The sequence below is a fragment of the Pistacia vera genome, unplaced genomic scaffold, assembly GCF_008641045.1.
Source record: "Pistacia vera cultivar Batoury unplaced genomic scaffold, PisVer_v2 Contig656, whole genome shotgun sequence".
Classification (NCBI taxonomy): Eukaryota; Viridiplantae; Streptophyta; class Magnoliopsida; order Sapindales; family Anacardiaceae; genus Pistacia; species Pistacia vera.
The window spans coordinates 292,581-364,669 of record NW_022196508.1 but is presented as its reverse complement, the minus strand read 5'-3'; the positions used below and the strand labels follow the sequence as shown (position 1 = coordinate 364,669).

The 72,089-nt window shown below is 34.3% G+C and overlaps 6 protein-coding genes across 7 annotated transcripts; 4 read left to right on the top strand and 2 right to left on the bottom strand.

The window, feature by feature from the left end:
• Positions 1–27,521: 27,521 nt before the first annotated feature.
• LOC116112213 lies at positions 27,522–30,307 on the top strand. The gene is made up of 4 exons (XM_031398388.1): positions 27,522–28,700; positions 28,789–29,181; positions 29,490–29,719; positions 29,800–30,307. The coding sequence occupies exons 1-4, from the start codon at positions 27,941–27,943 to the stop codon at positions 30,052–30,054; spliced, it is 1,638 nt and encodes a 545-aa protein (XP_031254248.1). The 5' UTR covers positions 27,522–27,940; the 3' UTR covers positions 30,055–30,307.
• A 572-nt stretch (positions 30,308–30,879) lies between these two features.
• Positions 30,880–37,966, top strand: LOC116112203 (granule-bound starch synthase 2, chloroplastic/amyloplastic). Of its 2 annotated transcripts, none has more exons than XM_031398379.1 (8): positions 30,880–31,590; positions 32,065–32,827; positions 33,710–33,774; positions 34,220–34,297; positions 34,402–34,512; positions 34,777–34,821; positions 35,717–35,890; positions 36,668–37,966. In XM_031398379.1, the coding sequence occupies exons 1-8, from the start codon at positions 31,294–31,296 to the stop codon at positions 37,622–37,624; spliced, it is 2,490 nt and encodes an 829-aa protein (XP_031254239.1). In that variant the 5' UTR covers positions 30,880–31,293; the 3' UTR covers positions 37,625–37,966. The 2 variants fall into 2 exon arrangements, with proteins under 2 accessions (XP_031254239.1, XP_031254238.1); XM_031398378.1 differs by having other exon boundaries at positions 30,881–31,623.
• An 850-nt stretch (positions 37,967–38,816) lies between these two features.
• Positions 38,817–43,051, bottom strand: LOC116112204 (DCN1-like protein 2). Its single transcript, XM_031398380.1, has 9 exons — positions 42,866–43,051; positions 42,097–42,229; positions 41,483–41,534; positions 41,220–41,295; positions 40,982–41,064; positions 40,336–40,432; positions 39,925–39,970; positions 39,390–39,478; positions 38,817–39,291 (listed from the first exon to the last, which is right to left on the bottom strand). The coding sequence occupies exons 1-9, from the start codon at positions 42,924–42,926 to the stop codon at positions 38,984–38,986; spliced, it is 945 nt and encodes a 314-aa protein (XP_031254240.1). The 5' UTR covers positions 42,927–43,051; the 3' UTR covers positions 38,817–38,983.
• Positions 43,052–46,521: 3,470 nt separating this feature from the next.
• On the bottom strand, positions 46,522–47,699 carry LOC116112077 (uncharacterized protein At5g19025). The gene is given in 1 exon segment (XM_031398266.1): positions 46,522–47,699. A coding segment is annotated over 1 exon segment (690 nt). The 5' UTR covers positions 47,413–47,699; the 3' UTR covers positions 46,522–46,722.
• Positions 47,700–58,569: 10,870 nt separating this feature from the next.
• On the top strand, positions 58,570–61,543 carry LOC116112079 (cyclic dof factor 2). The gene is made up of 2 exons (XM_031398268.1): positions 58,570–58,907; positions 59,825–61,543. Exons 1-2 carry the CDS (start codon positions 58,707–58,709, stop codon positions 61,121–61,123), a joined length of 1,500 nt encoding a protein of 499 aa, XP_031254128.1. The 5' UTR covers positions 58,570–58,706; the 3' UTR covers positions 61,124–61,543.
• Positions 61,544–67,822: 6,279 nt separating this feature from the next.
• On the top strand, positions 67,823–68,639 carry LOC116112199. The gene is made up of 3 exons (XM_031398373.1): positions 67,823–68,163; positions 68,278–68,336; positions 68,423–68,639. Exons 1-3 carry the CDS (start codon positions 68,094–68,096, stop codon positions 68,531–68,533), a joined length of 240 nt encoding a protein of 79 aa, XP_031254233.1. The 5' UTR covers positions 67,823–68,093; the 3' UTR covers positions 68,534–68,639.
• The last annotated feature ends 3,450 nt before the right edge of the window (positions 68,640–72,089 follow it).

Below are 72,089 nucleotides of genomic sequence, written 5' to 3'. Positions count from 1 at the left end.
ATACCTATCCTTAGATTCGAATATAAAATTTTTAGATATAGCTACTCACTGGTTTAAAGATTTTTGTCATCCTGTCATAAATGATAAATTTGGGGAGTACGTTCACAATACCCTAGTCTACCACAAGTATCTATCACAATAAGTCTATAAGTATAATTAAGAAGAAACACATCGTTTAAGGAATTCCGCAAACCTTATTATCTCCACTCTCTCATATTTCAGGACAAACATCTTTCCCTCTCATAGATTAACAATTCATTTATTCATTAAATGTAGTGAGTTTTCGTGAAATAGTTTACCGGCATGATTGTCCAAAAATACTACCAAAACACCCTTGCTAACTCTCTTTTTGACATTTGTCTTTCTTTGAAGTTCTCCAGCCCATGCTCAAAATATTAACTGAAGCCCCAAAAGAAACTGACTTAACACCCAGAGGCATTTATAACTGGCTGATTCTAGCTGGAGTATTAAACACAAGCCAAGTTGACTTCTTAACCTCTCGATAATGTTAATTGATTTGCAGTTTCATTAACTGACGCTTTATTTTCTTTTATACATGATGCTTAACATACAAGTCATGGAAGTCTGCAAATTGCTGTATAGAAAAGTGGCTTTGTTGGACTCTGTATCCTGATAATGGCAGCGTCGTATGGCTATGTAAGTTTCTCAAGGCTTAAGCACACCGACACATTTACATTTATCAGATAAAAACTAGAATTTTCAGTTAATTGGTGCATCTGATTTCACACATAATGACTGTGTTTAAGTTAATCAATAAATGGGTTAATATATTATTGATTTGGCATATTATTGTTCAGTAATACCCCCTATATAGGTTGCTGCGAAGTTACATGAATGGTATTAAAGTCACAAAGAAGTAGATATATGGGATCTTATTCTGTAGGCAAGCCCTCAGTTTCAAACTCTGCTGATTTCAGAAACACAATTTTAAGGCGCTCTGGCAGGACTCATTGCAAATCAGCAGTACCTGAGATTACCAAGATTCGTAGTTTTATGGCATTTTAAAGGGGCATATATAAGGGACTATTGTATTCCTTTAATCCTCTCACACGCTACCAGTAGAACACATTCACTCCAGTTTTTCATTGTTTTGAGCTTATTATAAACATCAATTATTATTGAACAAATACTCACCTATAACCCACTTCCTCTCGAGTTACTTCTTATTATCTTACCCCACCCCTTTCTTATTGGCTCTTACACTTGACTCGACCCAGAATTCATTTGTATCATTATTATAGCTAAAAAGTTGCACTCCTCAACTGAAGAAATATGGCCCAACCTTGTTGGCTAAGTTTTTGAATTCTGAGCTATGAATGGGAGAAGCATGGCACATGCCATCAACCACTTATCCAACCAACTAAATACTTCCGAACGGCCCTCAAACTCTATTATAGATAGCTTATCTATTTTTGCTAATTTCTATGCCATAATAATTACGATTACAAATGAATCCCAAATACTCTCATACTCTCACCCACTCTAATTTCTCTAACTCAAGCTCTCCATCTCTAGTGTTTTATTGCTTGATAATGTGTGTGATCTTCCCCTCAAAAATAGTGAAGGGAAGGCCAACCTTGTCAAGATTTTCGGTACTAAATCCAGCGTGTGATTTTGTGAAGCTACTAAATAATTATGAGAATTTTGACATGTTGAGAACAAGGCCGTCTCAAGAATATTTTTGTGACCCTAGGCAAAAGTTACTTTGGGGGCTTTCTAATAATATAACATATATAAAAAGAATTATATCAAATTTTTATTCTTGCCTTTTAATACAACAATCAATAGGAGAGATGGCACGACGACCGCAGGCTAATGGGTCAGTTGGTTGGGGGTTTTAGAGAGCAGATGCTGAGAAGCGATGGTGGTGAATAGGTGATTTCCAATGCCAGATTGACCGAAATAGGCTTGAGAATTTCGCAGGTCCAAAAGTATTGGTGGTCGGCGATTGGCGGAGAAACTGATGGGTTATGAGGGGTTTTGGTGAGGGCTGAGAGGATTAAGATGGTGGTGTCGGGAAGGCCAATACATCGGGTACATGTCGAAAATGTCGAAATGCTACTCGCGTCCGGTGGAGTTAGGTTGCGAGATTTGTCAAAAATTGGCCAAATTGATGCTATCAAGGCTGGAAACACTTGGGAAATGATAAAGGATATTGTGTTCGATTTTGGTGAGAAAATCGATCGGAATCACTCCAACAGGCCGGCATCAAAGAAGGGTAGAGATAATTATGTGAACGTCAATTTTGATTGAATTGCGGATAAGTATTTTGAGACATGTAAATGACCATTTTTAGCCTTTCATTTCATTGTTACAAGAAATTCAATGTTTTAATTTTAGGGGTGTAAATTGAGATAATATAACATTAGAGGTACAAACTTATTCGTTCCCGCAAACTTTAGGTGGGAATATATGTAAAAATTTATCAATAAATTTGAGACTTTTTCGCTTTTTTTTTTTTTGGCCCTCTCGACAGACCTAGATGATACACTTATACAACTATTTTTATTTTTTGTAATATTTTTAAAAAAAAATTATAAAAAAGTTGGACCCTTTTTATCCTTATTTTTTTTGGGGCCCTGGGCAGGTGCCTCAACTTGAGAGACATGAAACTAAATTTTTTCTTCCATTGAATAGGTAACCTGGCATCCAGAGATAAGCTGCACATGGAGGAATCAGCCGTACGAGATTTTTTTAATGCTTTCAGGAGATCTAGCTGAAATTAAGCCATTGTGTATAATATATGTCTCTCTTCCAAGATATCGCGTTTAAAAAAAAAAAATCACACCTCGTTAGCCGATGTTAAGGTCTTATAGTAACAAGGGTTAAATCTTAAGAAATATGAGTATGTCACCTAATTTTTTTTCTTATATTATAATTCTAGTTGTAGAGGTTTTTTTATTATTATTGTTGTTGTTGTTGTTAAATATGGGAATAAAATGAGTGGTTGACATATTGTTTGATCAATATTCATATCATGTGGAGTGGTGCGGTGTGTACGTGTGGAGACCAGAGACATGTACGAAAGGTCTGTCACTTCCATGAAACTCCATCTCTGTTTTCCTCCCTCTTTCTTCATGGGGATAAGAGGGCAGATGCCCCCCACAGGTGAGTCCAAATCCAAATAGTTTAACGCAACAAAAAATTATCTAAAAAGAAGTGAAATCGCCAAACCAGGATGAAACTTGTTCCAGTTTTTATTTGACATGTCTACAAAGAAGATGGACAATGGACAAATGGTAACAACCGACGACAACACTGATGACATGTTCCCCCATCCGTCAGCTCTCCTGTGTCTGGCTTCAGTCTCCGACTACTATGCTTGCCCACAATTTTTCTTCTTACGTAAATGTGTATAAATCAATGCTTGTGTCACCTCCATTAACTCCACACTCTGTTTTCTCTCTTTCTCTCATCTGCTTCTCACTTCCTAAACTCCAAGTCTCATTTTCTCTCTTTTTTTCATCAATCCTCCAACCAAACACGTCTGCTAAATGATCCTCTCTCTCCCTCCTCCTTCTTCAACTACTACTAATTCTTCAGCTACTGATCCAAGAGATCTAAACAGTTAGTCTTTTTTCACTTTACCATCTAGTTTCTCGCTTCCAAGAGTTACTGCTCTTTGACTGGTTTGCTCTTATTGTTTTTCACCTTGTCTACCCTAAAATTTGCCAACCCCCTAATTTCTAACTAACTTTTAAACCCAAGCCAAGTTTGAGTTCTTAACACTCTCTGGAGAAGTTAATTGATGCAACCAATTACAATTGATCATTTTAATAGAATCTTAGTTCAGAATTATATACTCTCCAAAAGTACTTCTTTTTTCACTCAAACTTCTGTTTGTTTCTCTAGAAAGTGAAAGAATTTCTTCAAATCGATCCTAGGAATCTCACAGAGGCAAGGATAATCAACTAACAACGTGGCACTGATTTAACATACTGACAGAGATCTGTTTTTTTTTTTTTTTTTTTTTTTTTTTTTTTTTCTTATTTGAAGAAATGCAAACACTCTGTAAATTGTTCCTCTGTTTTACTCTCCATGGTGGCATCCTCGGTTGGGCAGCTCGACGATTATACACTCTGAACTAGCTCTTCAATGGCCCATTGCTTACTCTAATACTTGTGGGAATCTTTGTTAATCGCCTGTACCCCCTACTTTCACGATTCATGGTTTATGGCATTTTAAGGGAGCAAAATATAACAAATTCTCGTCCTCCCGGCAACCTATGTAAGTTCGCGACCACTAATCGTGTTTATAATAGTATATATAGCTTCTGTTCCTTAGGTTATGTTTCGTTTGATTGAAATTTTGTATTGCTGGGAGTTGAATGTAACATTTTCTTTCCTTTTTGAGCTCTAAACTTTTCTAATTTTGTTTATTTGTATCATGTCATTTATATCAATAACACTACGGCACTGAAAAAGTTACACCAAATTCTGTACCGACCTACGTGTAATGCGCGTCTAAATTTTTTTACAATTTTTTTTAGTGAACGGCCGTCCATCAAATTGGACAGTCTTCACTCACATGGACTCCTGTCCATATTATATGAATGACATTCATATCAAGGGACAGGCGTCTCCATTTAAAGGACGCCCGTCCTAAATAAAATATAATAAAAAATTACAAAACATTATGGACAAGCCGTTCATAGGTTTGACGGCCGTCCCTTAATTTTGGACGACGTCCGAAGGAAGGACCCCGTCCAAACTTAATTTTTTTTAAAAATAAAATAAAAAATTTGGACGCCCATCCATAAATTGTGGACGGGTGTCCCTTAAGTTTGGATGGGCGTCCGTAACTATGGACGCCGTCCATTATGTATGACGCGTCCACACTTAAGGGATTGACCGTCCATTATTCTTTCTCTCATATTCTATTCTAGTTCATTCTTCTCTTCTTGTTTTGTTTGAGTACAAGTTTTGGCCAAAATGAGAGCGCAAGTAACCAGGATGATAAGATTACAAGGAAAAGAAGAAGAAGAGAAGAGCTGAACAGAGTTTCGTTGCAAAACATTTACATTTTGCAGATTTTTACGACTGTGTGTTAATGGCTTTTGGATCAATTGGAGCAATTATTCACCGGGTTTCAGTTCCTATTTTCTTTATTATTTCGGGAAGATGATCAATATTATTGGATTGGCTTATCTTGCCCCCAAAATAGCTTCGCACAAAATTGCGAAGGTATCCAAATTCTTCAAGAATCTGTAAATTACTTCATCTTTAACTTCTCTAACTTTTTTTGTTGCAATACTCGTTGGATTTTGTATATATCAGTGTGGCATTATGTTTTCATCATGGCTAGGTACCGACAAATTTGTTTTACCTCTATTTATCTTATTTAATTAAATTTTGATTGATATTTGAATGTTTATATGTCATAGGAGTGGCTTGCTGGATGTACATCGAGAGGCGGCAGGCAGCGAAACAGAGGATGGCGGATTTAAGGTCAATGTTTCTGAACTGTAGTAGGTGATGCAGGAGAACCAAGCTCTTGCCTAATCAATTTTGATGGAATTGTACGTAGATTTGACAGATGGTATAGTTGTAATGGTACAAAGTTTCATGATTTTCTGAGTGGAAATGGCTTGGAGCAGCCGCCGCCACCACCGTTGCTGCTGCTGAAATTGCTCTATGAGTATACTCTTATCACCATGTAGTTATCTTAAGGGAGAATGGACTGTTTTATATGATTTCAGTTGACGTGAAAAGTGGAGGAAGAATGAGCGCGTTCCGTAAAGAATTAGTTGCATAGTTCTGAAGGTACGAATATCGTCTAGGTGAGAACTAACACTAAAAGTTTGTTCATTCGCTGTTCTTTTATTTCTTCTCTTTTCTCTGCACTGACCCAACAAACTCTTAATGAAACTCACACAAGGACAACCCTACCTGGGTATTTTCCCTTTTCTATTCCATCTTTGAAAATTTAAAATTAATCCAATCTCTTCTCTCATCTTTCTATCTCACCAACACTACTCCTTAACTCAGTCACAATGGCAACCCAAGAAGTGGAGAGAAATCACAAGACACAGTGAAGGGTAAAGTCACCGGAAAACCCACGTCAAGCCCGGCAAGATAATAGGAAGAAAAGAATGCCATTGATCACCTTCGATCTTCCATATCTATCTTTTTACTCACCAGAAAGCTGCTTCTTTATAAGGAACGAAAGTTCGACGCCATGGTTGAAAACTCAAGAACAGTTTGAAGGTTGTTCTGGAAGAGTTTCATCAACTGGTTGGGAACTTGGAAAGATGAGAGGGAGTTTTGAGAGTGGAGTATGACGATGAAATGGAGGGCGTTGAACTGAGTAAGCGTGGCTGAAGAGATAGGAGTGAAAATGTCAAGAAATTCCAGTTTCTTGACATTTTCATGAATTTTAAATCTGTTTGTTACACAAGGGACGGTCGTCCCTTAAGTGTGGACTGTCGTCCATACATAATGGACGGGCGTCCATTAGTTACGGACGCCTGTCCAAACTTAAGGACCACGGGCGTCCAAATTTTTATTTTATTTTTAAAACAAATTAAGTTTGAATGGGCGTCCATTCCTTACGATGCCCGTCCAAACTTATGGACGGACGTCCCGTTATTTGCGGACGCCCTTCCAAATTAAGGACAGCCGTCCACAACCTATGAACGGCCGTCCATAATATTTTGTAAATTTTTTTATTTGTTTTATTTATGGACGGCGTCCTTTAAATAGGGACGTCCGTCTCTTATATACGGACGGTCCTCCATATAATATGGACGACACCATGTGAGTGAACGGCCGTCAAATTTGATGGACGGCCATTCACTAGAAAAAAATTGTATAAAATTAGACGGCGCTACACGTATCCGGTACAGAATTTGGGTGCAACTTTTTCGGTGTCCGTAGTGTTTATTGCGTTTATATATAGTTGACACAAGATCCTTACGACTTGACTGAGGCAAGCATGGCCGGACCTTAAGCTTAATGGCAACGATTTGTCAGTTCTGGTGTTATGAATGGGGAAAGCGCGGCTGGTGCCATCCCGTCGGTGATCCAGCTGAATACTTCCAGACGGCCTGGACCTCCATATAAATATGCCTGGTGCATTAGCCCGAATAAGGGGTAAATATTTATCAATCTTGCCAGTTTCTTTGATATGTCAATACATCATAATTTTAGCATTGTTAAATTTATTAAGTATCTGCATCAAAAAAGAATATAAAATCATTTACTTAGCACTCATAAGTACAGGTTCAATATCAGATGAGCAACAACGATACACACGACAAGAAATTGTGGGGATTATTACAAAGGTAACTAAGCAACCAGAGCTTAAGTGCAGCAAGGACAAGCTCGGAGGAGCAGCTACAGGAGATCGTTTTATAGCTTTGATCCTGATAAGAAACATAATATTAAAGATTGTGGGAAGAGCAAGTTTGACGACTGTCTCCTCCAGTATATCATCTTTCCCTCCGCCCCAGTTATAGATTTTTTAGTTTGAATTAACTACTTTCCTCGCTGTGTTCATTATTTATATATACTTGTTTTCATTTTTTTTTATTTGTTTAGGCCAGAAGTTGACAAAGTAGGGAACCGGCCACCACACAAAAAAACAAAGCCCTGCTCATCACAGTACCAGCCTGGTCTCCACTTGCCATTCGGTCAATCCAAGTAATCGCCGTCCCTTGAAACCTTTCAAATTTCCAAATATCCCTGAATCTAGTCCCTTTTCATTGTGTCTGTGTAATTTTTATGTCATTCTGTCACACTTATATTGTTTTAGGCCAAGAAGCTGATATAGCACTGAACTAATCACAAAGGGCGAATACTTTAGAGTTATGATATCGTTTATGGCGTCTGCATATTTGAATTATGTTTACAATTTAAGGATTTTTGTCAATGTGTTATTGATCACTATCTTGTTGTCAGAAAACTTCCATGGTGCTTAATTTAGGATTGAAGGATTGTTGAGTATAATGGGTCACTTGACTAGACTTTGTGAATCTAATTTACGGACTCCGTTTTGGTGTTCAAGAATCACCTCTTCCTCTCTTACTCATAATGTCTATAATAAATACAATCAAGTATGTTCCTAGGTCTACCAAAAACAAGATTGGTCTGACAATTTGGGGTAGAAGATTACAATCACCCTAGTCTACCACACGTATGTATATGTATCATATGAAAGTCTAAAAGTATAACTTAAAGAAACACATCGTTTAAGAGATTTGATCGGTTAACCCTTCTGATGCAACTCCTATTGACAACTAACAGAATTAAACACAAGACTTTTGAGTAATATATTCAAGAGATTCTATCGTCTCACCGGTCATTCAAGGGTAGTTGCTAATAAACACCATTGCTACCTCTTTTTGTGACATTTGTCTTTCTTTGAAAGTTCTCCAGCCAGCCTCTAGTACCAGAGTACTCATCTCCCAAGGTCCAAGCCCATGATGCTGAGTTATCAATGCAAGCCCAATCAAAATATTAACTGAAGTCCCACCCAAAAAACTGACGTTAGCATCCGAAACATTTATAACTGCTGACTCTAGCTGTAGTTTTTAAGCACAAGCCAGTTGCTCTTAACACTCTAGGAATAATTGTAATTGATTTGCAGTTTCATTAACTGGCGCCATTTCTTTTTTTATACATTGATGCTTAACATACAAGTCAATGGAAGTCTGCAAATTGCTGTTAAAAAAGTGGCTTTGTTTGGACTCTGTATCCTGATAATGGCAGCGTCGTATGGGCTATTGTAAGTTTTCTCAGGCTTAGCACCAGACACATTGTACACTTATCCATAAAAAACTAAAGAATTTTCAGTTAAGGTGCATCGGATATGATCTATTTCCAACCAATTCAACAACACAACATAACACAATTCCAAGCAAATTCGCAACACAAATATTGAGTTTCAAACCAATTACTTTGCAATTTTCGGACCAAGACAAGTAGAAACACTTCAAGCATAAAAGTTGATCCACTAACTTGAATTGATTCACCACCAAATCTTCTTGTCAATTTGGAAAAGAGCACAACAAAGAACATATAAGTTCTCTCAAATGGATAACCCAATTTTCATGTATTTCATAGTTAATTTTACAATGGCATAATTGTCTTTATATAGGCAAATAAAGAGTAAATAGTAATTGACAAATACTTAAAATGAAATAAACTTAATTAATGTTTAACCCCACATCAAGGTACGTAATTTTACTAATTTTCAAAGAATTATTACTATAGAGTATATTACATAATATTACAAGTCATTCATTCAAAAATAAAGTCATGCCTATTTAATACAAGGATATTATCTAATTCTAGAATTTAGTTTTTAAACCACCCTATTAGTTGAAATAAGCTTACTTATTAGATCAAACTTGATCAAAAGTCTAATTAGTCTACTAATAAGGGTGTAGAGTTTGAGCTTTGAGAATCATGCAAATGGATCCAATAAGAGTTCATATGATCTCCCCTTTGGAATGAGAACTTGGGCGGATTTGATCACTTCACACTTGGGCTCTTTCTTGGTAGGCTTGATTTTCCCTTGTTGAGCTTGGGCTTGGAACGTTTTTGGCTGAAATGTTTGGACTCTCTCCCTCCTTGGAACTTGCTTGGCCGAATTTCCTCTATCGCATTCCACATTCCACAATCCAATGTGTTTTAAGACTTGGAGTAAATTCTTTAATTCATCATCGATTACAAAAATGTTTTAAACTTATAATTCCTTATCCACTCATGTTTACAAGTGTTTTAGGACTTAGCAAACGTATCAGTCACACATATGACTATGATATCTTATAAGTTAATTAATGAAATGGTTATATATTGATTTGCATATTATTGTTCAGTAATATCACATATATAGGGTTCTGCTAGGTTCATGAAGGTATAATATCCAAAGAAGTAAAATATGGGGATCTTATTCTGTAGGCGAGCCCTCAGTTTCAACTCTGATTTATGTTCTTCAATCAATTCTCTATGATGAAAATGTATAAGGTCGTGAAAATTGTTCTTCTTCTGTTTTATATCTGCTGGTGGCATCGTCGGCTTGTCAACAGACCTAGCAAAGTGTTTTACTCATACCCACGGGTATCCAATCAAAATAGACCAATCAATATACTATTACTGTATATTTGGTTTATTTTTAACCATATTCTGGATCCTATTCCTCCAATAAGTTTTTGGCACATATTTCAGAATATTACCCTATTTTTTAATTACTTTTAGACCCCATAAAGTTATTATTTTACTAAATAGCCCCTAAAAAAGTTTAAAAATTAACAAAAACACCCCCATCAACCCAACTTGTCAATTCCGGCAACCACGTCGGTGATAGCGCGAAATCTGACAACGCCTAAATCCTCCAGAAATGGCCGAATTTCACCGATGTGACCTTTTCCGGCCGATCCACCACGGATCTGGCCGAAAACGACGGCCAAAGAAATGGTCGTCGTTGACCGAAAACGAGGCCAAATCTTGTGGCTGTCGTTACCGAAAACAACGGCCACATCTTTGGCCTTTTCCGCCGTCGACGACCATAACGACAGTAGATCTGGCCAGAAAAGGCCATAACGACTGTTACAAGCACAGATCCACCGGTCTGTGCCGTAACAAAATTTTTCGGCCAATTCCGGCAGTGATGGCTGGAATCTGGCACTGCAGGTGGTGGGGGTGTTTTTTTGTCATTTATATATTAGGGTCTTTAATTAAATTAGTAAACCTAGGGCTTTTTCATAAATTTTTAAAATTTACCTCGTAATACTCCCCTATTCCAAAACCCAATACTATTCCTAAATCCTATCCAAAATACTAAACCAAACGCACCCTAATTATCGTATAAAATTTATCCGTACTCGCCTGACTTGCGAAATAGGTGGGCGGTGATACTACGGGTACCCACATTTTACTAAAAAATAATAAATAAAAAATTGTAATCCTTTTCTCTCTCAAGCTGCGCATGCCTAGAGCTGGGCATTTGGGACCGGGCCCAAAAGCCCAGCTCCAAAACCCGGTCCTAGGAGGCCTGATCCCAAAACGGGACCAGGCCTAGGAGAGGGCCCGGGCCCTCCATTGGGCCTCCTCCAAGCCCGGCCCTGGGACCGGTCCCAGGCCCGGCCCAAATTTTTTTATATTTTTTTCAATATAGTCCCCTGCCAATTACTAAAACCCCCTATTAATTTTAAATAAATATAATTACGAGGGTTAAAATGAAATTTTATAAATTATTAAAAAAATATCTTCCAGGTCCAAAAAATTTATAATTTTATATTTTTACCCCTAAATAATACTAAAATCCCTTATAAATTTCGTTTTGCCCCAAACTAATTAAAAATTGAGGGGGGAAAATGAATTATCCAAGCCCATGAGACCGGTCCTGGGCCCATGGGACCATCCCCGACCAGGCCGAGGGCTTGGTCCGGGTCTTGGATTTTCTCATAGGCCTGGACCGGTCCGAGGCCTATGAGTGACTGATCCCATTTGGACCAGCCCAAGGGACCAGTCCCCAACGGGCCCAGCCTCGGCCCGCAAGGCCGGTCCCTTGCCCACCTCTATGCGCAGCCATCACTCATTAAACTCCATCCCTTTTTTTCTCTCTTTCTTCATCAATGCTTCTATCACTTCCATTGAACTCCACCTCTCTTTTATCTCTCGTTCTTCATCAATGCTTCTGTCACTTCCATAACTCCAACTCTCTTTTTCTCTCTTTTTTTCAATCAATCCCCAACCAAGCAAGTTGGCCTCTCTCTCTCTCTCTCTCTCTATAATAGCGAAAAACAAAACTCAAATATTTGAGAATGGACTCACAGCCGCAACAACGATAATAGTACAACTACAACTCCTACAAGCACAACAAGTGAGCTCTTCATTTGTAATACTTCTCGCTTTTCCTCTTCTTCTTCATGAAATCACTTCTAAATCAATCTTGAGTCCTGGCAGTGCTAGGATTTTTCCAAATCTCCCTCTCTACTTCCCTCAGTCGAAGATTAAGAAACAATGGTAGTATCAAAGGCGTCAAGCTTCACCCATGTCCCGCTTCCAATGCCAGACTTGGGTGTTCTTTTGAGAACGCCGAACCTTCTTCTCGCAAGAAACAAAAAACAAAAGTAAGAAAAATAAGGGCCAGATCCAAGATTAGAAGGCTAGTTTTAGAAACGGGCGACCCGTGGGTTGAGCCGTATGGGTGGGGGTACGGGTCATGTGTTTTTCTACCCGTGAAAAATTTGCCCGTCGACCCGTTACGCATAGTTGCCCGGCTCGTGTCCGCTCGGCCCGCCCGTTTGCTAGGTCTATTTGTCAACGTTACGATTTGAGACACTCGGAAACTCTCTCTTCAATGGCCTATTGCTCATTGCGAATCACCAGTACCTGAGAATTTTCAAGATTCATAGTTTATGGCATTTTAAAAGAGGCGTAGTAAGGGGGACTATTGTATCCATTGTTTTTGAGCTTACTATAAACAATTCAATATTAATTGAACAAAATCCTCATCCTATACTATACCCACTTCCTCGAGAGTCCGTTCTTATGAATTGTCCTATCCTACCCTTTCTTATGGTAGGGTTCAATTTTGTCTCTAACACTTTATTCGAACCAGTATTTAACTATTGGAAACGAATCAATAGTATCATGTGGATGTTACAATTCTCTTTTTGTAACATGATAGGGTGCGTTTGACTCCTTATTTTTATCCATATTCTCAATCTATTTTTCAAATATTGTTTGACACATTATTTCAGAAATATTATTATATTTTTTAATTATTTTTAGATACCTTAAGTTTATTATTTCATTAAATACTCCAAAAAAAGTTTAAAATAACAAGAACACCCTCATCACCCCATACTTGTCAGATTTCGATAATCACCGTTGGTGTGTAGCTGGAATCTGTACAACGGCTACCACCACGACCAAACTGGCCGGCAGTCATCGTCTGACAGACTCTCTTACACAACTTAAAAATGACAAGGATCATTGGATCCTGACCCAAAAAAAAAAAAAAATGACAATAATCAAGCCCTGAAACAGACCCGAAATAAACTGAAGAAGTTCCATACAAATGGCAAATTTTGAAAGCAGTAAAACATTGCATACTCAAACAAAATTTAAATAGTTCTATAAAATTTCTAAATATTCATCGGATCTATTGCTGAATTAGAAGATGCTAGTGGTGGAGCAGGGGAGCAGCTTGAGGATTGCAGTCGCAGATCTGAACGGCGATGGAAACTAAAGTTGTGGTGGTCAACTTTGGACTGTTGTGATATCATCGCTGTTCCTGGTTGAGGATTGCAGTCATAGAGCAGCAGTTGTGGACTGTGGATTGTGATCTGTGGGTGGTTATTGTGGTGATGCTGTGGACTGTAGGTGAGTGGGGGTTGTTGTGAACTACAGTGCAACAACTGTGGACTGTCATCGTTGGCTCGTTGCTGGTGAGTGGGTGGTTGTTGTGCTTAATGGTGCTACTGGGTGAGTGGGTGTCGGCGAAATGGATGCTGAATGGTGCTGCTGGAATGGATGGGTGTGGGACTGTCAACTCACAGTGGGTGGAGCTGTTGGGTGCTGGCGAACAGGCGAAGTGCAAACTGCAAAGAAATGAAGATGGAATGGAGTGAGTGGAGTCCGCTGTGTGGAGTGTGCACTGTGGAGATTGGAACTTGGAGGCGAAGAAGATAAATAGAGAAGTAGAGAATGTTGCAAAAAAAATAAAGGCTTGCTTATATACTTAGGGTATAACCGGTTTTAAAAATCGGTCTGATTAACTGGTTTGAGATGTTTCTCAAACCGAAAACCAAACCGGTTTTCCAGTTTTTTAAATTTTGTGAACCGAAAACTAAACCGGTTTGTAAAAAAACCTAATTTTTGTTTCAGTTTTGGATCGGTTTCCAGATTATTTCTCCCACCCCTACAATTGGATCTAGCTCTAATACCATGATATAATTTGAGGTAGGTCTGACTCTTCACCCAATAAGGTCTTGTTGAATGGGAAGATTATCCTCTCTTATAAACCAGTAGGCTTGAGCGTGACTAATCGGTGTGGACTCCAACAAAGTCAAGGTCAAGGTCTTTTCTTATTAAGAGTTTTCTTCTTATTTTGGATTTCTACTGATTCTTTCTCTTTCTTAATATTTCCTTACATAAGCACGATCACCATAGCAAGTTAAGAATAATTTATGTTTTCTAACCAAGAATATATTCATGAACAAATATACTAATGCTAGCGAGACATGCAAACTGTAGCCAAGTTTATAAACTATGATACATCTGATTGAATGAATTATTAACGTTTTGAGTTTATTTTTTCTCAGGAAAATGATCAGGAAAATTGTCATTCTCGTTGTTCTATTGTTCTTCTTCATCACTCCTTCGATAGGGCCGCGCTTTGATTCTATGAAACTGGTTCTTCAGTGGCCAATTTCTTATTGCAATAATTACGGGAACCGGGGCTGCGGTATTCTGCCAATACCGAAAGATGATTTTAAGATTCACGGTCTATGGCATTCTATGAATGGTGAACACGTACAATTTTGCGGAACTCGTGATCTGACAAGAAACGATGTATAGATCAAGTGGCTTTTAATATTGTTTTTTCTTTTATTCTTTTGGTTAGTTTTCTTCTAATATTTCTCAATGTTGGTTATTTTTCTGTTGGTGATTCAGCTAAGAAGTGATTTAACAGATCAACTAAGGGAAGAATGGCCAAGTTTGAAGGGAGATGATTTTAAGTTTTGGAGATCAGAGTGGTCGAAGCATGGCTTGTGCCATGGCACAACTCCGGCTGAGTACTTCCAAACAGCCCTTTTTCTCAAGTTTGAATATGCCCATAATCTTTTGCAGGAGCTCGGAAATAAAGGTGTGCAATACATTTTTGGCAGAACCCTATTAAATTATTAATGAAAAATAATAACAACTTCAGTGACTCAAAGATTAAATGTTGTTCTGGGCTTTATTTAAGAATTTTGTTATAAAATTAAGGGATAATGTAATTAAGTAACAAATAGAAATAATGAATTAATGCTGGTATCACAACAGGTGTCACGCCTTCTGATGAAGAAGAATACGAACTAACAGATTTTATGCGCATCATTGGAAATATAGCTCGTCACTATCCAAAGATCAAGTGCACCTTCGATAGAAAAGGAAATCTGCAGCTATATGAAATCAGTTTCTGCTTTCAAAAAGATGGAACAATAAGAGATTGCCCCATAACCCGTAACTCGATAATTGATGGGAATTGCATAAAAGGTTCTCATCACAATTGCCACCCTCGTTTCAAATTTCCAAAAAATCCTCTTCGTCGAAGGAGAAACCGGCATCATACTCAGGGATGGAGAAACCGGCATTATACTCAGGGATGGAGGTAGGAACTCATTCTAAGGGGGTCAAGACGTTAATTAAACTTAACAATACAATTGTAAATAAACTTATAATTAATAATATATTGGGTATAAGTTATACAAAATTATGAATATTTATTTATAATACTCTTTATAATTAATATATTTGTGATTGTGTTTGATAATATATAATAAATTTATAATACTTTAACAAGTGTAAAACAAAACTTAGAAAATTTATTAAGCCAAAACAAATAACAACACCTCCAAATTAAACTACAATAAAAATTTTATTAATAAAATATTCAGAGATTTATCTAGTTTTTATATAAAATATTATAACTTTTGCTATAATTTCACTTTTATGTTTCAACCTCTTAAAATAATGCATCAAAATACATATTTTTGAAATTTATCTTTTTTTCCTAACTTCAATATTTTGATATGACCTATCTGTGGGTAATCTAGATAATTAGAACAAATTAAGGATAGTATGGATAGACATACCGTCTCAAGTTTAATTCTTCATCTGAACATCCGCAATTTAAGTAAGGAGTCATGGCGGTAAGCTAGCCTTTACAAATATATATTATATTGAAAACACAAAACAATTAATAGTAATTTAATTTAACAAACAAATTTTAGAAATAATATATTTTTTATAAAATATATGAAAAGATATACAAAATTTCTTTATTTTGTTCTTTGTATAATTAAATAATAGATATATAATTCATTATATAATTTTTCAAATATATTTGTGGGTTTTTTGTAACAACTAAGAATTTAATTTGATATATTTGATGTATTTAAAAGTTAATTCCTTATATATATTTGATACTTTTTCAAAGTCAAGGTCAATTGGTGGAAGTTGGAAAACAAACACCACCCCGGCGTCTCCTAATGATACCCACTGAATCTACTCCCTTTTTAATTGTGTCTGTGTAATCCTTTATGCCATTCCGTCTTACTTATTCGTTTGAACAAAATAAGATGATGATCAAGTACTTAGTTTAAATTCTAATTGCTGTGTTAATTGTATTATTATATTTGAATTAAAACCATGTTAATTGTATTACTATATTTAGGCTTGAACCTACTGTATAGTCTAGGGTTTCCTTATTTTTTTTTTTTTTGGTAAGTAAACTTTAAGGAAAAAAAAAAAATGTACAGAAAGCCTATAAAAGGCAATCAGCCTACCTTAGGACAATCCCCTGTGTTAAGACCTAAAAATAAGCCTATACAAGACTATGTATATACACAAAAAATCTCTTCCTACCTCAGGACATGCTCCAGGTTAGGAACAAAGCCAAACAAAGCTAGAAGACAATGTCCAAATAGGTGACAAAAACCACCTTTCCTCGAACCGAAAATGGCAAGGACTCCACATGCAACGCCAATAGCCCAAGGCACCAGCAAAATAATTATATATACGTAAACCACATCGTTCATCTCATGGGAATCTTTTTTCTGTATTTAAGGAATCACCTCATCCCCTCCTGCGAATAATGGTTTATATTTTACATAGTGTCTTCTGTTCTTAACTGTAAAGTCAAGGTCAAAGAATACTTTTATTTATTAATTATTATTTCCACAGGCCTTTTAATTTTGTCGAAGTCAAGGTCTTTCAAACGGTACTTCTTAGTACAAGAGCAAACCACAACGTGCCACCAACAGGCAAAAAATTAATCAAGATCAACTTCCATTTAATTCTCTCAAAAAAGTTCAAGAACAAGAAGAAAGAAAATGCAAATGATCCTGAAAATTGTAGCTCTTGTTTTATTCTCCATGGTGGCATCCTAGTTGGGCAGCGCTACGATTATGACACTGTGAAATTAGTTCTTCAATGGCCTATTGCTTACTGTAATGTTCCTGGGATTTATTGTAAATCGCCCGTTCCTGAAACTTTCAAGATTCATGGTTTATGGCATTTTAAAGGGGAGAGAATAAGAGAATATATGCTTCTTGTTCCTTAGGGTGAGTTTGGTTTGATTGAAATTTTGTATTGATTTGAGCTAAATGTAACATTTTCTTTTATCTTTTTGAGCTCTATGACTTCTCTAACTTTTGCTTATTTGTATCATGTTATTTATATATAGTTGAAAAATATTAGGACTCAACTGAGGCAAGCATGGCCGATCCTTGATGGCGACGATTTTGAGTTCTGGAGTCATGAATGGAAGAAGTATGGCATGTGCCATCAATACAGTGCAGCTGAATACTTCCAAACGGCCCTCAAGCTTTGTTATGCCTACAAAATCAAAGCTGACGTGAGTTTACATCAGCAAGTACCAATCAGAGTTCAAGAAGGTTTTGCGTTATCCAGGAGCTGTCACGTCGTCCCAAGACAGAAAGAATAAGCTATCACCAACCCATGATAGATTCAGGTTTTGTCTGTGAATGAATAAGGTCCGCAGACCTGTCCAATCCCCATATAATTTAAGAATATCCCCTTAGTTATCAACCAATGGGACGCAAAGAAGGATTTGCATAGCACCTGCCCACTTGCAAACATGTAATCATGTAAACACGTATAAATTCTAAGGTCTGCTTAACACTTTGCATATGCGAGATCGTTGATGTCAAAACCACACATCAACAAGCTTTATTCCAGATATGCTTATGTATTATTATCTAATTTCTATATAAACGGTACTTAGGAGTCTGCATCATAATTTTAGCATATTTTAAATTTTATTAGGAGTTTGCATCAAAAAAGAAATAGAACATCATTTACTTAAGCACTCATAAGTGCAGATTCATGGCTATCTGAGGACAAAAGATACACACCACAAGAAATTGTGAAGATTATTGCAGAGGTAACTCAGCGCATTCCAGAGATGCAGAAACGACAAGCACGGGAGGAATCAGCTATACGAGATCATTCTATGTTTTCATCCTGATGGGAAACATAGTAAACATTGTTGGAATAACAAGTTTATCAAGTGTCATCCTAATGATATCATCTTTCCCTCCGCACAGAGTCTTTACAGCTACAAGGGTATATGATTTTTTTAGTTTGAATTACCTTATCTTCCTCGCTTAGTTCAATTAATTTGTATATACTGTACTTGTTTTTTTTTTATTTGTTTAGGCCAAGAAGTTGACATAGCACTGAACCAGTCACAGGAAGGCGAACACTTTTGAGTTATGATATTCTCTATGATGAAAATATATAGGGTCGTGAAAATTGTTCTTCTTCTTGTTCTAATCTGCTTGGTTGCATCGTCGGTTTGTCAACGTTACGATTATGACACTCTGAAACTATCTCTTCAATGGCCTATTGCTCATTGCAATTCTGTAAGGACTCATTGCAAATCACCAGTACCTGAGAATATCAAGATTCATAGTTTATGGCATTTTAATAGAGGCGTAATAAGGGGACTATTGTATTCCATTTTATCCTCTCAAACGCTACTAGCTGAAACACATTCACTTAAGTTTTCATTGTTTTGAGCTTATTATAAACAATTCAATTATTAAATGAACAAAATACTCATCCTATACCCACTTCCTCGAGAGTTACATTTCTTATGATGGTGTCTCTTACACTTGATTCGAACCCAGTTTTTCATTATTGGAAATGAATCGAGAGCACCAAATGGGATGTTACAATTCTCTTATATATTTGTATCATGTTATATGTAGCTGAAAAATTGCACTTCTCAACTGAAGAAAGAATGGCCCAATCTTGTTGGCAAAGATTTTGAATTCTGGAGCTATGAATGGGAGAAGCATGGCACATGCCATCAAACCGGTTATCCAGATAAACACTTTCGGATGGCCCTCAATCTCTATTATATATATGCTTATCTAATTCTTGCTAATTTCTATGCCAATAGTAATTCCGTTTACAAATAAATCCCAAACTCATTTGTTAGCGATGTGAAAATCATTTGCTTAATATCTGGCTGTCTTAAGGACAAAAGATACACACTGCAACGAATTGTGAAGATGATTGAGGAGACAACTGACACAGCGAGTTAGCGTAATAAAATAAGACTAGCACTTGACCATATTTTTAGAACTGATAATAAGGTCTCAATCACAAAAGCTTAAACCTTAAAATTTGAAATAAAATCTGAATAATTCATTAAGTAGCATCCAAAACGAAAAACAAGTTTATATAGGGTGACAACCAACTTTGCTAAGACTCTTAGTAATAAAAGGAAACAAAAATCTAAATTAATTAAAACAAGATACCCTAAATAAAATAGGAAAAAAAGTGCAAAGAACTAAAATAGTCCCGAAACACATCAAAACAGTGGATTTTGACTTCTAAAACGACCTCTAACTAGCTAAAGTTGTTGCCATGTTATCGTGCTTGAAATGAGCTTTTCGTTGATATCTTACGACCCTCGAAACTCCTCTCGGATAAAAAGTTATGGTCATTTGAATGATATATGCTCATTTAGGACCTTTGGTCTTTACGTATGGGTTTCTAACGCTCAGTCTGCTCCAAGAATTTATTCGCTAGACATTCTATGTCAGTCACCCATTGCATTCCGAGGATAAGGTGCAACTTTGACAAAAAGAAGGGAAGGAATCAACTTTAAGAGAATTTTTAATGCTTTCATTCTGATGGGGATCACATGATCAAAAGATTACTTATCTAACAAGTATATCAAATGTCATTCTCCAAATATCACCTTTGCCTCTACCAAAAGCCTTTAGCCTCTACATGAAAGTTAGATTGTTATACCAAAAAAAAAAAAAAAAAAAAAAAAGGAGATCTAGCTGAAATTATCCATTTTGTATAAATATATAGTCTCTCTTCTAAAGATATCGCGTAAAAAAAATAAAAAAAAATACAAACCTTGTTAGCCGATGTTAAAGTCTTAGCAAACAAGGGTTAAAATCTTAAGAAAATATGAACATGCCACCTAAATTTTTTTTTTTTTTCTGAATATATATAATTCTAGGCATAGAGGTTTTATTATTGTTGTTGTTGTTGTTAAATATTGAAATAAAATGAGTGGTTGACATGTTATTGATCAATATTCATGTTGCCATAAATTAATTAATCTCTATGTCTTATGAGTAATGCTATTGGCCTTCGGCTTTTTATCTTAGTTGATCTCAATTATTATCTTTTTCTTAATTACAGTTTTTTTATCCTCTATTATTTAAATTTACTAAATAAAATTCAAAAGTATTTTATTTATAATCCATCTAGACTAAAACTTTTGCTATTAATTTAAAAAAATTTATTTCCTTTTCTACATCATAAACCCTAATTTTATTTTGAAATAACAAGATAAAATGCATTTGATCAATAACATACTTGTCTTTGTGAGGTCTTCGTGTTTGGCGGTTCTTTGTGCTTAATTTGCTTTGGTTTTCATTGTGTTTTTTTGCTTTTTCCAGATTCCCACCGCTTCTTCCAGTGTGGGTTCAATGTTCGAATCCAATCATCATGCAATCCCACTTCACAAACCCTCCCTTTTTCTTTGACAAAAACCCAAATTTGTTATATCTTTTAATTACTTTTTTCTGTCTTCAAATTCATTACCTTCCTAGCTAAGCTGAGTGGTCCTATTCATGATTCATGGGCCAATCATCATTCAACTCTCACTTTACTATCTTAGCAACCAATTACAGTTGATCATTTTTAATAGAATTTTAGTTCAGAAATATATACTCTCCAAAAGTTCTTTTTTCACTCAAACTTTCTGTTTGTTTCTCTAGGAAGTGAAAGAATTTCTTCAATCGATCCTAGGAATCTCACAGAGGCAAGGATAATTAAACTAAACAACGTGGCACTAATTAAACATACTGACAAAGATCTGTTTTTTTTTTTTTTCTTTTATTTCTTATCTGAAGAAAATGCAAAGGCTCCAGCAAATTGTTGCTTTCGTTTTAGTCTCCATGGTGGCATCCTCGGTTGGGCAGCGCTACGATAATGACACTGTGAAACTAGCTCTTCAATGGCCCATTAGTTACTGTAATCTTCCCAGGATTGGTCGTAGGATTCCTTGTAAATCGCCTGTACCCCATTCTTTCACCATTCATGGTTTATGGTATTTTAAGAAGTGCAACCCTCCTTATCGTCCTCTCGTGCCAAATATTGTAAGTCGATATATATGCTTCTTGTTCCTTAGGGTATGTTTGGTTTGATTGAAATTTTGTATTGCTTGGAGCTGAATGTAACATTTTCTTACCTTTTTGAGCTCTATAACTTTTCTTACTTTTGTTTATCTGTATCATGTCATTTGTATATAGTTGAAACCAGATCTTTGGACTCAACTGAGTCAAGCATGGCCGAACCTTAATGGCAAGGATTTTCAGTTCTGGAGTTATGAATGGGAAAAGCACGGCTGGTGCTATCACGTCGGTGATCCAGCTAAATACTTCCAGACGGCCCTGAACCTCTATTCTAGATATGCTCATGTATTACCTAATATAACGGGTAATTATTTATCAATCTTGCCAATTTATTTTATATGTCAATGCATCATAATTTTAGCATATTTTAAATTTTATTAAGTATCTGCATCAAAAAAGAAATAGAAAATTATTTACTTAAGCACTCATAAGTACAGGTTCATTATTATCTAAGCAGAAAGGATACACACCACAAGAAATAGTGGGGATTATTACATTGGCAACTCCGCACATTCAACAGCTTAGGTCCAGCATCGACAGGCTTGGGAGGAATCAGCTACAGGAGATCGTTTTATGCTTTGATCGTGAGGGCACGGAATATTTTCGTAAAGATTGTGGGGAGAAAATGTTTATCCAGTGTCCTCCTAGTAATATCATCTTTCCCTCCGCACAAATTTCTTACAGCCCCAATGGTATATGATTTTTTAAGTTTGAATTAACTTACTTTCCTCCCTCTATTCAATTAATTTATATATACTTGTTTTCTTCTTTCTTTCTTTTTTTATTTCCAGTACCGAACCAGGCCCACCACTACAAGAAAAATAGCCTATGGTTACATGTGCTCATCACAATTGCCACCCTCGTTTAAAATTTCCAAAATATCCTCTTCCTTGAAGAAGAAACCGGCAGGATAATCCCTGAATCTACTCCCATTTCAATTGTGTCTGTGTAATCCTTTATGTCATTCTGTCACACTTATTCGTTTGAACAAAATAAGAGGATGATTAAGTAACGTTTACTGTATCATTTAATTCTAGACGCATCTTATGACAATTAATTAGTTTAAATTCCTTTTGCTTTATTAATTGCATTATTATCTTCCTCGCTTTGTTCAATTAATTTGCATATACTGTACTTGTTTTCAATAGTTTTTTTTTTTTTTTTAATTTGTTTAGGCCAAGAAGCTGACATAGCACTGAACTAGTCACAAAAAGGTGAATACTTTAGAGTTATGATATCGTTTATGGCGTCTGCATATTTGAATTATGTTTACAATTTAAGGAGTTTGTCAATGTGTTATTGATCACTAATCTTGTTGTCAGAAAAACTTCCATGGTGCTTAGTTTAAGGATAAGAAGGATTTTGATGTAATAATCTGGTCGCTTGACTAGACTTTGTGAATCCAATTTATGGACTCTTTTTGGTGTTTAATGAATCACCTCTTCCTCTCTTACTCATAATGGTCTATATGCAAAATACAATCAAGTATGTTCCTAGGTCTACCAAAGACAAGAATTGGTCTGACAAATTTGGGGTAGTAAGATTACAATCACCCTAGTCTACCATACGTATATATCATACGAAAAATCTAAAAGTATAAATTAAGAAGAAACACATCGTTTAAGAGATTTAATCGGGTAAATCTTCTGATGGCAACCCCTATTAACAACTAAAGACAATCAAACTTGAGACCTTTAGAATAATACATTTAAGAGTCTTTATCGCCTCACCGGTCATTTAAGGGTAGTTGCCAATAAACATCCTTGGTAATTCTTTTTTTTTTTTACATTTGTCTTTCTTAGAAGAAAAATGCTATCCTTACTCACTTCTCTTACTCACTTTCTCTCACTCGCTTTTGTTAAAATGACATATAGTACTCGTACTATGTGTATAATACCCGTACTATGCGTATGGTATCTGTACTATGCTATATATTTACAAAAGTGAGTAAGATTAGCATTACTCTTCTTAGAAAGTTCTGCAGCCCATGCTCTAGTACCGGAGTACTCACCTCCCACGGCCCAAGCCCAAGCCCATGATGCTGAGTTACCAATGCAAGCCCAATCAAAATATTAACTGAAGTCCACCCAAAAAAACTGACATTAATATCCAGAAATTTTTACAACTGCTGATTCTAGCTGGAGTTTTAAACACAAGCCAAGCTGGACTTCTTAACACTCTCGGGATAATGTTAACTAATTTGCAGTTTCATTAACTGACGCTTCATTTTCTTTTATACATGATGCTTAACATACAAGTCAATGGAAGTCTGCAAATTGCTGTTTAAGAAAAAGTGGCTTTGTTTGGACTCTGTATCGTGTAATCGCAGCGTCGTATGGGCTATTGTAAGTTTCTCAAGGCTTAAGCACCAGACACATTGTACATTTATCCAGATAAAAACTAAGAATTTTCAGTTAAGGTGCATCGGATAATGATCCATTTCCAACCAATTCAACAACACAACATAACACAAATCCAAGCAAAATTCGGCCAACACAAATATTAGAGTTTAAATCACTTACTTGCAATTTTTAGAACAAGACAAGTTGAAACTCTTCAAGCATAAAGGATTTACTCTGCTAACTTGAATTGATTCACCACCAAATCTCTTTGCAAAGACTTGAATAAAGAATGCACAAACAAAAAACACATAAGTTCTCTCAAATGGATAAACCAATTTTTATATATTTTATAAGCTGATTGTTATAATGAGATAGTTGTCTTTATATAAGCAAATACAAAGGTAAACAAGTAATTGACAAATACATTAAAATGAAATAAACTTAACTAATATTACAAGTTATTCATTCAAAAAGCAAGGTCATGCCTATTTAATGCAAAAGAGACATGATTCCCTAATCTTAGGATCTATGTCTTTAACCACCCCTTTAATTGAAATAAGCTTCCTTTATTTGATCAAAACTTAATCAATGAGCCTAATTAAGTCTACTAATAAGGGTGTAAGATTTTGGGCCCTGAGAATCATGCAAATGGATCCAATAAAGGTTCATGTGTATCTTTCCCTTTGGAATGAGACTTGGGCCCGGTTGAACCACTTCAACACTTGGGCTTCTTTCTTTGTAAGCTTGAGCTTCTCTTGTTGAGCTTGGGCTTGGAATGGTTTGGGCCGAAATATTTGGACTTTTTCCCTCCTTGGAACTTGCTTGGGCCAAATTTTCTCTATTGCATTCCACATTCTACAATCCAAGTGTTTTAGGACTTTAAGTGAAATTCTTCAATTCAACCAAATTAGCAAATGTTTTAGAACTTGTAATTCATTATCCACTCATGTTTACAAGTGTTTTAAGACTTGTAAACGTGGCCGTCGCACCTAATGATTGTGATATCTTATTAAGTTAATCAATGAAGTGGTTAATATATTATTGATTTGCATATTATTGTTCAGTAATATCCCATATATAGGTTGCTGCCAGGTTAAATTAATGGTATAAATATCACAAAGAAGTAAATATATGGGGATCTTATTCTGTAGGCAAGCCCTCAGTTTCAAAATCTGCTGATTTCTGTTCTTCAATCTGCTGATTTCTGTTCTTCAATCAATTCTCTATGATGAAAATGTATAGGGTCGTGAAAATTGTTCTTCTTCTTGTTTTAATCTGGTTGGTGGCATCGGCAGTTTGTCAATTGTCAACGTTACGATTATGACACTCTGAAACTATCTCTTCAATGGCCTATTGCTCATTGCAAATCACCAGTACCTGAGAATTTCAAGATTCATAGTTTATGACATTTTAAAAGGGGCGTAATAAGGGGACTATTGTATTCCATTGATTTGAGCTTACTATAGACAATTCAATTATTAATTGAACAAAATACTCACCCTATATACCCACTTCCTCGAGAGTTACGTTCTTACGTATTGTCCTATCCTACCCATTTCCTACGGCAGGGTTCAAATTTGTCTCTTACACTTTATTCGAACACAGTATTTAATTATTGGAAATGAATCAAGAGTATCAATGTGGAATGTTACAATTCTCTTACTTGTAACATGTTATATATTATTATTATAACCGTTAAATATTGAAATAAAACGAGTAGTTGACGTGTTATTGATCAATATTCATGTTGCCATAAATTAATCTGTCTTATGAAATGTGTTTGATCAATAACATATATGCATTAAATTCTTTAGGTTTATTTTATCAAATATTATTGTTTCTAACTTTCAATTAATTTGCACATTTAAAGAATTTGTAAGTTTTTTTTTCTTTTTTTTTCTTTTTTTTTTTTAAGAAAATACATGTGATGATGCCAATGTGCACAACGTGCTTGATTAATAATTTAATATGATAAATGGAGATAAAAGAGAGAGAGAGAGAGAGAGAGAGAGAGAGAAGTGTAAATTAATGAATGGGGTTTAAAAATTTTAATGAGGTAAATTTAGAAGTAAGGTTTATTAAGATAAATTATGGAGGACAATAGCATCATTCGTGTCTTATTATTGTAATAATATATTAGAATTGGGTTAATAAATATCGTATTGAATTCAAATAGTTATATATATATCTATATACACACCATAGTTGACATGTGAAATATTGACATATTGATTTTTTTTTAACTAAGGTGTTCGAACCAGCTTATCTCACTTCGACCAATCCTTTGGGAAAGCTATCTTACAACAACCCATTGTTATGGCCTCCCAAATAAATCATGGGAAAATATACTACGTTTGTGTTTAGTAGAGAATTGAAACCTGAGACTATGGGTTGAAAGTTAAAACCATGCACAGCCCCTAATTGATATATTAATTTATTCTTTTCTATAATCAAATTTCTTTGAGCATTTTGTGAAACCATTTTTTTTTTTTTTCTTTAAATTAAGGCTAATATAAGATAGATATTCTAACCCCATCTTTAATTAGAATAATATAATATTCACATATTTTTTCTTCATATCATTTTCTTATCTTTACCATATTAAAGGAGATGCTTTCATCTTTTGATTTTAAATTTTAATTTTAAAACATTTTGACTTGAATTTTCATCCATTCATTTTATCTTATCTAACATGACACTTTCATTTTGGAATTTAATGACCACTTGATTAGATAAATTAATCTTTAAAAAATTTCAAGTTGAAAAATCTTATCCAAATCCAATATATATATATATAATCCAAAATTCTGACGTTAAACCTGATTTAAATCCTGACGTATTACCCTAAACTATTCAATAAGCATGCCTTGTACTCTTCTCTTTCGCTTTCATTATTACCAGTTTGTTCATCTGTATCTATACTCCATCAATAGTTCAACTTTCCTTTTCATTATTCCTCTATATTTTTTTCCATGAAAGCAAACTGATCTTGAAAGTTCAATCCCTCACGCAACTTCCCCACATCTTCCTTTTGACAAATCCTCCAAGTTCGGCTGGTTAAATTAATTAATTAATTGAAATGTGTGTTTGAACTTGACCTTTTCGTTAATGGCAACGTGCCCCCTCAGGAACTCCACAACCAGTTGACTGTAATTTGATATTATTAGCCATGGCAGTTAAGGTTAGTTGATGGTTTTAAGCAAATATATATATACATATGCAGATATGCTTAAAACCATCAACTAACCTTAACTGTAATGACTAATATATATATATATGCTTTTGTCAAATCTACTAAGTTTTGGATAGGATCCAACTAAGCAAATCGACTTATATATTGTTAAAACATAGGTGAAAGGTTAGTCTAAGTACTAGTACATTTGTTAAAGACGATCATCTTAGAATTTATAATGTATAGATCAAGGGTCGGTAGACTCCTGGTTTTGTCTTTAAGTCGTAAGAGAGACAATTATCAAGTTTACTCAGAAAAAAAAAAAATAAAAAAATAATGGCCTCCTTTTATGTGAAGCACAATGCAACTATGCAAGGACCCGGCGCTAGTGTTCTTAGTATAAGCCAACGTGGAATTGCGTTGGCCCTTAAATGGCAATACCCTAAACACCACCATGTTAGAGCACAGATAATTCTCTGACTCACTTATCTCACCCGGCAGAAGTTCTTGACATAGATTTTGAGTGCCAGGATACTAATGGAATTTCGAGGTGGAGTGCGTTGTGAAATGAGCTTCACCAGAAAACAAAATTCAAAAATCAAAGATAACTACTAGTTGCTAGCTTTTAATCCACCATTTACATATTTTAGGACGTCCACACTTGATAATTTTCATCAAGTATGACAAATAGCTGACAAAGTATAAATTCTAAGCTAAGTTTTCTTTCTTGACGAGCAAGTGAAAGTCTCTAATAGTATTCTTGTCCATGACTTTCCAACCACTAATTTGTATGAATGTCATACGTCAATTAGCATACAAAATTTTCCAAGTTTGGCTCTTTCCTGGTGAGTTCAGTATTCATCAGTTATCAGTACATATCTAAGTTTATGTATATAATATTACCAGTTATCTAGGAGAAACATTAACTTGCCAGACCTCCTCTAGATGAGTTAATTTATAAGTCATGGAGAAATAAATTTTTCAGTCTTGGAATATATGGCTTTATTAGCATCCTGTTGGCTTATCATTGAATTACTCATCATTCCGGATGGATTTGTGAAGTGGTTTTATTTGAGCTTCTATATCCATCCGATTTTTCTCTTCTTTTGCCAAATTTTTCTCTGGCTCAAGTTGCTAAACAAATGGATTCTAGTTGTGTTTTTTTATCCTCTCAGAATCATTCGTTTTGTGGGTTTGTTTCTTTTCAGGTTTCTCAGAGATTTTGTACTCATCTTTGTCTTCAGGTTTTCGAGATCGATGAGTAGCACTAGTACTAATGTTGAAGTTACGGAAGAGGCCTTGGATGAGAATAAATCTTTGGTTGCTACACAAATTTGTAACCAAAATCAAGCTGGTCTTTCATATAGTTGTTCAAGTGGAGCAAAAATACAAGCTTATTGCAAGGTAAAATTATTAGAAGTTGAGAAAATTGACCTTGTAGAGGATGATGATTTTCAGGAAATTCCTGTTCTTGATCATGAAGAAGAGCGTATGGAAGAGCCAAGTTCTTGCCCCACAAATGATGTTGATTTAAATGATTCACCGTCTAGTGTTTTTAGCTGCAATTCACCTGCCAGAAGTTCAGACTTGAATCCTGAAAATCCACAATCAATTTGTATCTCCACTTCACCAGTTCTGGAAAGAGCAGTACCTCAGAGAGATGAAGATCGAGATTCTGCCGATGCATTCTACAAGAAGTACACCGAAAGGATGCGATGGTTCGACATACTGAATTCTGATAGAACATGTGGAATAAGTATGTATAATAAAGTACAAGTGAATATTCATCTCCATTTCCTTAATTTGATCAAGTTTTCATCTTTGTTAATTGTTTTTTTCTGCAGGTGCAGTCCTGAACAGGCAAGCGGGAACTCCAAGTCCTATTGAGAGCAACATTGATTCTGATCAGGATTTCGCAGTCCCGAACATTTCCTGGAGCAAACTGACCAAAAAGAGACTGTTGAAAAGCTTGGAGAGTGACTTTGAAATGGTATATGTTGCTCAATCATGTTTGTCCTGGGAGGCCCTCCATTATCAGTACACAAAAGTCAAGTCTCTTGCAGAATCCACCTCTCAGAATGGTGTATTTTCTGGAAATGTGTTTGGTGAGTTTCAGAAATTTCAAGTAGTGTTGGAGAGGTTCCTAGAGGATGAAAGATGTGAAGGCAAGAGGATTTGGAATTATGTTAGAGGAAGATTTGGCCTTAATAGCCTTCTTCAAGTTCCCCAGATCTCTGGTAACTATTAATCTTATTCATTGGAAACACATAATATAAATAAAATATTCTGAAAGGTCAAGCTTAGGATTCCTTCGAAATTAACCTCCTTATTTTATTATGAAAAAACACCAAGGTCCAACTAACCGTGTGATTTTGTCTCAAGGCAAAAGACCATGTAATTCATTTTCAAGAAAATTACTTTGGATTTTGGAATGCTTCCAAATAGGTACAAATAGGAATGACTATGCAATATATGTTATTTTATTTGTCTTTTTAATAAGCTAGATCAGCCTCACCTTAATGTTAGTCTAATTTGGTCCTTTAAGGTTTCTTAGAGGAGGAAAATGAAGATATGAAGACAGAAACAGTGAGTGTAAAAGAAGTTTCGAAGGCTATAGAGAAATGCATTCAAGCTTTTGGGATATTTGTAACAGTAGATAATTGTAACAAGAAGCCTTGGTGGAAACTCAAAACTTCATTAACATGGACTTATCCACCTGTGGAAGATCCCAAAGATTTACCGTTCTTACGTCATCTTACTCGAAAACTTCAAAAGGTAAAAACGATATGATCAAAACACATTTTCAAATATTAAAAATATTAATAGGACCTTTTTTCGGTTTGTTTCTTTTATAGAAGGAATTATGCTTGAAAGATTTACAAGGGAAGCAAAGGTGTTGGATCAAGAAAGTTGTGAACCACTTGGACGAATCTCAAAGAAAAGAAATGTTATTTACAATGATAGAACTGAAGCTTGTATCAAGAGTGATTCAGATGTCCGCAGTCTCCAATTCCCAACTCAAATGGTGTCAAGAGAAGCTAGACAACATTGAATTCAAAGAAGGAAAAGTTTCCAGGGCCTCTACATCTCCATTATTATTTCCACCATGAATCTCTCCTAAAAATAAAACCAAGCTGGTACAAAGGGAAGTTTTGTAAATTGTATTATAACTTTGTGCATATTTAATTAGGTAGGAGTGTTGGGGTTGGTGACCACTTCAACAATAGAGGTCGTAATTGGAGATCGCAACTCGTATGTCCAACGTACACAAGGGTTATGCTGTAAGATTTCTCTAAGTAATAAAAAAGAGTACATATATATTATGTTTTTAATCAATGAATGGACATGACACTTTATTGTAAATGATATTCAGAGTTAAATAACATTACATTATTGATCACTTTTAGAGATCGATTCAGTAGTAAAGTTCATATTACTTTCAAAGGATTCAATAATTTTTGGAAAAGTTATTATGAAAAGCTCCCTGAAATCACAAAAGCCGCAAACTTTTCAATAGAAAGAATAAAAAATAAAAGAAATAATTAGGTAACTTTGACTACAACCAACATGAAAATCCATCCACTCAACAAGAAGCTTGAATTTAAAAACCCATCAAAATCATTAAAGTAAAGCTTATCCTAAGTCCTAACTCATCTACCCCTCAAGTTTTTTTTTTTTAATTCTGCCTCCACGTTTTCAATTCATGGAAAATGACCTAATGTGGTCATTCTCAATTTTTGACATGCCTTATATATTTTCTTAATAGCCAAAAGGAATGAATTTTTTTCCAAAATTATCCAAATCTCTTATAACACTTTCATCCTTAGAGAGGGGCATTTGAAATATAGGGATGAAAGTGTGATTTTTAGAAGTAATTGGATTGGAAGTTGCTCTATACCAAAATACAAATAACCCATATCTTGATTCTTGAGCTACAAGAGTGGAGCTACTTACATGTGTTCTGATAAACACCTACTTGTGACTTGAGACTAGAGACTTGTGATTTGTCTCCAAAATTTCAATTCAATTTGAACCTCAAAAATCCCTCTATGATTTCCCTATCTTTGGGACTCATTTCAACACACATCCACAAAAATTTCATTTTTCCTCTTTCTCTGTCCATGGTTTCTCCTATTTTGTTGACACTACTAGAACCTCCAATCATTGATCACTCACTTGTGTCTCCTCCAAATCTCTCAATTTCCTCATTTGGGTTTCTTAATCTTGTAGTTTTCTCCACTGGGTCGATCTCATTTTTCAGTAGAATTGTTTCTACATCTTGAAAAAAAATAGTTAAGTTGTATATATTTACTCTGTTTCTTCGTTGAGGCGTTTTATCGAACACTTCCATGGCCTCTATTGGGTCTCTTCCTTTTGTTATAGAAACTGGGGCAGAAAGTTCTGTCCTTGTTCATAGCAGAAGGCAACATCGACCCAGTTCTGTTTTTGCCACATTTAGGCCAAGAAAGTCCCCCGCTTTCGCGGTGTTTAATTATTCAATATGTGGTTTTTCTTTGTGTTCTGATAAAAGAGGACATTTATGGAGGATTAAGCATGTGAAAGCAACGGGAAGAGACTCTTTGGAAGGTGAAGGTGGTAATGAATCCGAGGATTCACTTGAGGCCACCATTGAGAAAAGCAAGAAGGTTCTTTCTATGCAAAGACACCTTCTTCAACAGGTCTTTTATTTTATATTATTTTTTATAATTGTTGTTTGAGTAATCTGTGTTGATTTGAGTGGAAATTTATGTGTGTGTTGTTTTTCTCTTTATTTGAATTTTTTTCTAGTTGATTGTAAAACTTCACTTTTTTGAGTTTGGGGACTGTGTTCGTTGGCCTCAGAAATGGACATGTTTGTACCTTGAATGCAAATGATATAAGAAATCAATGGAAATGTGCATGCTGTACAATTGCTGTGGAAGCTTAATTACAAGTTGCATAAAGTGCTACTCTAACATGAGCGCCAGAGAGTTTAAACTTTTTTCATTAAAATTTTGATTGCATATAGATTTCTTTGTCTGTGCTGCCAGAGAATCAAAATTTGGCCGCTTCCTGACATGGTTAGCATCTGTTTAGTAAGAATATAAATCTGGATACTGTAATTATTGTGTCTTTTGCAGATTGCTGAAAGAAGGAAATTGGTATCATCCATTAAAAGTAGCATTGCTGATTCAGAAGAAAGTGAAGTTACTAATGAACGAAGGGATAACTCTTTTCCAGATTTGGATCTCACTTCAACGAGTGGTAGCAATGTTCTTGAAGACCAAAATGGTAGCCTTCTTTCAAGCAGACATGCTAACTCAACTGCCAATGAGGTACCAGAATTCGTCTCTTCAGCTGTTACCAGAGGTTCTGATGCAGGTGGGAAGGCATCTAGAAAAAGTTTGTCTCGTAAAGAGCCATCCTTTAATATAGATTCTCCCAAACAATTGAAAGGCACTGATACAGGGTCAGCGAGGTCCAATGAACAGCCATCTTTTCTTGCACATACCTCTGAAATTTCTAGTCAGAAGGATGAAGAGTATGAAGATATGAAAGGTCCAAGTTTACAAGGGCTTACCAGTGAGACAAGTGATCATGTCACTAAAGATGTGAAAGCCCCTTCATTGGCTGGAGCAAAAACCATGCCCGACAAGTTGAAAGACACTAAGTCAGGGGCAGCTCGGTCCGGTGAACTGCCATCTTTTCTTCAGCTTATTGCAGAAAGTTCCCTCCCTAAGGATGAAGAGCATAGAGATTCAAAGGGTTCAAGTTCACAAGCCAGTGAGGCCAGTGGGGCAACTGATTCAGCTATTGAAGATGCAAAACCCCCTCCATTGGCTGGAGCAAATGTAATGAACATTATATTGGTAGCTGCAGAATGTGCTCCATGGTCTAAGACAGGTATATTAATTTTTACATCAGAAGGAAATACCATTTACTTGAAATTTCTTGATGTGTCTTTGTCCAAGTATTTCTTCAATGAGGAAAAGAACAGAGAGTTGTAGAATAATAAATGGGGGGAAAAACAGGACAAAAGAAAACAGTAGGAATTATCTTATTCCAGTCAAATAGTCCGAACCTCTTGAATATCTATGTTATTAATATCTCTACCGCAGCCACTTGGTAAATGTGGAGGGAAGCAAGATAAATGGTTGATTCTACTCTTCTAAATAAACTAAGTTGTCGAATTAATTTTATGCTTGTGTGCACTGTTATAGTGTTACTGAAAAATGTCTTTCCTTTTATTTGGTAAAAGCATTTTTTTTTTTAATAAATTGGAACTCTCTTTTTTATTTAAGAGAAGTTCCTGGTTTGACGTCAATAACATTGAAGTTGATGATAACTGAATTTTCCATATCCATAAAGCTAAAATATAAATCATTTCCTGTTTCAAGTTGTTGCTAGTGAATAAGTGCTCTATTGACCGGAGCTCTTCAATGGGTTGATCTCTTGGCTGGTTTGATTAGTCCAGCTGTTTACTATCCATGTCAGTGCCTCACATGCTGGATATCATACAGGATGTATCAAGTTTTGTGAAAGATAGCTCTGGCTTGTTACACTACAAAATGTTTGATGTATCTTTTTCTTTTGTTATTAATGAGATTGAACGGGTTATTCTTTTGTACTTTCAAGCATTCAAAGACTAGATAATAATTTTTGCTTGTGTTTGCACGTTGTCCAATGCATGCATGCATGAATTTTAGCTTGTGTGTGCTTGTATATGATTGAGTTTATAACCTTTTGTATGTTCTCCAAAGACTGATATATGGAGAGTTCTGATAGGTGGGCTTGGAGATGTTGCTGGGGCTTTACCAAAGGCTTTGGCCCGGCGTGGACACAGGGTCATGGTAATGTTATACTTATTTTAATGTGATCAACTTAACATGGAAGTTATACAATAAGTGATAAAGATTTTTCTGAAAAGTTTTCTTTGTTACACAGAAAAGAAATTAACTGGAAAATTTTGGAAATTATAGGCTTGCAGATTTTGGTGACATTGAAATGTCTGTTATGCATCTAGTGAATCTGGCCGTGCACTTTTTTATTTTGTATTCAGTCAACTCAATAGCATCTAGGTGTTACTATATTTTCTGTAATCATGATGAAAATATAGATATTTAAGGATTTTCAGACAGCTTGTATTGGCTGTGTAATTTATTTGCATTGCTAAGGCTGCTAATAATTCATGAGTTTCGTTTGTTTTGTTGTGCCTTGTTTTGTTTTTGGACTAAGAAAGAATAAAATTGTATTATGTCTTGCTTTTTGACTTCATTTTCTCTCTTTTTTTCTTAGGTTGTGGCACCACGTTATGCCGATTATGCTGAAGGCCAAGATTCTGGAGTCCGGAAAAGGTATAAGGTGGATGGCCAGGTAGGCAGCAGATGATGATTTAAGTCTTTTACTTAATTGCTATCTGACACTGGTAACAGTAACTTCATTCCACAGCAATTGCTTGACAATGTGATACATTGTAGGATATGGAAGTAACATATTACCAGGCCTATATTGATGGTGTGGATTTTGTTTTCATTGATGGTCCTCTGTTTCGTCACAAACAGAATGATATTTATGGAGGAAGTCGGGAGGTAAGATATCCTTTCTTACATAATTACTCTACTGGTCTGCCCTTCTTAAGTGGGTTGAACAATTTCTTACTGACGAATGATCACTCTTAATTTGGGTTTTAATTGTCTCCTTTTTTCCATTGTAGGTGTGTACTCTTTTTTGTCTGCTTGTTATCCTCATATTTAACTTTATGATTAGTTGATGTTATTAGAATGTCATAGTGTTCCTTAGATTATGATCTACAAGCATTTTAACTCTTACACATCTTTAGTTTTATGGTGCAGGATATTTTAAAACGCATGGTATTGCTTTGCAAGGCAGCTGTTGAGGTACAACTCTAGACTATGCCTTAAAATATAATTTGAAAATTTGAATGAATGCCCATCGAGTTTCAAGGTTTTGGGATATCCTGAAGAACATTTTCCATAACAAATGTTAAAATCAGACATGCTGTCAAAAGAGATATATCAAGGCCAGTGGGTAATATGTTGGCCATACTCTTTAATGCAAACTGCATCTGGAAGGGGATTGAAGGGAAAACATTGGAGTTCAATTGTTGTAGGCTCATGGTTAGTCATTGAAATTTTGAATGAATGCCCATCAATTTTTGTTGGATGATGAGACTTTCCTCTTGGAGCTGATGCTGGAAACATCTGCTATACTGACTCTTCTTAGGAACTTGTAAAATACATATAGAAATCATCTCATATGGTCCACATGAGAGGTCCTGTAACTTTTGTTGCATATTGTAGAAACAGAAGTATTGATTAGACATAGTATGTTGTGAGTTAGTTGTGCAGTGGTATTCAAATTGTTGCTTGAGCTAGGGATGGCGAGTCGTGTTACTCACACAAAGCTAGGATGGTGTTATATAAACTAATTGCTTATAATTTTTATGTTGGTATGTTTGAGGCCATCAACATTCGTTACTTAAAATAGGAAGTGTTGTACGAAGTACTGCATTGAGGAAAAGTACGATTATCCTAAGTTTTCCTGTTGTTATTGAATAATATATTACACCTTGTATGATAATTGCCCCATCACTCTCATGAACTAGAATTTTGTTAGACAAGCTTTTGGCCTTTAGCTATCAGCACAATTTGAGGCAATATTCCTTTTTCTTGTTTCTGCTTCCTCGTTGAGCAATGTTTCTATTTTAATAATAATAAATGTTTATCACATTATATGCTCAATTTTGTATAAAGAGACACTGGTGATCGTTAGGTACCTTGGTATGTTCCATGCGGTGGTGTCTGCTATGGAGATGGAAATTTGGTTTTCATTGCAAATGATTGGCATACCGCACTGCTTCCTGTGTATTTGAAGGCATACTATCGAGACAATGGTTTAATGACATATACAAGATCTGTGCTTGTTATTCATAACATAGCTCACCAGGTTTTTTCTCTATACATTGTCAATTCATTTTTTCATTTTATAGTTTTATATTGACTACAATCTATACTGTGTAAAAAGCATTAAAATCTGTCAACAGTGAACACTATTGGTTGAAAATGTTGACCGTTCTGTTTCAGCATTGGCTTACAATTTTGATAACCTGATTGAGGAATAAATTGGTTACAGAAGTATGCAAATATTTTGGAATCATTTTAGATGATAAGGTAAGGAAATGATGGAATTAACTGTTGCCTACATAAAAAAAATTTCTGATAAAAAAGAAATGATAAATGAGTAGCAACATTTCCTGATACAGGAATCATCATGCCCTTATAACTCATTTTGTTCCTTGAGGATCAAAGAGAAGCACTCAAATCCCTCTGGAAGAAATTTTATGTGCATTGATCTGCTTTAATTAATTAATTTTTCATTTATTGGTTTTTTTTTTTTTAAATGGTTTGTGCATGCTGACAGATCCAAGACTAATACTATTGAAAAGTGCAACATCTCTTGAAAAATTAATTGCATTTATAAAGTGAAACCATTCCACGAGATTGGGAAATTGCTGAATGTAAATCCAGAAGCACTAATTGATTTGCAAGATGATTCAGTTGTGGCCTTTAAGTTCATTATGATGGCAATAACTGCTTCTAATTCCAAGTTTTGAGTAGTCATTTCACCAAAAAGATGTTTATTATAATCCTCTAGTACTCTGATTTCACATGGATTTTAAATGCATTTTTCACTAGTTCGTATTAATAAATATGTTTTATCCAGGGTCGGGGGCCTGTGACAGATTTTTCCTATACGGGTCTGCCACCACATTACTTGGACCTTTTCAAACTTTATGACCCTGTTGGAGGTGAGCACTTAAATATCTTTGCAGCTGGTTTAAAGACAGCAGATCGTGTAGTCACTGTTAGTCATGGATATGCATGGGAGGTTAAAACTGTTGAAGGTGGTTGGGGTTTGCACAATATCATAAACGAGGTTGACTGGAAATTGAGTGGCATAGTGAATGGGATTGATGCAAAAGAGTGGAACCCAAGGCACGACGTCCACCTTACATCAGATGGTTACACTAATTACTCACTGGAGACACTGCAAACTGGCAAGCCGCGGTGCAAGGCAGCCTTACAGAGAGAGCTTGGTTTGCCTGTCCGTGAGGATGTCCCTCTGATAGGTTTCATTGGGAGGCTTGATCACCAAAAAGGTGTCGATATCATAGCTGAGGCAATTCCATGGATGATGGAGCAGGACGTGCAACTAGTCATGTTGGGTACTGGCAGAGCAGACTTAGAACAGATGCTGAGGAACTTCGAAAACCAGCACAAAGACAAAGTCAGGGGATGGGTTGGGTTTTCTGTGAAGACTGCTCACAGGATAACTGCAGGTGCCGACATTTTGCTAATGCCATCTAGATTTGAGCCTTGTGGATTGAACCAGCTCTATGCTATGAGTTATGGAACAATTCCAGTTGTTCATGCTGTTGGTGGATTGAGAGACACTGTGCAGCCTTTTGATCCATTCAATGAGTCAGGGCACGGTTGGACATTTGATAGCGCTGATGCAAGTAAGCTGATACATGCATTAGGAAATTGTTTATGGACTTATCGAGATTACAAAGAGAGTTGGGAAGGACTCCAGAGACGAGGGATGACGCAAGATCTCAGTTGGGACCATGCTGCAGAGAAGTATGAGGAGATCCTTGTCACTGCCAAGTACCAATGGTGAGGAGTCAGAGTTTGATGTCTGTAATTTTGACTCCGCAAATCTTGAGTAGTCTGGCAAAATTTGGTGCCCCCCAAACTTGAAGCGAGCAGTGGTTCACAGAAAAAATATGGTTTTACTTCAGTCTTTTAAGCTTTTTTAGGCTAGTTAAGGAGGCCTGGTTATTCCACTACAAGCCCTGCAACCTCTTTACCTTTTGATACATTTCAGTGTTATTAGCTTCATAATATGTAACAATTTTTATCATTTGTGGTTGTGATAAAAACTGTTGGTGTAAAATGCTATAAACTAGTGACAGATTGCATGGCTGGAATGTGGCTTTGTCCATACTCCATATTTTCTCTCTCAATGTTGTCAAAAGTTATTGTCTACTTAAAAACATTAACAATAAGAGCAAAACCCCAGAACTACCAGTGGATAACTCTGCATTGCATGTGCTTATCATGGTTCAACACAGCCATTAATGAATACTTTTGCCAGTTTTCTTGATTTCTACCGGCGGCTGAAAGCTATTCTGACTAGTGACCTTGACATCAATTTGTAAGGCTCAATAAAATATTAGCATTTTATGTCAACAAATCCTTCTTGTACATAAAACACTTTATTGCAGAGGCAACAATCTGTAGCTATGCTCTTTATTAAACAAGAAAAGTATTACCATTTTCCATTCTGTTTTCATAGCTTTTGCAAATTGAAAGTGTTGACCCAATAAAACCAACCGTGGAACCAGGAAACCACTAAATTATAGTCATATCCTGGGTTTCAATGTTCAAGGTGAGGTAATTGAGATGAAAATTTCAAGAAACAACCAGAGCTAATAATTCTTTTACTGATTTTATCAATCACAATAGATCATGGACATGACTCGCACCAATAAATCAATAGCAGATGCCAACAAATGTCAGAAAAAAAAAAAAGAGAAGACTTGAAACTGTCCCACGGAACAACTAAAAAAACGTGGGTATATGTAAAAATAACAGGACACCAAACACAAACCAACATGTATGAGAATGAGAAGGTAATTTACCAATACACTGACTCGCCNAATGTTCAAGGTGAGGTAATTGAGATGAAAATTTCAAGAAACAACCAGAGCTAATAATTCTTTTACTGATTTTATCAATCACAATAGATCATGGACATGACTCGCACCAATAAATCAATAGCAGATGCCAACAAATGTCAGAAAAAAAAAAAAAAGAGAAGACTTGAAACTGTCCCACGGAACAACTAAAAAAACGTGGGTATATGTAAAAATAACAGGACACCAAACACAAACCAACATGTATGAGAATGAGAAGGTAATTTACCAATACACTGACTCGCCGGGAGCTCTAAGTATATGAAAGTCTCCTTCCCCTGTCAAATTGCAGAAAGGAAAGTTGAAAACAGCCCTGCAAAGCCCTTAGCTAGGCAACCCTCAACGGCACAAGGAGACTTGGAGGAACCCAGTGGACTATTATGTTTAGCTATTTCCATGCAGTCATCACTGGCACTTTCAGGTGGATTATCTTCCCGGTCCTGAGGTCTCTGAGCAACTAACCTGCTTCTCTTGGGAGTTAACATGTGATTTAGGTCTGTGAAGTCAGGGAAACAATCCTCTGATGACTCCATTTCATCTGTTTGAAGGTCAGAAGACTTCCTCTTCAAACCAGGAAAATTCTTCAATCCTGTGGAATGATATCAGCGCCTTTTCTACTCTGTTGTGTAGAAGGTTGAAATTGTAAATAATAAGACTCAGTTAAATTTTCTTAAATAATTTACATACCAGGAAGAGGGTCCTCATATACATATAACTGGGACTCCAAAACACCACAGCTACAGAACAAGTTAGAACTTTCGTTAGATCCTGACACCCTGCAAGACAAAGATGCTTCACATTTTATCTGATCGCAATGGTAAGTGTTACAAAGGCAATGCATGGTGATAGCCAACATAATTTAAAACTAAAATTAATTCTTCCTCCCAGTGTTATGCATGGCCAGGATGATACTTTTTAGTTTCTACAACTTTTTGAAATTACAGTGAGTTCAAATTCGCTCAACCCTCCAAAGAGGAGATATCTAGGAAACTTTTGAGGTTGAATTAATATCTAAAGACATTCCTACATTTGATTTGAGTAAACCATAAAAACTGCATTTGCATGAAATGATGACTCTCTCCTATTTCCACTTGTATTATACTATGGTCGGGAGATACTTAAATTACAATGGACGAAATAAGGATGGGTTTGTGACAAAAGATTGAAATAAAATAAACAATAGCAACAGAAAAGGAACATCTTGAATTCCATGAAATCTAACCTGTACATATGCTCCACAAAGTCATCTATTAGAACAGGCCAAGCACCTGCATAAATATAAATAATCAACAAAATATAAGCGTTACCTCAGAGAATGATAGGCAGCCAAGCTCCAAGTCAAATATGTTTCACTCAGAAACACCTCACATTAAATTAAAGCAAAAGCCTAAGATGACTGACAATAATTTTGATGTAAGATTCAAGATTTTCCAAGCCACCTCTAATGTGGGCTAAGAACACAAGAGGCTGATAATCTCATAGTTTAACATGCCAGGTTTTCCCAAAAACCTAATAGTTTGGGCTGTGATATAAAAGATAAAAACATGAATCCGTATATGAGAAGGTGAATTCATCTACCATGACCTACATAACATGGCTCAGTTTACAGATATATATGTGGAGATATTAATACCTTCAGGATCATACCCTTCCAGATTTTCATGTACACAACGACTGAATGCTAAAACTTGCTGCCAAGTATCCTCAGAGATGTTGTGTCGCTGATTTTTCTACAAGGAGTACAAAAGGTTAGGTGCTTTAAGGAATGCATAAATATTCTGAAGTTATATTTTCAAAGTTAAGTAGTGGCATGCTGACATCTACTTTGTGCTCAACAAGTGAGAAAACCATTGTCTCAAGTCACGGATATTGACATACTATATGTAACCATATTTACTAAATAAAAAAATATATATATAAGCATATTTTAAGCACACAACCCAACAAAACATAAAGAACAATAGATAAAAGAAACCCCAAAAACTACGTGTTTTTAGAATACAAACAAGTTGCTTCATATAATAATGTGCTTAATGGAATGATCAATTAGGCTATTGAAGAAGCATTCCAACCATGAAGCAAAGGTTTTGTGCCTAACAGAAGCAGACAATCTAGTGACTTTTTGGCATGAAATTCATAACTGAATAGCATAAACCAAAAACTCTAGTTCTAGCCGCCTTCCCCGTTTTTAACTAAACTGATAATTCTACATAATATCTATCAAAACAAAAGATCATGACAGATATCAAGCCCTAGTTGGCTTAAATTCAGTCATATACCTCAACAAAGTCACACCACTGATTAAGCAAGCGAAACCTGCCAGCTAAAACTAACCTCCAGCCAGTAACTGCCCTGCTTACAGCTGTAAATCATTTCAACAAAAACAAAGGGTCAACAAGACCCCAAACAAAGTTCATTATAAGTTTTATAACAATAGCCCATATATCATAAATTGTTATTCAATGGTAAAACTGCTAGAAACCATTATGTTAGCACAAAATATATGACAAAACTTACTGATATTCTTTTGACCATTCTCACGGCACATGAAGAAAACAAAATCATAGAAGCGTGAAAATTTAGAAAAGTCAGCCTGTGAAAGTAAAATGTGAAAGTTAGAACCAGAATATGCCAACCTAATAAAGGAGACATGCAGAATACACCACAAAAAACAAATATAAGAACATTTCACAAAAGAGTAATACTATTTTATTTTTATTATCACTAAGCAAATACTAAATTTCTTTTCAGTTTAAGGACTCCAAGAGATGGAAAGTTACCATCAAGTCCAGCTGTGACATGAGCTTGTAAAGCTCTTCAAAGACCAAAATCCTGTCAAAGAAACGCCATAAAAGATTAAAAATATTTTAATGATGCAAAACTTCATAATAAGTTAGCATGCATTCGAAATCTGGATACTGAAAAATAATACAGGATATCAGTCCAATGTGCATATAGCATGTCTAAATGGGCAAGTAGGGGAAAATGGAACTAAAGCAGGTCAGAACCACTGCACAACTTGAACAACATGTAGCATTTGAACTCTAGAAAATTAAGGTGATAAATTCCAGAAATTGCAGGATGGCTGTTGAGGCATCTTGGCAAATCAAACCTCGTTAGAGCCTTACCGTATTTCCACTAGCAATTCCTCAAACCAATTTACCAGGTAAGGATCGTCTGGGGGCAGACAGTAACTATCAAAGTCAAAATACTAAATAACTAGAGAAAGTTCAAAGATTATATCACTAACTCTGAATTTTAACATTCAAATTCCTTCAAAATAGAGGAAGAAAGCATACAATTCACTTTTTCATTCCCATGCTTCATACTATCCATAATGATCATCTTTTCAAGCAAAAAATGGTCAAATTGCATTAGCAGATTATATGTATACCCTGTATGTACTGCTGACTCAACCAAGTTCAGAAGCTCAGATAATGCCTCCCTTGAAAAATTAGCTTTTTTTAACTCTTCATCTTGTCTAAAACCTTCATCTCCATGAACATTCACAGCTTGAGATTTAATGTCTGCAAGAAAATTTAAAAATCAGCCAAATGACAGCTTTCTTATCTTAAGAAAGTGCAAACTACAGAACACTTGTTATTTCTTCTTCAATTTCTAAGTCAAATTCAATCATATAAAACAATCCTTTCTATACTCTTCTTCCAAAACAACCATGAACCATCAAAATGGCTGGCTTTTGCAAAGAAACCCAACATGATATGGAATATGACTCATGCACTCCATTACTGAAACTAATTAAAGCAGCAAGAATCCAAACTCTAAACCCCATCCCTCATAAGCCCAAATAACAATTATTATCCCATCCCATTACATTTCAATAATTTCATCATCAATACTAAATTCGAGCAATTACCAAACAACCCAATTGGAAAAACTAAAAACCCGTCTAAAGAATGAACCAATATCTAATCTTGACCATTAAAACACACACAAAGACACACAACATCATAATTAAAGCCAAAGAATACAAAACATAAACAAAGATAAAAAAAAAAAAAGAAAGAAATGAAAACTTTACTATAATTAACCAAATTAAAAACTAAAAATTAAAAACCCAAATTATATTCAGAAAACAGAAGTACTAAAAAGCACCAAATCCAAGAAACCAAAATAAATTGAGTGAAAATTCATTAATTTACCACAATATCGTCGGTAAATCTCCAAGATATTGAACAGGCTACCGACCGGAGTTGAATCCATGGATTCCTTATTGGAGCTCCACCCAGATAGGGTTCAGCTCAACTCTTTCTGTGAATGAATTTTATCCTAAACAATTAACTAAGCTTGAGATTCTGTACTCACAGAGAGTTGAAAGAAAGATAGAGAGGGACACACCTAAGGTAGGTGGTCTTTTACATGGGCTGAACCCGGTTTACTTAGACCGTTCTTTGTTGGACCGGATTGCTTTTTATTTTCTATTTTTCTTTTATTTGGGTTTGCATCTATTAATTCTGATTTATACATATAATTATTAGTTAAATGAAATGTTAATTAAGTAATTTAATTGATTATTATTTTTAAAAAAATTGTGTTAGTTTAGATATTTTAAATATTATTAGATATGATAAAAGCTTTCTAAATTATTTTTTGAACGCAATTCCAATAATCAATTTAAATTGTAGGGTTTATCGTCAAACCCTACAATTTTATGGAAGGCTTGTGGTTCATAATTTGAGTTTTCATCGAACCCTATAACCTTATGAAAAGTGTCTATAAGAGGACTCCATTTTCAAACGTTATAAAAACAAATCACAAGTTTAACCGCACGACTAACCACTCAGACGTTCAAAATAAATACTTTTTATTTTCTGGATTTGTATAAGATATGTTATGAAGAAGGTAAACTTATGTTGTCTACTAAAAAAACCCTACAATTTTACAGAAGGTGTGTGATCTGAAATTTGAGTTTTTATCGAACACTATAATCTTATTGAAAGTGTCTATGAGAGGACTCGGTTCTCAAACTTTATGAAAACAAATCACGGGTCTAATCGCACGACTAACGACTCAGACAATCCAAATAAACACTTTAATATTCTAGATTTGTATAAAATATGTTAGGAAGATGGTAGGCCGTAGGCATATGTTCTCTAGTGAATTGAATTACGTCATATAAATGAAAAGGGCATGGAATTTGATAAAGACAAGTAGGAATATTAGAACCCTCTATATTTGTGTACCACTATACTACTCGTGAGAATTATTTAACTCTTTGTCTACCTCATGGTGTTGATGTCAATTTCAATGTTCAACTTGATGTGATGATATGAATTTAGGGAATAGTTGATATCGGTATCGTTACCGGACCATTACCCATCGTCCGATGTATGATCATACCACTATTTGATCACACTAACCACGTATCCAATGGTCATCCAATAACAATACCGGAGTGTGAAGTCCAGAAAGGTAGTATTCTCAATATGAATTTTGCACATTGTGGGGGTATGCACTAGAAAGCCAGGAGCCAATTGAATCCAAACCACAAGAAACTTTAAGCCCTTTTTTATATAAATTTGTGGTGAATGGAGGGCCTTGGTGGCGCCATAAATAATTAAATATGGTTGGTTCAATAATCCCAAATCACTCTCTTTCTGTTCTAACTTGAAAAGGAAGCATGATGATGAAGATGGTCCTTTTGTCTTTGCAAACTTTGTGCCCACCACTAAGAGAGGCTATGAATTTAGAACGTATATAATAGTATATACACACATTAGGCATGGCAATGAGGCGGGGCGGGGCGGGGAACTCATTCACCATATCCATCCCCGCCCCATCCCCGTTACGGAGATGACAGGAATTCTCCTTTCCCGCCCCAAAAGGGAATGTTGGAGTCCCGTCCCCACCCCGTTAATTTTATATAGACATAAATTAATTTAAGCATTACCAAACACAATAGTTAATTCTTGTCCACATAACAAACACTTAAATTAATTGTTTAAACATAATTAATTATACATAAATATGAGTTAGAGTTTGTTCTTGTTCAATTGTTTAGGGTGAGGGAAATTGGGAAAATATGGGTTTATATAAGTAGGATAATTGTGTAGTTATGTGAAATATAGGAGTATTAGTGAAAAGTGTACACACACACACACATATAATTTTTAATTTTATATATTATATACGAGATGGGGCGAGGCGAGGGAAAGGCATCACCCACCCCCGCCCCATCCCTGAGGACGGAAACCCCACCCCTGTCCCTATCCCCAAAAAAATCGGGGGGGGGGGGGGGGGGGGGGGGTGGTACGGGTCCCCAGAATTCCGGAAAACATTGCATGCCTAACACACATATATAAATAATTAGGTAGAAGGGAATTCTATTCAAATGTTTGTTTCATGGAAATGTAAATCTATTCATACAACAGGAATATATTATAAACACAAGGATAACACTTCAACATTCATCAACTAAATATTATAAGTCATAATGCTTTCAAAAGCAACATCCCAGAAAAGGTAGACAAGAAAAAAAAAATAGTTGATGAATCCCACTAGATCAGAGAAATTTGAAAAATCCAGCTTGGATTACAAATTTACAACATGGTTTCAAGCATAATCCTAGATAGAAATTATGCACTCTTTTTTTTTTTTTTTTAATCGAACAAGACACGAATTTAGGTATAAAAATTTTTTGTCAGTCTACTACACTGCTATATTCGTCCTAAAATAGTAGCTCACAGAGTCACGGTAGATTACAGAAAGGGTCAGAAGGGTATATATACTAAACTGAACATGAAGAAGGATGTAGATGCAGAAAGCAGAAGAGAAAGCATGTGAACTGGTTCTAGCCAGTGTAGCAACATTTAATAAGTAAAATCACTGAAATCCATTTCAAGTCATACAAACTTATAATACAAAAAGGAGAGTGAAGAACATCAGAGTTGTTTCCCAAAAGCCAATAATAAACACCAAATCTGCCCTCATAATAGATTCAGTTTATAATTTCTTCATATATGAATTTATTTTATGCTAGTGAGGGAAGAAGGCTGCAAGTGATGCAAAAACTTCAACTTGTAGAGAGAGAAGATTCTCAAATGGACAAGTTATACATTCTCAACAAAGAGAAATAATGAAGTACCAATCATTTAGCAGGAAAAAAAGAAGATAGATATATAGATGCTTGAACTCAAACAACATGATACCAAAATCCAATAGGAAGCATGTTATGGAGATTAACATTGTAAAAAATCATCATATCAGACGTTCAGTTTTGTTTAACACTTGATTACATATTGTTCTCCATCATTCAATTAAGATGGAGGACTAACTTTATTCTCTATCATTAACAGCATAAAGTCAGTAAACATCACTAATTTCAAGCAGTCAATGAAGCTCCAAACATTTCATCTCATATAATGACACTAAAGTATGCCCAGAGTTTCATAGATTACAGTAATGAAATCATTATCTAGCTCTGAGATCTACCAACAATATAATCACAATACCCTACCCAAAAAAAAAAAAAAAATTATATATATATAAGCACCAATCTTTTCATCCCAAAAATTCCAAAGAAAAGGAAGAAGATACAACTTTTCACTTTTCTTCTACTCTCAATTATTGTCTGTATTGAACCAATTTTTAAATATACTAAACACCAACCAAGAAGATCAAGAATAAATTATGCAAAAAAGTTGAACCTATTATATAAATCTTAACTTTAAGAACAATAAGAACCTATAAATGAATTTGATGGACTACAACTACAAACAATAAAACCCAAAATTCAGAATCTAAACCACATCACAAACTAAAAAGAAGTACATAATCATAAAATATCAGATTAAATAAATGCAAGAAAAAGATTCTTATATTCCCCACTGTAACCAGCTGTATATAATCCGTTACAACTTATTGCCATGATGAGCTTTATTTAACAACAATTTATATAGTTCTGAAACAACTAACCAGAGAAGCAAAAGCCACACTTCTCTTCATTTCCTGTAGCGATTGAATTACCCTCCCTATCCAATCCCAATCCCTTATTTAACTCCTACTTCTTAATTTTTTTATGCTTCTTCGTTCCCGGAACCTCCAATCTCCCAACAGAACATCCACACCTAGCACGAAAAATAAGCACTGCACGACCATTAGGTGGCGCCATCTTCTTGAGCTCTGCCTCTAATTCTTTATGGTGATCGCGAGGCAACTCAAACAATCCATTTTTAACACCACCACCACTTTCCTTAACCAAAGCATCAGAATTCTTGACACACTCCTCGGTCTCCAACTGAATATCAAATTCAGCAGCCTTCCTCAAGCCCTTACAATTAGGGTTCCCGCATTTCCTCGTTGTACACAAAATTACAATCCAAGCAGCTATGGCAACACAACAAACGCTAAGACCTATTGACGCATATATAATCGGGTTCCCAATCACCTCCTCTTTAACAAGATAAAACACAGGAACAAATACTTCAATTGATGTAAATATTACAACCTAAACATAAGGAAACAACAAGAAGCCACAAGCAGTTATAACAGCTAGCAAAATTACCACATCAACAACAGCTGATCTAAACCTTGGTCCTTCACAAGAGGGTGTTTTTGAACAATTTGGAGAACTGTGTATCTTTTTTTGCCTTGGTTTCGGATTAAAATCACTTGAATTCACACAATTCGCCATCTCTAAGCTTTGGTCAATGGAGTTGCGGACCGAGATTGAGTTCTGCATATAGACCATCGCAAATCAAAGATCGTTTTTTGATCAAAACCCAATACAATTCACCCAAAATCAAGAACACCCAGTTGATTAAACCCCGAAAACAGATCAAAAGTCAATTCAAATCGGATTATCACAAACGGTATCAATCTGGGCCACAAACAGATCAAAACAAATCAAAACAACTTTTATCTTTTGAAGCTCATATTAGAAAGCCAGCTTCAGAGAACATGAAGAAACAGAGAGGACAAGAGAAACACATTTTTTTTTTTTTTAACATATAATTTGGTTTTTATTGATTAAAGATCGCTGGCTTTGATTAATTTATATGGAGAGGGTCAGACGCACACGCCAAGAAATGAAGAAGCCACTTGTGCTGCATGAAAAATTTTTCTATGGGCTCATTCATGGGCTTTTGGATTTTTGGGTTTCTTTCCATGATGGAGTGTTACTATTTAACCCCCATCAATTTTTTTTCTAAACACCAAATATTAAATTAAAATAATTGAATAAAATTAAACATACACTTTATTCCAATATTAGCCTTATTTTATCTTAACTTTCATACCTATAATTCTAAATAACATCAAAGGCAAATAAATTTTGACATAAAAAAAAAAAAAAAAAAAAAACCCACCCCAAACCAAACAAATTCCGATAAGCAATCAGATTATGTCTTTAATATCGTATCTTTCTTTTTTAATCGAGGGGTAGTTTATAAGCAACCAGTTTCTTCACGTCAATAATATTTTACGTATCCATCATGATTTTTTGTTCTTGTTTTAAACAAAATTTGTTAATGTTGAAATTTAATATTATTTAGAACTTTATTAAAGATTTGACAAGAAGAAGATAACAGTCTTTTTGGAATATAATATAATTCAATAATTTTTACTTAATGCGGGGCTCACAAAGATATTTAATAGGGCTAGAAGATGAAACCACCAAAATTATCAATACCCTTTAAAGGTTGTAAAACTAAGGTCAATAATAAGGGGAAACGACTTACACCTATCTAAGGTTTGGCAAAATGACGATTGGTACTCAAAAGGTTTCAAAACCACAAACAGGAACCTTTCGTTAGTGAAAAGACTAGAATGCCCTTTGAGAAATATTAGTCTATTTTTTTAATTATTTTTAAACCCTTTAAGTTTATTAATTCCATCAAATAACCTTATAAAAAGTTTAAAAATTAACAAAAACACCCCCACCCACCCATACTTGCCAGATTCCGGTGGCCACCGTCGGTGGTAGCCGGAATCTGTCATAACGGTCTACGCCACCACTGGAAATAGCTAGTAATTCATCGATCTGGCCTTTTCCGACCAGATTAACGGCCAGATCTAGCCGTCGACGGCAGCAACACTGCGACGGCCAAAGATCTGGCCATCGTTGACAGTCAACGACGGCCATTTCTTTAGCCATCAGTTTCTAGCCAGATCTGGCCTTTTCCGACCAGATCTGTGAATTACCAGCCATTTACAGTGGTGGCGTAGACCATTGTGATAAATTCCGGCTACCACCGGCGGTGGCCGTCGGAATCTGGCAAGTATGGGTGGGTGAGGGTGTTTTTGTTAATTTTTAAACTTTTTTCTGGGGGTATTTGATGGAATTAATAAACTTAAGGGGTCTAAAAGTAATTAAAAAAATAGACTAATATTTCTCAAAGGGCATTCTAGTCTTTTCACTAACAAAAGGTATCTGTTTATCGTTTTGAAACCTTTTGGATATCAATCTATCATTTTACCGAACCTTGGGTAAGTATAACTCATCCGGCCTCAATAATAAATATGTTAGAACCGGACACTTACCACCAAACCAAAAGCTATGCCTATCAACAGAGACGTAACATTATTTCTTTTAACCATCAACCTTGCACTCACGGTTCGAGGTTATTGGACCCATTGACTTATGCCATTACCAGATACTGACCCACCGAGCCAACAAAGTGAACCCTTATAGATTAATGAAATCACACGAGTATAATAAGTTTGTTGAAAGAGGTTATTAATTGTGATCAATTAACGGTTTCCACTTAAAAGAAATTAAAAAAAAAAAAAAGTAAATGTTATAACAATGTCATGCACTAGCTAACTTTTTATATTATCATTCTGATGATTTGGTTTAACAGATAAAAGTTAATTGAGTTCTTATATGCACTATCAGTGATTAATTTCGAGGGTGTCATTGTTAGTTTTTGAAACATGTGGGAGTTCACTGTTTTTAACCTTATTCGATTTAAAAATCTAATGTAATTAAAATTTAGGTAATCTTTCGTTTAATAAGGAGAATGCAATATTTTGGGCTTTTTTTGTTTTCGCTCTGTGAGATGGAGTCGAATTAAACCCATTTATTTCATTCAAAAATTATTAAGAAACCCCCTAATTAAAAAAAAAAAATCTTGTAAAATCTGTTAAACAAGATCGTATAAAATTATAAAAACCCCTAGATATGAGATATTAAATACTTTATAAACAAAATAGATGAACTTAATACTAAGAGATCACACATAAGAAAAAAATGAAATAAACCCTTAATCTCATATACCCCTTTTAAATCAATCAATTTGAATCGTGGTCAAAGTTCTCGGAAACTAAATAAAACTTTTATTAAAGATTTTATATATTTTATAGAGGATTTTATCATAATTATCATAAATTTGGTTATTCATTGGGTTACATTAGTTGCGTCCATGATTTACTTAGAAGACTGCAACGATGTGTTGCTGTGGGATAACTTTTCTTGAAGATTAATTGAGATATGCGTAACTTGATCGAACAGCTCATTTAAAAAAAAAAATTAATTTGTGTTGTGTAAAAGTATGGACATGTGAGGTGTTGGGACACGTGTAAATGTTGTATTATTAATAAAAAAAAAATCACAACATGATCTAAGATTCCTTTATGAACTTATATTTAATTGTTAAATGTGTAATCCAATCTATTAGATCCTCTTTTAATTAACAACGAGTTAATTATAATAATTCCCTTAAGATTCGATTAGATAACAAAACCCACAAAAAGTTTATTAAACAACGAAATCTATTTACAGTCATATTTTAAGTATTAAAATAAACGGTTGAAGGATAATTATGTAATTTCCAATGGTTCACTAATCATTTATTAACTTTTAGAAACTTTAAGAGAATTTATTCAATTAATCAAATCTCAGGGAGGTCTTATAAATTTGATTTTCAAAATAAAAAATTAGATTAAAAGTGAAGGGGAATAAAGGGAAGTAGAATAATGGAATCAAAGATGAAAGAACAATTCTAGTATTTTATGTGGGTGTTGTTGCTTTCGCTTGTAAAACCATTAAAATTTGTTGCCAAAAACTAAGATAAGTTGCGTAATGTAAATGTTAAAGAGAAAATAAAGGCAAAATGAGCAAAGTTTTTGACTTTAAAATTTTATCTTATTTAAAACCGTGTTTGGTTAGTCAAGAATTAAATTAATCAAGATTATGACATGTTTGAAAATTTTAATTGTTATACGCTTGAAGATATTTTTTTTTCCCAAGTTTCAACGCCATGATGCTTGCCAAGACGAAGAGTCAATCCTTCACCTCCCACGTTTTCATACGCGTAAACGAGGTCGAGCATGCGATTCTTCGTCGTTCAGTTGGGAAAAAAAATTCTCGGAGTCGGATGTCATGCATACTTTTAGGTTTATAATGTTCGAATGTTTATAAAGTTATTGAGATTAGTGTGTATACATCCATTTAGTCATACCATGTTGTTGAAATTTCCTGAATATTTTGTAATCTTCTTATTTTTTTCATATTTATGATACTCAGAGTATTCTTGATATTATGTAATCCTCTAATTATGTCAGTATATTGTGTAATCTGTAACTAATATAATTAGGAGATTTATAGATTGTATAATCCCTATACAATGTGTTTGTCTATTAAAAATTATTGTGATCGGAGAGATGTATGTATACTATCGCATTAAAAACTTTCTCTTCCAACTTATTAGCCGATTTCCTTCTTTGCAAGCAAACAAACCCAATGAAAATTTGAGTTAATATTTTTATATTGACAACATGATTTTAATTTATGTATAAGACATTTTAACTGGGACTTAATATACAAACAATCTATCTATCTATATGTATATATTAATCTCGATGTTGAGAGGATATTTTATTATAATTCATTAAATAAGCATAAAATGAAGACAAATAAAAATAATATATAATTATCCGTAGGTGGTCGGATTAAGCAATAGGGACTCTTGAATATATTACTCAAGAAGTTTTGAGTTTGAATCCCCTCGGTTACTAATAAAGATGGTCATTAGAGGGTTTACTTGGTCATTAACTTTACGGCTTGAGGGATTAATCAAGATGCACGTAACTAGCTCAGTCACCCCAATAATAATAATAATAATAATAATAATAATAATAATAATAATAAATCTCTCAAATGTATTGAATAAGATTCTAATGGAAGAGATTAATGGTGAGAAAGAGAGTGAAGAAAGCGACTACCACTTTGATTTCTCCACTTAAAAAACGAAAAACAAATTTAAAAATCAAATCGCTTTTGTCTTTACTATAAGACTAATTAAAGTGGTTCAACCAATAATGTGATTATAGATCATCGACTAAAAGTAAACTCAGAGTTTTTGGCACTTTCATTTTTTCAATTTTCTTGTGTTTTCATTCTTTTAATTCAACAATAATATTAATAATATATTGAGTTTCGACTACTTTTTCAAGTCCTTGGAGAGGTCTATTACTTCATAAGAAAAGAAATTGAATGCCATATTTCAAAGGCAGGAAATATGTCTTAATCAACCTTTACTCCTTAATCTTCTCCTTCAAAGTCTCCATAGACTTAAATTCTCAAATACGAAGGATTTGCCAGTTTATTACGTTGTCTAAGAAAGCTTTAGTTTAGTTTTAACACTTGTTACAGGATTATCTATCCAAATCCTCATATGACGGATGTCTTTCGCTAGAGAGTCTTACACTAAATTTTAAAAGGTCTTTAACAGAAATGATAGTCTATGAGTTTGGAATGAACAAACACAATGGTCCTGCTCTGATTGGGAATTTAGCATTGAAGGTCACAACCTAATAACGACATATGTACCTCTTATACGATGTTCTATGGGTATAATTCAAATACTGAAATACCCTAGTGAGATATGTAGTACTAACTTGAGTATCGCAAGGGACACGCCAACAAAGACCCTTGTTGTCCCCTTGTTAAGGCTTGTTTACTCATTTTGTAAGTACTAAAGCTCCATCCTCAAGTCCACGCTCGTCTTTTCATTCAATACAAACTCACAATTTGAGCAACTCCGTTCTCGTCCAATTACAGTTGACCAAGGCCCATCCAAAAACCAACGTTAACAAAACTTACCTTCTCTCGATTACAGAATAGTGATTTTCACCTTCTTTATATTCCACAATTTTTCATATCAATTAAACGATGTGGGATTAGAGACTTGAGCACCATTCCTTAACATGTAATTTTGCATAGGAAACACAATTAATGTGGACTAAAAAGAAGTCAATCCATTAAACTCTCCTTTTGAAATTAGCCACCAACTAATATTTTGAAAAGCATGCTAGATTATTGCTAGTAATTATGCTAGCTTTAGAAATTTGCATCTAAGCCCCCAAATTGTCAAACCCATAAAACCATTTTGACAATAGAGTATAGAGTATAGACCACCCTTGAGGAATGAGGCATGCTTGATTTAGCTTGAAAATGTTAATGCAATTCTTTGTTTTTATTAGCATTCTTTTTAGAATAATACTATGCGTACTAACGAATTTTACTAACCAGTGTACTAACCTTTGTTAAAATCACACATAGTACTCGTACTATGCGCATGGTACCCGTACTATGCTTTAAGTTAGTACACTGGTTAGTAAAATTCGTTAGTACCCATAGCATTACCCTTCTTTTTAACTTGATTAAATGCATTGTTAAATCTTGATCAATCAACTTAAGTTATATCAAAAATGTTTACTAGTTATATTAAAATTTCGAACTGAGATAATTGAAATAGTAAATAAAGTTTGATTTATATTATATTAGCTTGGAACGATGGTGTGTAACAACGTATATTCAATCTTGATTATATTTTGTGAGTTTTGATTAGGGTAAAACTAATATCACCAACATAATCTTGATGATTGAATTTGATATGCTAAATTGAAGGTTTTTTTCTTTTATTTTCTTTAATAAAGACAAGGGTTAGAAGATAGTAGTTATGATGTGGGCTTATTTTTGTGATGTTGGCCCAAATAGGAAAATGGAAATCTACAATTGGGCCAAAAAGGCCCAATAGAAGAATCCCAAAAGTATAAATTTATTAAAAAAAAAAAATTATTTGATAATATGCCATCGACTCATTTTTAATTTCAAAATTATAAGAAAATTGATCATTTATCATAAATTTTCTCTTTTTTAGATATAAAAAAAAATCATACACCTCATATAAATACCTACTTTAATAAGGTTATGATCTCATAAAATAAAAAACTCAGACAAATTCATTAGTTATTAGAGTTAATTATGCCTAGAGGTTTAATGTCGATTTGCAAGAGAGACGCTTATTACATCTGTGTAATTACCTTAATTAGTGTGTTCTGTCACATTAAGAATTAGGCGAGCTCGGTTGAAAATTTGTGTTCGGATGCCTTAGTTATTAAAAAAAAAAACAATCTTAAACCACATAATTATATGGAATTAGGTATAACTAATTAAATTCAAGTCTAAATTCCGGTAATATTTTACATAATCTATCGAATTTAAAAAATTAAAGTCTAATTCAATTCAACATAATAAAACCGGCCGGCAAGCTTCAATGGGTATTCTTAAATTTTATCATTAATTAAAAGTTAATCAACAATTATTAATTATTAATTAATAATAATGTTCCATCACAGGTCACAAATCACAACTTTCTCGCGTGTGCAAAAATCCAAAACGGAAATTATTTAAATATTAAAAAAAGGAGAAAAAGTGACCTTTTATACGTGTCAATGTGCCATCATCCTAGATTAAAATATAGATATTTCTTTGATTACGTGTTTATCATTTAATTAACGACAGCTAATCAGGAGCTTACACGAGTAAAAAACCAGAAACAAACCAACTTTTCTGTCGGTACACGTGTCGACAGCAGAATCAAATCTACATCTACGGAGGGAAAAGCTCAGCCACGAGAAGTAGATTCTTTTGGACTTTGAGGGGAGATGCTTCACACGTGTAAGTGATGGGACACGTGTGACGACGCCATTTGCCGGGATTAAGATTAGACTTTAGAGTGGTTGGCGTGAGAGGGTTCTCTTTTTCACTTTACTTTTTGGTGGTGGGGCCTCCCTAGAATTTGTCTCTGACATGGAATAGGTGGGCCCTACCTCACGTGATGCACTTGACATTAGATGCCGATGTGGACGTCTAGTTGGCTTAACTTTATTGTAGTGAAATTGGTTTCTCCGCCCGTGGAGATGTGAACTCTCAAATACTCGGCAAAACATCGGATAATTTTGTTTCCTATTTTTTATTGTAATTTTGTTTTTCTCCAAATTAAGGTCAAAAATAAGGTATTGAAAAAGTCTCGATATCTTGTAGGCTCCATGAATGTCAAATTGTTTTCTTTAGGATACTATTATAAAAATATTATTTTGAATTTAGAATTTTTTTCTAGCCCTGCTTTCCTCGAGGTTCACTATAAGCCAAACTCAGGACATGCTTAGTCCTCGAGACCCATTAAATACTTTACAAACCCAATGAACCAGATAAAGTCATAAATGTGGTAGATGGTCACTCCCCTGATGAATCAAACACAAGATCTTCAAGTCTATTGAAACCCAATGATCTACCATCCAACCACAAGGAAGTTTGTTATTTAGTATTTTTTTTTTAAATAATATGATTATTGGTAATATTGAAATAATTTAGTCAATTTTTTTATATAATAATATAACTATAAGGGGGCGTTTGGTTCATGAATGTTAGATTACTGGGAATATTAGATTACTGGAAAGATAGATTACCTTGGAAGATTACTGGGAATCTTTAAGAAAATGTGTTTGGTTAGTTGGTGGGCATGTTATATTAATATTTTTGGTTATGGGGAATAAATTGGTGGGTATGTTATTTAAATCACTAAATTGTCTCCCTTTTAAATATTAATATAATATTATTTTTATTATTAATTTTTGAATAATTCTTTTAACCCTCAATATTTCAGATTTAGCTAAAACACCCCTGCTTATATAAAACTTTAATTTATGATGAAATCACCTCCACCTCATGCCACCACCGCAAACCACCGGCGGAAGTCTCCGAAAATCCCCTGAAGTACCTCACCGTGACCAAGAGGCTCCGATATGGCCGTTTCTGGCCATATCAAGCCAGATTCGCCCAGACCTGGCCATTAATGGTTAGGGATCTGGCTGTTAATGGCCAGGGATCTGGCCGTTAATGGTCAAATCTAGCCTGATATGGCCGTTTTCGAACACCAATATGGCTAGAAACGATAATATCGAAGCTTCCTGGAGTCTCCCACCGAATCTCGTTCTTTTTTAGGGACTCCGGTGATTTTCCGGCAGTGGCCCATGGTGGTTGGCCCGCTGTCGTCAGTGGTGGTGGTGGCTGGTGGCAGTGGTGGTCTGTAAATTATTTTAAATATAAGGGCATTATTATCCAAAATTTTAATTAAACAAGGGTAAAATTGAAATAGGATATTAATGAAATTTGTTTTAAAGTAGGAGTATTATTATCCAAAATTTTTATTAACAAGGGATAAAATTGTAACAAAAAAGATAACACTGGTAATCTCAGAATACCTAAAAAAATGGAGGTAATCAGATTACCTCCGATATTACCAATAGTAACCATTATTGGTATTTGAAGATTACCGATATCTTATATTACTTAACAACCAAACATGATAATCAAGTAATATAAAATGACATTACCCCAGTAATCCCACATAACCTCCAACCAAATGCCCCCTAAGGGATTGTTTTTTAGGTTATATATCAAAAGTTTTGAATTTAAAAATATGATCTTAATCTAATAAGTGGATTATATAACTATATAATTTATAAGGTGTGTTTCTCATGCACATTTAAGCTATAAAACTTTCATAAAACCTTAAAATAAATAATAATAATAAAAAAAAATTAAACTTATTCATCATTTTAATTAATTTTTTCATTATAATACTACTTTTAATCTCATTTATTTGGTAATGTTATTAGGATGATAAATGATGTTTACACACAAAAAATAACTATTCGATCTTTTTAATGATTGACAAATCGACCATTAAAACATCATAAAATAATTGTAATCGTTAACCTAACAACGTCTAATTGTAATCGTTAACATGATAACATCATCAAACTAACATACCGTCGTATTGCCCTTATCTTCTATACTGAATCAACTAAAAGAAACACGCATTTATTGGCTAAATTGACATACCAATTGCAAAATGGACTTTACGGAAAGAGTCATTTTCATAGCCAGAGAAAATGATATTGATAAGAGAAGGAAAGTGAAGCAATGGGACAACTCTCATTATCCACCGCATAAAAACCCAACTAAAGTAAAGTCACAAGTAGATGAAATTAATCGATTAAGATTTGATTAAATAACAAAAACTTCCTTGAAAATTATGAAATAACATAAATTTCTCTTACTCTTTAAGTTTTAGGTATTGAAAGTAAACGACAACATGGCAATCAAGTAAATATTTATTAACTCATAATAACTTAAGTTTTAACGATCCACTAATAATGGAGAATATTAGGACTTTCTTCTTACACTTTGCCCCAATAGTCTGTTATATAAATACTTTAATCTTGTTAGATGACTGAGGTTAGTGTTGTTGACCTACTTTCTTAAACACCATAAGGTTTAATATGACATTCTATTAATATACAAAAAAATTCAAAATAAAACTAGCATAAACATAAATATAACATAAACCTTTTTTTTTTTAAATTCATCATCCAAACAAGATTGAAGCGTTCATATCGTATAATATCAGGGCAAAGTGCAACATAATCTAAACCTAGAAAACGAAAATATAAATATCCCGCAAATAGTTTACCGATAAAAAGGAAAAGGCTATTAGTTAAAAAATTTTACAAAGATTTTCGTAACTACATCAAACAGAATTGATTGATTGTTGAGTTCACAAAAAAGAACACTAATTGGTTGGGGTGTTCAAAAGCGGTTAAACTGCTTTCTTGAACCAAACCGGTTTTTTCGTTCAGGAATATTCCTGAACCAAAATCGAACCAGTTTGGGGGAAAAACTGGTTTTTTTGTTAACCGAAAAACCGGTTAACCACTTTGAAAAAATCGATTAATCAGTTTTCCCCTTTTTATTAGATAAAACTTTTTTTTTTTAATTTTTCCTAAATTAAATTATAAACATCAACAATACATATCCAAATAAAAATTAAATATTCATACATATCCATTGACCACAACTAACAAAATATTAAAAATTGATATAAATAAAAGTCCGAAATTAAACAAAATAAAACGTTCATAATAAAATAACTAAATAAGTTCCAATGAAAAACAATAAAAGAAATTGTGCAAATTCATGGATTAAGATTATTATTATATATATATATATATAAACTGGTTTCAGTTAATTGATTTTTTAAATAATAACCAAATTATTTTTTCGATTTGGTTACCAATTTAGTTATTGGTTTAATTTGGTTTTTGTATTTTTTTTAACACCCCTATTAATTGGCATTATCAAATACTATGTGAAGACAAAAAAAAAAAAAAAATTCTTAATAGGAACACGAAAAAGGGTGGCGATGATTTGAGAGATTTAGGTAAGCGAGGAACGAATTGAAACGGAAAAGTAAAAAGGCAAAAAATGGTGACGTGGAAATGTGGAAAAGAAAGGAAAAGAGAATCAAAAAGAGGAAAGAATAGAAAGATATGTTTACGGCCACAAAGGAAACTTGTGGCTGAGAACGCTTGAACATTGATGACGTGGCAGTGATGGCTGATTAAACGGATAAAAAACGTAGAATCTACGAGACTAAACAACAGCAACACAGAAAAAGAAAAAAACCAGTCGTCAGAACACAACACAGCTCTCAAAAACACACACAACACATCGTGTCAGGTCTCTTCAGATCTCTCTCTTTTACTTGCACTTACAACAACAACAACAGCAGCAGGAAACAAAAATAATAAAAACACTTTCTATATTTCTTCTTACAGCATCACCACCTTCCTAAAACTCACCGTTTTAGAGGTTTTATTTATTTATTTATTGTTTAGGGTTTTATCTTTTGGGGAATGGCGGAGCCGAAAGACCAGGGGATCAAGCTCTTTGGGAGGACGATACCTCTGCCTGAGGTGTCGTCAGCAGCAGCTCCTACTGGGTGGTGTTCTGCTGATGAGAGTGTTGACCAGGGTCCGGCTTGTTCGGTGAATTCGTCGCTGGAGGAGGAGAAGAACAGAGATTGTGCGGATGGAGAAGAGATGGAGTGTGAAAAGGTATGAGATTTGAGCTGAGATTTTTTTATTTTATTTTATTTTTTGTTTTGAGAGTGACCCTTTGTTTTTGAGTTGAAAATAGCAAGTAGGTCGATCTTGGTTTGGTTTTGTTGATTTATGTGGGTTTCAGTTGGATTGAAATTTGAGATATATTTGCCTTGATTTTTTTTTTTTTTGGTTGGTTTAGGTTATAATTTCAGCTAGTCACTTGCTAATTTACTGCTTTATCATGGTTGATTTTTGGCCATTTAATTCGTTTCGAGTCCTGGGTTGTTTTAACGTATTGTTTCTGCTTTTACTTTGTGAGGAAAATAAATTAATTTTTCCTCACAAAGTTTGGGATTTAAGTTCTCTTGTGAAATTGGTAATTGCAGACTGCTTTCTGATTTTTGGCTCAATGAATATATGCAAAGCTTGGTATTTTCTTCTTCCATGAGTTATGTTGAGTGGAGGTTGATGAGAACTTAGCTACTTGCTAGGTAGTTTGAGTTTAGATATTGATAATTGGATGAATCAGTATTTTATAGATCCTCACTGAAAGGTCCAACTAATTTATTGCTGTTTCATCCTCCCCACTTCCTATCCGATTTCTAGTATATGCTTATAGTTAGTTGTGCTATGACATCATTTTGAAATTTGTCACATGGACTTCTTGTTGACTCCAAAGAGTTGATGTAAGCCTTTTGTTGAGATGAATTAGAATGACAACATGGTTTCCTAGTTTCAATGTTGTATGTCAGTTTGTTTGTACGGGTTAGGGGTTTGGGTTGAACTAATTCACTCCCTCCAACATGAAAGTTGAAAGCCAAATGCAGTTGGTCCGGAAATTTTCTGATATTTATTGTTTCCTTTTTAGTGCTTGTTAAAAATCTGGTTTTGATGGTTATCTTGACTAATGGAAGTTATGATAAATTCAGGATATATCGGGTGAGAAGCCTACTGAGACTAAACAGGAAGATGGATCCCCACCAATGAATTCTGACGAGTCTTCGAATCCAGGTGCAACTGCAGAGATGAGTGAGAACCATAAAACACCATCTGATGAGAAGGAGAACACTACTTCAGAAACTTTGAAGACAGAAGAAGAACATAGTGAGCCTAGCACTTCACAAGATAAGACGTTGAAGAAACCTGACAAGATTCTTCCATGCCCACGTTGTAATAGTATGGACACCAAGTTCTGCTACTACAACAATTACAATGTGAACCAGCCACGACACTTCTGCAAGAACTGCCAGAGATACTGGACAGCTGGTGGGACAATGAGAAATGTACCTGTAGGTGCTGGTCGTAGAAAGAACAAGAACTCAGCAACCCACTACCGTCACATAACTGTGTCCGAAGCGATGCAAAATGGTCGAACTGATGTTCCGAACGGAGTCCACCATCCTGCATTGAAAACTAACGGTACTGTACTCACGTTCGGCTCAGACACACCACTTTGTGAATCAATGGCTTCTGTTTTAAACATTGCTGATAAAACGATGAGAAATTGCTCACAAAACGGCTTTCATAAACCAGAAGAATTAAGAATTCAACTTACTTATAGAGGTGGAGAAAATGGGGATACTCATTCAAATGGATCTTCAGTGACAGTTTCAAATTCAAAAGATGAGGCAGCCAAAATTGCGCCACAAGAGGCAGCTATGCCAAATGGTGGCTTCCCACCTCAAATGCCATGTTATCCCGGGGCTCCATGGCCTTACCCATGGACTTCAGCTCAGTGGACCTCTCCAGTTCCCCCACCTGCGTTCTGTCCTCCAGGCTTTCCCATGCCATTCTACCCTGCAGCAGCTTACTGGGGTTGTACAATGCCTGCCACTTGGAACATCCCTTGGATTCCTCAACCATCTCCTCCAAGAACCCCCGGCTCAGGTCCTAACTCTCCAACTTTAGGAAAGCATTCAAGGGATGAGAACATGGTAAAATCAAGCAACTCTAGGGAGGAGGAGCCACAAAAAGAAAATAATGCTGAGAAATGCCTTTGGATTCCAAAAACACTGAGGATTGATGATCCGGGCGAAGCTGCAAAAAGCTCTATATGGAGAACGCTGGGGATTAAGAATGACAAGACTGATTCCATTGGTGGGGGAGGACTCTTTAAGGCATTCCAACCAAAGGGCGATGAAAAGAATCATGTAGCTGAAACCTCTCCGGTCTTACAAGCCAATCCAGCTGCATTATCTAGGTCACTCAATTTCCAGGAGAGCTCGTAATTAGGTAGGTGATCAACTTGTAATTGGTTGAAGTGGTGCAAGCATCTTGGTGGTGTTCGACTTATACATACAAATCCACTCAAATTTTGCACACAGCTGAAGTCATATACATTCACCATCCTCTTATATGAAATCAACTGTCCAAGCAGTAAAGCCGAGAGGAACACTGCTTAGTATTCTCTGAACCTTTCGTATCTCCGTTAGAAAAGAGAGCTTAGCTGAAGTGGTAACCGATTTTTTTCTCGTTTCTGTTTGGTGCCAGGACAACCAGGTGCTTTTTGTTTTCCATTAGATGGTTTGCGAGTTCATGTACATATTTATATATGAAATAGTGAGAGCTAGATCAGCGTGAGCTTGTGTACTATAAATCCCAGGTGTACTAAAATAAATTTGGGAATGAAATTCGACTTCTTATTGGTATTTCAGTCTTCTGAAAGAATTTTAACTCAATTATGTCAAGTTTCCTGGTATGTTACCCAGCAGCTGTAACAAAATTGAATCTTTCTGCAGAATATGCAAACAACATTAGGCGATAGGATTGAAGATTGTTGTTTGTCTATTTTTGAAAAAGAGAAAAAAAGAAATCCAAGCATGCAGTTAAATCAAATTGAATGAAGCCAAAACAGTGAATATCATTGTGTCCAGGTTGAAATGAATAAATATGGATGGGAATTGGAGGCATTAAAGATGGAGAGAAGAGGATGTGGTCAGGGCTAGTTGAAAAGACAGGAAAAAAAAAAAAAAGTTTTAGCAGGCCCTACACTTTGCAGATAAACTTAAATTCTCATCACAAAAGGCCTAGTGCCTTTCTTTTCACACCATACACAGACAACTAGCACCAAAAGGTGGAAAGCTGATCATAAAAAGTTCTCCTTTTCATCTTTTTGTCGCTTTCTCCTTTTCATCTTTTTTGTCGCTTTCTTTTCTTGTTTTTCCCTTTTGTTTTCCTCTAACCAAGTCATACTTAAAGAAAGCAAAACTAATCATATGAGGAAGAAAATAGTATAACCATTTTATGCCTTAGAAAGTTAATTGACAAAAATGGTTGTGAACTTATTATATCAATATATTACATCATCTGAATATTGTAAAACTCGAATATAAACGCAGAGACAATATGATATTATTAGATATATATACAGATAATATGATACACTTCTTTACAAAAATTATGGAGATATTTTGTGTTATTAATGACAGAAGTTTGGTGGGTATTTTTGTGAGCCATGAGCTGGTTATGGGACCCAAAGCATGTGATACCTCTTGATTTGGACTGCTCTCTGGCCTACCTTTCTCTCCTTTTCCTTTTGTCTTTTTGCCCTTCATGGAAGGGAAATCTTTTTCTCTTTTTGCATCATATTTGCTGTTGATTAATTTGAGTCATATGATTTGGATATTGAGTCAATTTTGTTCAAGGTAGGCCTTGTTGAATTGCAGCCACAAGATTTCAGATCTCCCAACAAATTTTTGATTTTGACATTCATCATGTCCACTTGTTAGTTCAAACATTGCCAAACCCTTAAATTGTGTTGTATAGTATTTAGTTATTTACTTCTTTGATTCTCAATGCCGGAAACTAAAAGCAAAATCATTTTAGGGGGTGTTTATCTAAGCTTATAAGCTGGTTAAACTAACTTATAAGCTCTAAAATTAAGTTGACCTGTTTGTTTATAACTTTTTTGAGCTTATAAGTCAAAAAATATAAGTTGGGGGAGTTACTTTTGTTTCTTTTTTTGCTTATAAGCACTCTGTTTATAAGTTAGTTTGATTAAGTATATTACCACATTATCTTTATTTAATTTTAAAATTTCATAGTATGCCCTTATTTAATTTAGTATACTTTTTAGTCATTTTATAATAAAATATACTTATAAGCCACATTTTACCAAACACGCCAATTACTTATCAGTTACTTATAAGTACTTTAACCAAACATTTAATTGCTTAAAATTTTAAATACTTATAAGCTAAAATTAGCTTATAAGCACTGATTGCTTATAAGTTAATTTTCATAAGCTCAAACAAATACCCCCTTAAAGGAGTGTTTATCTAAGCTTATAAGCTGGTCAAACTAGCTTATAAACTCTAAAATTAAGCTGACATATTTGTTTATAACTTTTTTGAGCTTATAAACAAAAAATAATAATAATAATAATAAGTTGAGGGAGAGGTAAATTTTGTTTTTTTTAGCTTATAAGTACTTTGCTTATAAGCTAATTTGACTAATTATATTACCACATTATCCTTGTTTAATTTTAAAATTTCATAGTATACCCTTGTTTAATGTAGTACCCTTTTAGTTATTTTATAATAAAATGTATTTATAAGCCACATTTTACCAAACACGTCAGCTACTTATCAATCACTTATAAATACTTTAACCAAACACGTAATTGCTTAAAATTTCAAATGCTTATATTAGCTTATAAGCAGTGGCAGATCCAGGATTTTTGCTGAAGGGGAGCCTTCGTGGCTCCACCATTATTTGCCAAAAAACTAGTAAAACTTTAAAAAATCACCAAACTTTAAGCAAAAAAATAATAATACAATATCAAAAATACAAGAGAAAAGAATACAATAACACAATACTTTCCTATTTGAATAAATCTACAAGAAGCAAAATTTTGAGTAAACCTCGAGTAAAACCTTCTTTTATTTTATTATTTTTGGCTTCCAAATATTATAATATAAATTTTTATGATTTTGATCAGATATAGCCTAAGCTTTAGTCAACTAAAACTTAAATCAAATTAACGTTGCGTTGACTTTTAATATGAATTAATTAAAAAAAAAAATTATTAGTATAAACATAGATAGTAACTCAAATTTCTTTAATAATTTTAAGCAGTTATATGGTGATGTCTGAAATATAAGAAAGTGGTGGCAAAAGGATGAAAAATAACTCCTTTAAAATATAGTTAAGGTTTTAATTTGAGAAAGTATGTTCATTCTTAGACATAAAACACAAAATAAACTCACAAGATCAATGTCTTTTTTCCTCAAATTAGAATAAAAAACCTCTTAAAAAACAAGCATGATTCAATCCAAAAATAAATTGAATTGAAATGAACAACACACACACACCCCTAAAACTGATAAAACAGAAAACAGTTAATTGTGATACCTTGAGTAGTGAAAATTCCAACAATTTTAGTCTTTAAAAGTTTTAAGAGCGAATAGCATGGAAAAGAGAATGAGAGAGTAAAGAATTTTGAGGATAAAATCATAAAAAACAAGTAGACCCGTGGAGAAAAAAAGTAGAGAGATTTTTAAACTTTTAATACGATGCAGACTTGAAATATATATATTAATAACAAGTTTTTTTTGTGGGCTTAGATATATGGATATATGTATAATAATTCTCATTTTTAAAAAATCTAAAGGTAGGCTTGGGTATATATATTAATAGCAATTTTTTGTGGACATATTTATTAGTAATTTTTTTTTTTTTTTAAATATGAGGGTAGGCCTACCCTCAAAGGGGCTGGATCCGCTCCTGCTTATAAACAGTTGTTGCTTATAAACTAATTTTCATAAGCTCAGACAAACACCCCCAAACTCAAATTCATGTAAGTTCAGGGCAAAAGTTCACATAATTTTATGATTAGAGAAGTTATTTTTAAATTATTTATGTAAATATTTATCTTTATGGCTAACAAAACAATGTACTATCATAATTAAACTTTGCAAAGCTCTATACTCCTTGAGAACCGATAGTGAAGTAATACCATGAGGGAAGGGTGAAAGAACCCCCCCATCGGTGAGTGACATAGAACATGAAATTGTAAACTTGCAAGAAATGGAAGGAGACCTAAGCTCTGACCTTTTGCTTATTGAAGAATGAGTCGACAACTCATAAGCAAGTTAAGGGAACCGAGTCATAACGAATTGCTTATGGACCCGAATCTACCTGATCTATCATGCCATCCATGACCAGGTAATGGTCACTACTTATAGACAAGAACTTGAGATATCTATTCCTGACACAGATGAAACTTGGGTAAAACTAAACGGAGGTTTGAATTGACTAATGTTAAAGAATAAGCGGATGCAGTGATGGATCCAGAAATTTCTGTTAGGGTGGGTCAAAGTAAAAATTAATTATATATTAATACTTTTATCCATTAATATTTTTGTTAGGATGGGTCAAAAAATATAAATTATACATATTAATATTTAAAAAAAAAAATTGAGGGTGGGCCAAAGTGGCTGAATCCGCCCCTGAGCGGATGAGTCGTGGTTTAAGGTGAATTTTTTTTTTTTTAAAGGTGTTCCAGCTTGCATGCACTTCAATTTTGTTTTTTCTGGGGTGAAATCTCTCTGGAACCCAATGTATAGTTTATTGCAACTTTTTATAGGGTTTGCCTAAATTTAACACCACAGAGTAATCTAAAAAAATCATTGGGATTGGTGACTTAAAAGGTCAAACCTTGGAGCTGAAATATTATTATATGTTGGATGTAGATTCTTTCCAAGTCATTAATGAAGGTTTTAGTATTGATTATCCAAAGTAAGTGAGACAATCATAATCTAATCTCTTTGTTACCCATTTAGCATTAAAAGATAATAATCCCATTGTGACATGCTGCCTAAAAATTTGAGTGGATCTACATTCCATATGTTCACCATTTAAAACAAAGCTAAGTGGAGATCTTTGAAACTTTTTGCCTAAAAAGCATGACTTCCCAGCTTGCCGTCTCAGTGGGAAAGACCTAACTTGGTTACCATGTCAATAAAAATATCATATCTTAGAAGATATCTCGAAAACCTAATGGTCTTATGTTACTAATTCGATGACGTTTCTTAATCAGTATTCATCGTTCTCTCTCTTTAAAGTCTCTTCATATATCTGGTAGGTAGGATTACAATGCTAATCCGATAAATTTATTTAATCAATACCCATAGTTTATTTCTCTCTATCAAAGAGATTCAATCTATTTTACTCGGTAGCAGAACATTATATGATTATTGATAACTCGATAACATTATGATACGAACAACGAATAGAAACCTTGTTTATCAATTAATGTTATAATTAATGAGGTTAATTATCCTAATCGGAGATTAAGAAAATGTTTAAAAGTCTTGGGTTTAAAGGTTGGTGCATCATGTGTGATGGTTTTGGTTCAGAAAATCACATGGCGGCCATTCTTCAACTTTCACGTGCATGAACACGCTTGCTTTAATTATTTTATGCATACTTTATCAAAGACCAATTAAGTCCCTTAGGTTTGGTTGCTAACATTCTAACACCTATCAAAGACTTTTAGCCCTTGTCATTAATGAAATTGTTGTTATCCCGATGTAAAAAAAAAAAAAAAAAAACTTAAAAGCATTTTTTTTTATGACCGGTGGTGTCTACACTAGCTTACGTACACTTTAACTAATCTCCTGGAACCTTAAAACTATCGGTCGGATAAAAGTTTCAATAGCTACTCCTATTAGCAATTGAAGAGGGACTCGAATTTAAGACCTCTTGAATAATACATTTAAGAATCTCTATGTAACCACTCGGTCACCCAGAGATAGTTAACTTAAAGCATTAACATGATCCTGCAATAAAAGAGAAGTATTGTATGGTTTGAGATATATTTTTTCTAGAGAAAATTATTTTACTATTTTTTTTTTTTTTGAAAGTTTGTTAAGGATAAACAATACCAAAGATAAATATTATTATAAGATATGATAATAGACAGCTAGCAAATTTATCTTGAAAATGGGAAGAATTTAATAGAAACTCTACAACATTAAAGAAATATTTTATTTTTCAAACTTGCTTCATATGTAAAGAGCTTAGTTGACATTTGATAAAATATTTTATACATTATAATAGGAGCTAATAAATTAATTACTTATCATATTTCAAGAATTTAATACATTTATATAAGTCAACTTCCAAAAATATGTGCTATTGGCATTGAATACTTTATCCCCCTATCATCAAAAAAATTCCTCAAATTTTGAGCAAATTACGGATGCATTTAAAATTTTAAAAATATATAAAATTCAGGAATTATAAGTTAAAATAAACAAAAAAAAATTATCTGCTAAACTATTATAAAAGCAATTAATTACATAAAGAATTGACATAAATAAAATAAAAATATTTTCTTTGAATAAATCTCTATCCATGGCTCTACCAAGCACAAAAAGACATTTTCCTTATACATTTCTCCATTATTAAATAGTTCAAGTTCGATTTTCTGTTACACACAAAAGTAGTACATATACTCATGATTTATGTGGGTCGTGATGGTAGGTTGTTGTAGGATAATTTTCTCTGAAAAATAGTCGAGTGCACGCAAGTTAACTCAATACTTCAGTTAACAAAAAAAAAATTATTTTCAGATAATATGAAAACTCAATTTATCATTTTACCATATCTATTGATGATAATTTAATAAAAACTATATTATATAAATTCTCCAATTAGCTGTAGGAAAATACATTAAAAAAAAAAAAAACCTATATAAAAAGCACAATTTCTTGCCAGCCTGCAGCTCGTGTACGTTCCATAAAATGTTGACAAATAAAAAAAAAAAAAAAAAAAGAAGTGAAAAACAAATTAAAAAAAAAATATTTAAACAAGATTCTCAATCTCCCGCATTGACATCATCGAAAATTAAGTTTAAACAGCTTGCCAAAACCCCCCCCAAAAAAAAAAAGTTTTTTGGCAACAAAGAGAAGCAGTTTCCTGGTTCCACCCTTCCTTCAGGATTTGACTAAAAAGAGTGGTATAAATACTTCTTGTTTATACACTCGATTAGTGTCTCTTTGGTTGGCAAAATTTAAGTGCAGAGCGTGTTGCTTGCCATCACCATCAATCTGTCCATTTAAGTCTCTTTATTGGATCTGAAGCTAAAAACGCTTTCCAAGAACGCCAAAAGCAGGAAGCTGAAAGCTGTTCTCTATTTTTTAGCTTCTATAAAAGCAAAATAAGCTCTACCCACTGTCTGGAATTGACGAACAGATGATGGGTCGGCTTTGCTTTTCGAGGGTTCTTCTTCTTTCACTGCTTCTCGCTCTCTGCTTCTCTCTTGGTACTGAAAAAAAAGACTTTGTTTTTGCTTCCAAAGATTTGTTCTTTTGTTTTTGTTTTTGTTGTTTTTTGTTTTTTTGTTCTTGGCTCTTACTCTCTTAGAGTCAATTTTCAGGATTTGGTAGACTGCTGATGGAGACTGTTGATTTCGGAGATTCCACTGTTGAATTCCAGGTTTTTTTTTTTCTTTCTATTTTTTAATAAATTTAATTTAATTTAATTTTTTTTATCTTTGTTTTTGACATTTTATTCATGAATAGGAAGCTGAAATTGGAGGTGAATCAAGAGAGTTAATTGAGCTGATGGATTACAAACCAACTGGGCCAAACACTAATCCAAGAACTGGATACGTATTCAGCCCTCCTCCATAAGGCTAATTGAGATTAGTCTAATAAAATTGTCGTGAATTTTCTGTTATGTTTTCTGTAAGATAGTTATTTGGGGGAAGCCTGAATTTTCATTTATATGTTGTTTCTGTGTTCTTTCTCCAACTTTAATCTGTGAAAAATATGTTGGAAACTTTGGTTTTCACTTTTAAGAAGTGACTTACTATATAAATATATGTTCAATTTGTTCTTCATGAATCTGAATTTTTTATTTAATAAAATTGAATTTTCTGATAAAGAGCTATGCATCAAAGTAATAAAAATGTTCTGACTTCTGAATATGCTTTTTAAAAGTTGTGACTTTGTGTTGATAAAGCTTTACTTTTTGGCATCACAATTAGCTTCAGGTTCCTGTATATTCAGAGATTTTACTCTTCTCTTTGTTCAAGAGAATCCTGATGCTTTTCTTTGATGAACATTGAAATGAAATCTAGTTAAAATCTTGACACACTATAAATAATTACTTCGATTTCTTCTTGGGAATATATCTACAATGAAGATTATCAGATAGATACACAAATATGTTATATTTCAGTCAAGCATATAAAACAGGCTAGAAAGAGTGTGTTTAGGCATCCTGTCAAGAATTTCATTTACTCTAATCCAACTGCAGATTTTGTTTAGACACATTATGTTTAGTTTTCTGAATCAGTTTTAAACCTAATCCATAGGTCCGATGTATCCAACTAATCAGATAGTGAACGTAGCTTTGATTAACGAGAAAACATTTGTATGTCATACATGCTGATATAACATTTCTTAGAAGTTGAATTTGTCTCACATCACCGAGTTGGCGGACTGGTTGAACTCTCTCCTTTCTTGAACTGGCTTTTAGGAATAAGTTCTATCTAAACCCTTTTATCATTGTATTAGAGCCACATTTGTTCGGTCTAATCCCATTTATCAACATTCTTTTCTTCTTCTTTTTAAATGATGATGCTCTAGTGAAGGTTTGGAGAATATTGAATATTCTTATGAAATTTGGATTTGAGTAATCAAATGGTGGCTAAAAGAAGACTCTTCTTTACATAAAGTTTTGAAAACAATCAGGCTGCTGTTGCCTTTTTTGACTTTGTTATTGTTCAAACATGAGACAGCAACAAGTAAAACTTAAATGCGAGATTTGCAAAAAACTCAATTCAAACTTGGACTGTTGGACAATATTTTAATTTGTGGGTTTGAAGATAACACATACAGAGCAGCCAGACAAACTTCATTTTAGAGACAGGTTTATAATACATGAATGTTATTAGTGCTGTGCTGGACTAACTTTAACCGATCCTTCGATTATTTCTTGACCATAATCCAATGATCTGAGTAAATAGTAATATTATCCTAAGGGGGCGTTTGGTTGGCGATAATGTCAGATTATTGGGATAATGTCATCTTATATTACTTGATTACCACATTTGGTTGTCAAGTAATATAAGATTTTGGTAATCTTCAAATACCAATAGTAGTTACTATTGGTAATATTGGAGGTAATCTGATTACCTCCATTTTCTTAGGTATTCTGAGATCACCATGGTTATCGTTTTTTGTTACAATTTTATCCCTTATTAATTAAAATTTTGGACAATAATGTCCTCATTTTAAAATAAATTTACATTAATATCCTATTTCAATTTTATCCTTGTTTAACTAAAATTTTGGATAATAATGTCCTTATATTTAAAACAATTTACAGACCACTGCCACTCAGCCACCACCACCATTGCCACCCAGCCACCACCGCCGACAGTGGCCAACCACCACAGACCGTCGCCGAAAACTCGTCGGAGTCCCTAAAAAAGAATGAGTTTCGATGGGGGCTCCGGGAGGCATCGAGATGGCCATTTTCGGCCATATCAGGCCAGATCTGGGCGAGATCTGGTAGTTAACGGCCACAGACCTGGCTGTTAACGGCCAGATCTATTCCGACGGAAATAGATCTGGCCGATAATGGCTAGGGATCTGACCATTAACGGCCATATCGAAGCCTCTTGGTCACAGTGAGTTGCTGATGGGGACTTTTAGAGACTTCCGGCGGTGGCGGCAAGCGACGGCAGGAGCTGGGGGTGATTTCATAATAAATTAAAGTTTTATATGAGCAGGGGTGTATTAACTAAATCTGAAATATTGGGGGTTAAAAGAAATTATTCAAAAATTAATAATAAAAATAATATTATATTAATATTTGTAAAGGGGACAATTTAGTAATTTAAATAACATACCCACCAATTTATTCCCCATAACCAACCATATTAATATAGCATACCCACCAACTAACCAAATACATTTTCTTAAATATTCCCAGTAATCTTCCAAGGTAAGCTATCTTTTCAGTAATTCAACATTCGCAATAATCTAACATTCCTGAACCAAACGCCCCCTAAGTAATATAATGTAATTCATGTTAACATTTTATATCCTTATAGGTAGGGGGGTTAACAATCGGTTAATCGAACCAGTTAACCGATTTTCTGAACCGAACCCGTTTTTTGGTTTAGAAATTTTTTTGAATCGAAACCAAACAGGTTTTTTAGTTAGCTAGAAAATTGGTTAACCGGTTTTGAACCGGTTTTCCCTTTAACTTATTTTTTATTTTGATTTTTCCCTAATTTCAACCGATTTTATATTTTATTATTTTTATAATAAACCGGTTTTATTGTTTTCATTTTATAATTTATTATTTTTATGATAAACCGGTTTATATATTTTGATTTTGATTGTTTTTATTTTATAATTTATTATTTTTATAATAAACCAGTTTATATATTTTGATTTTGATTGTTTTTATATATATTTTATTATTTTTATAATAAACCGGTTTACTCGTTTCGGTTAACCCGTTCCCATAATTTCGTAAACCGATAACCGAACAAAAAAACCAGTTTTTGTATTTCTTTGAACCGAAATTGAACCGGTTTTTCGGTTCGGTTTGGTTTTTGCATTTTTTTTTTTTTATCACCCCTACTTATAGGTTAAACGTTTGCCAATTACCCATAAAATAATTCAGGTTAACGATTCATATTGTCATAGGTTGAACACTTGTCATTAACCCATTATACAATTTATTTTAATGGTTCGTATACATATTGTCGATGGATCAGTGTTCGTCAATTATCCAAAATGATGTTATGACCTAACTAAATTTATGCTCTAACTCACCCTTCGATCAGTTTTAGCCTTTTAGGGGTCTACAACTTATCAGTGGTCTTGTGAACTACACGAAAGACTAACTTATTAGTTAATACTATATACCTATTTTTATAAGAGTGTTGTTATTTCAACCCCGAAAAATTCTATGTAAAACCCCAAATTTAATTATATTAATTATATTNCGAAAGACTAACTTATTAGTTAATACTATATACCTATTTTTATAAGAGTGTTGTTATTTCAACCCCGAAAAATTCTATGTAAAACCCCAAATTTAATTATATTAATTATATTTTAATTTATCCCTAAACTACCCTTTCTTATACTCATATTCCCCCTTTTTTTTGGTAACCAGGGTGTCCGGGCCAGTTTGCGTACACCTTAACTAATCTTTGAGGTC

Coding starts and splice junctions, on each gene's coding strand:
- LOC116112213 (XM_031398388.1), top strand. CDS start 27,941: ATGGCTTTATTAGCATCCTGTTGGCTTATCATTGAATTACTCATCATT. Junction 28,701..28,788: donor TGATAGAACATGTGGAATAA/GTATGTATAATA, acceptor TTTTTTCTGCAG/GTGCAGTCCTGAACAGGCAA. Junction 29,182..29,489: donor TCAAGTTCCCCAGATCTCTG/GTAACTATTAAT, acceptor TGGTCCTTTAAG/GTTTCTTAGAGGAGGAAAAT.
- LOC116112203 (XM_031398378.1), top strand. CDS start 31,294: ATGGCCTCTATTGGGTCTCTTCCTTTTGTTATAGAAACTGGGGCAGAA. Junction 34,298..34,401: donor GGTATAAGGTGGATGGCCAG/GTAGGCAGCAGA, acceptor GATACATTGTAG/GATATGGAAGTAACATATTA. Junction 35,891..36,667: donor TTCATAACATAGCTCACCAG/GTTTTTTCTCTA, acceptor TGTTTTATCCAG/GGTCGGGGGCCTGTGACAGA.
- LOC116112204 (XM_031398380.1), bottom strand. CDS start 42,926: ATGGATTCAACTCCGGTCGGTAGCCTGTTCAATATCTTGGAGATTTAC. Junction 40,433..40,981: donor AGTGGTGTGACTTTGTTGAG/GTATATGACTGA, acceptor TACTCCTTGTAG/AAAAATCAGCGACACAACAT. Junction 39,479..39,924: donor TTTGTGGAGCATATGTACAG/GTTAGATTTCAT, acceptor TTTGTCTTGCAG/GGTGTCAGGATCTAACGAAA.
- LOC116112079 (XM_031398268.1), top strand. CDS start 58,707: ATGGCGGAGCCGAAAGACCAGGGGATCAAGCTCTTTGGGAGGACGATA. Junction 58,908..59,824: donor AAGAGATGGAGTGTGAAAAG/GTATGAGATTTG, acceptor TGATAAATTCAG/GATATATCGGGTGAGAAGCC.
- LOC116112199 (XM_031398373.1), top strand. CDS start 68,094: ATGATGGGTCGGCTTTGCTTTTCGAGGGTTCTTCTTCTTTCACTGCTT. Junction 68,164..68,277: donor CGCTCTCTGCTTCTCTCTTG/GTACTGAAAAAA, acceptor GTCAATTTTCAG/GATTTGGTAGACTGCTGATG. Junction 68,337..68,422: donor ATTCCACTGTTGAATTCCAG/GTTTTTTTTTTT, acceptor ATTCATGAATAG/GAAGCTGAAATTGGAGGTGA.